The sequence below is a fragment of the Pongo pygmaeus genome, chromosome 12, assembly GCF_028885625.2.
Source record: "Pongo pygmaeus isolate AG05252 chromosome 12, NHGRI_mPonPyg2-v2.0_pri, whole genome shotgun sequence".
Classification (NCBI taxonomy): domain Eukaryota; kingdom Metazoa; phylum Chordata; class Mammalia; order Primates; family Hominidae; genus Pongo; species Pongo pygmaeus.
Genome location: NC_072385.2, coordinates 43,761,904 through 43,833,593, shown reverse-complemented (window position 1 = coordinate 43,833,593; position 71,690 = coordinate 43,761,904). Strand labels below are relative to the sequence as shown.

General features: G+C 45.1%; 2 protein-coding genes and 1 long non-coding RNA gene across 3 annotated transcripts; 1 reads left to right on the top strand and 2 right to left on the bottom strand.

Moving 5' to 3' along the window:
• Positions 1–17,789: 17,789 nt before the first annotated feature.
• SLC20A1 (solute carrier family 20 member 1) lies at positions 17,790–35,608 on the bottom strand. The gene is made up of 11 exons (XM_054475246.2): positions 35,472–35,608; positions 34,439–35,038; positions 34,137–34,277; positions 33,871–33,956; positions 28,803–28,899; positions 24,375–24,494; positions 22,527–22,796; positions 21,859–22,417; positions 21,049–21,234; positions 20,388–20,472; positions 17,790–18,753 (listed from the first exon to the last, which is right to left on the bottom strand). The coding sequence occupies exons 2-11, from the start codon at positions 34,770–34,772 to the stop codon at positions 18,592–18,594; spliced, it is 2,040 nt and encodes a 679-aa protein (XP_054331221.1). The 5' UTR covers positions 34,773–35,038; positions 35,472–35,608; the 3' UTR covers positions 17,790–18,591.
• Positions 35,609–41,773: 6,165 nt separating this feature from the next.
• Positions 41,774–56,983, bottom strand: LOC134737783 (uncharacterized). The gene is made up of 3 exons (XR_010123036.1): positions 56,849–56,983; positions 44,037–44,114; positions 41,774–42,654 (listed from the first exon to the last, which is right to left on the bottom strand). It is a non-coding gene; the product is annotated as an uncharacterized LOC134737783 (long non-coding RNA).
• A 1,964-nt stretch (positions 56,984–58,947) lies between these two features.
• On the top strand, positions 58,948–59,779 carry LOC129030473 (small ribosomal subunit protein uS10-like). Its single transcript, XM_054475801.2, has one exon. It carries the CDS (start codon positions 59,380–59,382, stop codon positions 59,737–59,739), a length of 360 nt encoding a protein of 119 aa, XP_054331776.1. The 5' UTR covers positions 58,948–59,379; the 3' UTR covers positions 59,740–59,779.
• Positions 59,780–71,690: the final 11,911 nt, after the last annotated feature.

The window sequence follows — 71,690 nt, the reverse complement described above, 5'->3', positions numbered from 1 at the left end:
GTGGTATCCAGATCTTCTGCCGGCTGCATGCTTTTCAGGAGGAGCTATTGCCAGAGCACACACCAAAATGGTCTCAATGGTCCTTAAATAATTTTCCATGCACTCAGATTCTCCTTAGGAGGAGCAATCCAATTGGCATCTAGTAGTCTCATTTATCGCAGATTTGGAAATGCTCCCACCTTACTGGTTGGAAGTTTTCTCTGTGTGTGGGCACCTGGTAAACTGTCTCCGCTTTGCTTTCACTTTCCCCACCACTGTAATGACACATTCCCTAATGTTCTGGCCGTGTGACCTTGGATTGCCTTCTTTACCTCTACAATGCCTTAGTCCTCTCGTCTGTAAGATCAAACTTCCAGATTGAGTTATTGCAAAGAGTAAATAAGTGAAAGCAAATGAGTGTTAAATTAAAGCAGGCCAGGTGAGGTGGCTCATACCTGTAATCCCAGCACTTTGGGAGGCTGAGGAGGGGGATCACCTGAGGTCAGGAGTTTGAGACCAGCCTGGCCAACATGGTGAAACCCTATCTCTACTAGAAATGCAAAAAGTAGCCAGGCTTGGTGGGACACTCCTGTAATCCCAGCTACTCAGGAGGCTGAGGCAGGACAACTGCTTGAACCTGGGAGGCGGAGGTTGCAGTGAGCCAAGATCATGCCACTGCACTACAGCCCGGGTGACAAGAGCGAAACTCTGTCTCAAAAAAACAAAAAAACAAAAAAAACAAAAAATTAATTAAGGCAAGCTATGACTAATTTCTTACCACCCTAATTACTGTCTGATTTCCACTGGCCAATCCCATCTAAAAATGACATGACACAAGAAATCTAAATTATATCTATTTCATAATTACATATTTAATTACAAATTAAATATGCACTTAAAGCAAAGACTAGAATGGAACATAGAAAAATAACAAGAGTAGACTGAGATTCACAGGTAGGTGATTTATAATGTACTATTTCTATAACGGGAAAACTAAATTCCAAAGAACTGTATTGGTTAGAATTAAAATTTTGAAATGCATTAAACATACATATTTTGTGATATCCATGAATGATAAAAGCATCTTCCCTTCAGCGTCTGCCTTAGCTAGAGCTCTGATATCTATTATTACATAACAATCTATCTCAAAACTTAGTGGCTTAAAACCAGCAATTTATTTTGCCTACATTTGGAGGATCAGGGATTTGAGAAGGGCTCAGTTTGGCTGCTCCTCTCGGCTCACATGGCATCAGTTGGAGTGTTTCAGCTGGGGCTGTAGAATCACCTTCCAAGACTGCTTGCTCACACGGCTGGCAGGCTGGGGCTGGCTGTTGGCTCACAGCTCTGCCAAGGATGTTGGCTGGGGAGAGAAGGGGAAAGAGATCTTGTTTCCTTTCCATGAATCTGCTTGGACTATCTCATAAAAGTAGCTTTTATGGAAGCTACTTTTCCCCAGGGCAAGTGTTCCAAGACACAGGAAGTGGAAGCTGCCAGACTATTAAGACCTGAACCTGGAAACTGGCAGTCGCTTCTACCAAATTCTATGACTCACAGCAGTTAGAGTCCATCCAGTTTTAAGGAGCGGGGACATAGACCCCACTTCTATGGGAAGCGTGTCAAAGAAACTGGCCATTCTTAAATTGTCACAGTTAGCCAGGCACCGTGGCACACCTGTAGCCTCAGCTACTTGGGAGGCTGAAATGGGAGGATCGCTTGAGCCCAGGAGTTGGAGTCTGCAGTAAGCTGTGATTGCACCAATGCACTCCAGCCTGGACAACACAGTGAGACCTCATCTCTTTAAAAAATTTTTTTTAAATTGTCATAGTTATTCTTTTCTTTCCTTTTTTTTTTTTTTTTTTGAGACAGAGTCTGGCTCTGTCACCCAAGCTGGAGTGCAATGGCATGATCTCAGCTCACTGCTACCTCCGCCTCTTGGGTTCAGCCTCCCAAGTAGCTGGGATTACAGGCATCCGCCACCACACCCAGTGAATTTTTGTATTTTTAGTAGAGACGAGGTTTCACCATATTGGCCAGGCTGTTCTCGAACTCCTGACCTCAAGCGATCCACCCGCCTCTGCCTCCCAAAGTGCTGAGATTACAGGCGTCAGCCACTGTGCCCAGTCAGTTATGCTTTTCTTGTGCCAGCCTTGCCTGCTGGTGCCACAGACAGGCCATTGCCAGCATTTCTTGCCTTACATACTTCTTTATGTGCTTTCTCCCCCATTCCTATTACTCCTTCCTAACTCCTGGTCCTTGACCCTTCTCTCATACTTGGTGACATTCATCTCCAGCTACAGGTTCAGAAGCTCTACTGTGTTCCAGTGACTTCATGCAGCTCAAGAGCTTTGGAATCTGGCAGACCTGGGTTAGAACCAACTCTTTTAATTATCTGCTGTGTCTCTGGAAAAGTTGCTTAATATCTGACACTTAGTTTCTTTGCCTGAAATAAGTCTACCTCATAGGATTGTTGGGAGAATTTAGAAATCAGGTATTTGGCAAAAATTTTTAAGTCTGACAATACCAAGTGTTGGTAAAGGCATAGAACTGAAACTCTTACACACCACTAATGACAGTTTAAACTGGTTCAATTTTTGCACCTATTTGGCAATATCTGATAAGATTATAAATGAACATATACTATAGTACAGTATATACTATATACGCATATAATATATACTAGGTTTTGTTGGTTTGTTTGTTTGTTTGTTTTTTGAAACAGAGTCTGGCTCTATCATCCAAGCTGGAGTGCAGTGGCGCTGTCTCGGCTCACTGCAACCTCTGCCTCCCAGGCTAAAGCCATCCTCCCACCTCAGCCTCCCAAGTAGCTAGGACTACAGGCATGCACCACCACACCTAGCTAATTTTATGTATTTTTTATAGAGATAGGGTTTCGCCATGTTGCTCAGACTGGTCTTGAACTTGTGAGCTGAAGTGATCCGCCTGCCTCGGCTTCCCAAAGTGCTGGGATTACAGGCATGAGCCATGGTGCCCAGCCTCACTGTATTATATTACAATATAATACAACAATTCTACTCCTAGATTTAGATTTTAGAGAAACTCTGAAACAGGTGTCCAAGGAATCCCATACAAGAATGCTAAGGAAAGTACTCTTTAATTGAAATTAAAAGAATCTCACTACAATGCTAAGCAAAAACAAGTAAATTGTACAACAATATATATAATGTGAGATCATTTACATGTGGCTTAAAACATGCAAAACAGTGTGATATTTTATTTAGTTATATGGATATAACCAATATATATTTTATATATAACTATACATAATATACATATTTATCTTATATATTTAGCTGTATATATATGTGTGTGATAAAAGTAAAAAGAAATAAACACCAAATTCAGTCAAAACCAATCTAAGCCCTGGAATTTTTTTTTTTTCTTTTTTTTTTTTTTTTGTTGTTGTTGTTGAGATGGAATTTCACTTTTGTTGCCCAGGTTGGAGTGCAATGGTCTGATGCCGGCTCACCGCAACCTCCACCTCCCAGGTTCAAGCGATTCTTGTGCCTCAGCCTCCCGAGTATCTGGGATTACAGGCATGAGCCACCATGCCTGGCTCATTTTTTTTGTATTTTTAGTAGAGACAGCGTTTCACCATGTTGGTCAGGCTGGTCTTGAACTCCTAACCTCAAATGATCCATCCACCTTGGCCTCCCAAAGTGCTGGGAGTACAGATGTGAGCCACCGCACCCGGCCTAGCTCTGGAATCTTAAGCTGTGTGGTGGGAACCAGAGTGTTCATTATTTTATTCTTTCTTTTTTTTTTGAGATGGAGTTTTGCTTTGCCGCCCAGGCTGGAATGCAGTGGCATGATCTCGGCTCACTGCAACCTCCGCCTCCTGGGTTCAAGCAATTCTTCTGCCTCAGCCTCCACAGTAGCTGGGATTACAGGCGCCCGCCACCATGCCCAGCTAATTTTTGTAGTTTTTAGTAGAGATGGAGTTTCACTGTGTTAGCAGGCTCGCCTGCCTTGGCCTCTCAAAGTGCTAGAATTACAGGCATGAGCCACCACACCCAGCCATTATTCTTTATGCCTTTTCTATGTCTGGAATATTTCACAACTTTTAAAAGTTTTAAAGACCTACTTTATATTAAGCATGTGGCACAATGCTGGGACTGTGGCCAAGGTTCAAGGCACAGTAGCAACTGTTGTCATTTCTACTCAGACCACCGCTTGTCACTTTTGCCGCTTCAGAATCTTCTCCTTCACTCCATCCTTAAGACAGAAAAAGTCGTTTCCATTTTTACAACAGCTCAAATGAGCTTGTGACTGAAGTCATGAAAAGCACTCTAAATCTGGTTACCTGGATCGGACCAGCTGAGTTAAACTGGATTTTGAGAACAGTCACTTTTTTTTTTGAAGGTGAGCAATCTAATCTATAAATATGCCATGTGGTCAAACACTAACGATGGACAGATTTTTGAAAGTGCTGATTTGAAAGCAAGACATGCCAATCTTCCTGGTTCAATCCCTTCATTTCTATCCAATGGATTGAAACAAGGAGCACTAATTTACCCCGTGTGGCCAATTTAGGCTGCCTGTTTCAAGTTTCTCAACTGTGCAAGCATATTGGAATGCCCAAGAGTGCTTTTGAAAATCTCGATGCTCAGGCTACAACTATACCAATCAAATCACAATGCCCTTGGATGGGACCCAGGCCTAAGCTCCGCAGGTAAGTTTAATGCACAGCTGTGTTAGTCCATTTTGCATTGCTATAAAGGAATATCTGAGGCTGGGTAATTTATAAAGAAGAGAGGTTTATTTGGCTCACAGTTCTGCAGCCTGTACAAACGTGGCACCGGCATCTGCTCGGCTTCTAGTGAGGCTACAGGAAGCTTTCACTCATAGAGGAAGGCAAAAGGGGAACAGACATGTCACACAATGAGAAAGGGAGCAAGAGAGAGAGCAGGGGGTCTCAGATCCTTTTTTGTTTGTTTGTTTTAATTTTTGTAGAGATTAGGTCTCATTATATTGCCCAGGCTGGTCTCAAACTCCTGGGCTCAAGTGATCCTCCCGCCTCAGCCTCTTAAAGGGCTGAAATTGCAGGCATGAGCCACCAGGCCAAGCCCCCATATTCTCTTTTGTTGTTTTTTTTTTTTTTTGAGATGGAGTTTCCTTCTTGTTGCCCAGGCTGGAGTGGAATGGTGCGATCTCAGCTCACCACAACCTCTGCCTCCTGGGTTTAAGCGATTCTCCTGCCTCAGCCTCCCGAGTAGCTGGGATTAAAGGCACGCGCCACCATGCCTGGCTAATTTTGTATTTTTAATAGAGATGGGGTTTCTCCATGTTGATCAGGCTGGTCTCTAACTCCCGACCTCAGATGATCCACCTGCCTCAGCCTCCCAAAGTGCTGGGATTACTGGTGTCAGTCAACGCACCTGACCTTTTTTTTTTTTTTTTAAGATGGAGTCTAGCTTTGTCACCCAAGCTAGAGGGCAGTGGCACAGTCTCAGCTCACTGCAACCTCCACCTCCTGAGTTCAAACAATTCTCCTGCCTCAGCCTCCCAAGTAGCTGGGATTACAGGCACAGGCCATGACGCCTGGCTAATTTTTGTATTTTTAGTAGAGACAGGGTTTCATCATGTTGGCCAGGATGGTCTCAAACTCCTGACCTCAGGTAATCCGCCTGCTTCGGCCTCCCAAAGTGCTGGGATTGCAGGCATGAGCCACCACGCCCAGACCCCATATCCTTTTTTTTTTTTTTTTTTTTTCTTTTATTATTATTATTATTATCATTATTATACTTTAGGTTTTATGGTACATGTGCGCAATGTGCAGGTAAGTTACATATGTATACATGTGCCATGCTGGTGCGCTGCACCCACCAACTTGTCATCTAGCATTAGGTATATCTCCCAATGCTATCCCTCCCCCCTCCCCCCACCCCACAACATGCACACGTATGTTTATTGCCGCATTATTCACAATAGCAAAGACTTGGAACCAACCCAAATGTCCAACAATGATAGACTGGATTAAGAAAATGTGGCACATATACACCATGGAATACTATGCAGCCATAAAAAATGATGAGTTCACGTCCTTTGTAGGGACATGGATGAAACTGGAAATCATCATTCTCAGTAAACTATCCCAAGAACAAAAAACCAAACACCGCATATTCTCACTCATAGGTGGGAATTGAACAATGAGAACACATGGACACAGGAAGGGGAATATCCTTTTTAACAACCAGCTCTTGATGAACTAATAGAGCAAGAACTAACTCATTACCAAGGGCAGGTCACCCATTCACAAGGGATCTTCCCCCATGACCCAAACACTTCCCACTAGGCCCCACCTCAAACCTTGGGGATCACATTTCCACATGAAATTTGGAGGAGACAAACATCCAAACTATGTCAGCAGTCAAGGTTGAGAACCACTGGCCCAGTTAATCCGCCAGGACAATGACAGTCCTGAAACACCAGACACCACCTGTGAATTCAGGTTATCTTTTCCCATCCTTCCATGTGTGAAGCACTAATTCCTTCTTTTTACTTTAAGTTTTTACAATTCAAGTCAATCGTGGATTCAACTGCAGTAGTAAGACTCTCTAGGCTTAGCCCTGTGACAGAGTGCTAGCCATGGACACCAGTACTTGCTCTCCTGCAAGTCCTTATAGATAGAACTCTGACTTTGGCTGGGTATGTGGCCCACCCACTTAAAAACCACATTTCCCAGGGATGGGGGCCAGGGAGAAGGGAAAGCTCTTCTTTACCAAAGAATGCAAACTAACGGATGTACAAGGAATGAGAGAAATAGAAAATAATTTTACAACCACCTTCATAATAACTGATTCAGGTGAGATTCATTAGTAGATACTAAGGCCATTGGCAGAAAGACTGCGGCAGCATGTGACATTCACACAATCTCAAAGCATCGCCCCCTCAGAGAATGCATTCATTCCAAGGGGAAAAGACACTTCCACAATGGAGAAACCTGGCAGACACCGCCCTTGTGGGCTGTGAAGCGATCATATCTCAACTCCAAACCCCACCCTTTCTGCTTTGCTGTGACGCTGGGCTGGGAACCTTCCAACATTTGCTTGCCAGGGGCTCCCCTGTTTCGCTCTGCTGAGATGGCGAGGCTGGAGAGAGGAAAAGGAACTTCCTCCGGCTCGCCTCCTGTTCCCGCAAAGGGTGACCTCACATTTCTTCACTCCGATAGCAGCAGTTCCTTCCTTTTTTTTTTTTTTTTTTTTTGTTTGTTTGTTTGTTTGAGATGGAGACTTGCTCTGTCGCCCAGGTTGGAGTGCAGTGGCACAATCTCGGCTCACTGTAACCTCAGCCTCCTGAGTTCAAACGATTCTCCTGCCTCAGCCTCCTGAGTAGCTGGGATTACAGATACCCGCCACCATGCCCGGCTAATTTTGTATTTTTAGTAGTTTCACCACGTTGACCAGGCTGGTCTCAAACTCCTGACCTCAAGCGATCCGCCTACCTCGGCCTCCCAAAGTGCTGGGATTACAGGCGTGAGCCAGCACGCCCGGCCAGCAGTTCTTTTTGACATAGCAGTTGGGTGCTGTGTGTGGTTCTTTGGCTCTCACCGAACCAATCCCTTCATGCACCTTTTCAAGTCACCAGCTGCCTGCCTGCCCTCCTCAGCAGCCAGGACCCAGGCCCACAGGACCCTTCCAAGCCAACACAACAGCTCCAGCCGGGGATAGACCCTTCCTCAGGGGCCTGAGTTTCAGCGTCACACGGGTTCTCTCTAAGCCTCTAACGTTTTAATCATTCCAACCTCTTCTCTGCTCTTACAGCCTCGGTGATTGCTACCTCCATGACACCTTAATGTTCGTTTCTTTCCACTTCAGTTACCTGGTTAACACTTTACACCTAGCTAACAACTCTTATTAAAGACTCTGTTAAATAACTCAGATTTCTGCCTCCTGACTGGATCCTGATGCAGAAATTGGAATCGGGAGTGGGATTTATATGCCACCCTCTGGCATGGAAATATATCTTACTAAGGCATCCAAATTCCTTGCTATTAGTGATGCGAACACCTTAATATCACCAACAATGAGACAACTGATATCTCTGGGTCCTTGGGTCTTGAAGTCGCAACCACATGTTGAGGATGGAACAAGATAGAAAGAGTCTGTCTTTCCATCCTGATGACCATGGAGCCACCATAATAGGCCTGGGCTTCTTTTATTTATGTAGGAGAGAAATAAACTTTCTCTTCTTTGTTACTGAAGTTTTCTGTCACTCACAGCTCAATCTAATCCTAATTAATATAGGGCGTTTAAAGGCAAATTCACCAAAATTAAATTCATTTTAGATTTAAGAAATGAAGTTACAGTTAAGGAAAATTACTTGTCACACCAGTCAGGAAAAGGTACCTTAGAGAATCAATGTCAAGTGGAATATTACCATGTCAAGAAAAATTACATATATTTATATGGAGAATGAGGTCAGTTAATAAACACTATGAAGTGCTTAAGAAGTCAGGCACTACACACATTACATGCGTTATTTTATTTAATCCTCATGAAAATCCTCTGACATAAGGCACCGTTATCATCACCAATCCTTAGGCAAGAGGACTAAAGGTTGGAAAGATTAAACAACATCCCATGTCATGCAACTTGTAAATAGTAGAGATGGAATCAGAACTCAGGTAGGCTGAGTTAATCAGCTCAACTTAATCAACTGACATTAAGATCTCTGCTACCAGTGGAAACTTAGAATTTAAAGCCTTGCCAGGTGCAGTGGCTCATAGCTGTAATCCCAGCACTTTGGGAGATCAGTGTGGGCCTATTGTTTAAGCTCAGGAGTTCAAGACCAACCCGGGCAACACACAGAAACCCCGTCTCCACCAAAAATACAAAAATTAGCTGGGCATGGTGACGTGCACCTGTGGACCCAGCTACTTGGGAGGCTGAGGTGGGAGGATCACTTGAGCCTGGGAGGCAGAGGCTGCAGTGAGCCAAGATGGCACCACTGCATTCCAGCCTAGGTGACAGAGTGACACCCCCATCTCAATTAAAAAAAAAAAAATTAAACCCTTTCTCTATGTGAGAAAGTAATTCTACATGAAACAAGACAACCAGTCTAAAAAAAAAGATTCTAAACAGAAGTTACTCTGACCAAATCTCTATTCCCAAGCTGACAGTTTTTCCAAAAAGCTGGCAAGGCCAACCACATTTAGGCTGATGAAGAGCTTGCCAGAAGCCAAGATCTTAGCTAAAAGAAAATTAACCTCCGTTCCAAATCAATAAGGTACACATAATGTCCATCACAGGACTGTTCAACTAATGGACAATATTCATTATTATTCCCAGAACACGGCCCCCCAAAATTTTCAAATTAAAATTTAATTCAATAAAGGCTTCTAGAAAAAGAGATCAATAGGCACTTATTCTTATGGGCTGACATGAGATCTCTAATGGTCCTTGTATACAGCACAGCTCTCCCCGGGATTTCCAAAGGTCTGTTATCCTCAGTGCTAAACTAAAAAGTACTAGTTCACATTAGGAACCAAACTGGCAACTGAGATGCCAACTATTATTTTGCAAAGGAGGACACAGTTAGTTGAAAATTATATTTTTCCAATTAGCACAGCAGGAAACACTGCTGAGACATTCATCCCAAGCCTGCAATTAGAGAACATTTGCTTGCTTCTAGAAATAGAATGAATGGGAAGTAGAGACCTGCTATCTAGGTCTTCGGCAATAATATCCTGGGAGGGGAGATCTTGCTACCATTTCAGCAGTTCCCAGAAAATAAGCATCTTGCTCCTTTTAATAAATGCAGTGTCATTCTCCAGTGCACCATAGTGTATTAGGAAGAAACTAAGAAATCCAGCAACAAAAGGGGTTTACACAAAAGCTTTATCATTAGAAAGGTAAGTACAACTGCCAATGAGCAGCTCTAATGTTTTACTTTATAGTTGTTTTAAAAATCTATTAATAGCCGGGCACAGTGGCTCACGCCTGTAATCCCAGCACTTTGGGAGGCCGAGGCAGGTGAATCATGAGGTCAAGAGTTTGAGACTAACCTGGCCAACATAGTGAAACCCCGTTTCTACTAAAAATACAAAAATTAGCTGGGCATGGTGGCACGTGCCTGTAGTCCCAGCTACTCGGGAGGCTGAGGCAGGAGGATCGCTTGAACCTGGGAGGTGGAGGTTGCAGTGAGCCCAGATCATGCCATTGCACTCCAGCCTGGGTGACAGAATGAGACTCTGTCTCAAAAAAAAAAAAAAAATCTATTATAATGTCTCAAAAGTCTCCACCTGTCACAAAAGGAAGTTTGATCTGAGCACCTCCACAATCTCCAGCTAGCTGGCCTTCCCTGGCTCTTCAAATACAGTACTTCATTGTATGTGAGGCAAAACAATGGAAGCTTGAAGAATTTAGATCTCTCTCAAGCAGAGGTAAAGATAAAGGCAGAGAACAGTGTTAAAAAGAGAAACAACTTTCACACCATGGGATATCAATTCAGTAACCTCATCAAAATTTGGAGTGCTAAATTAAGATTTTGGTGTGAGCCAAGAGAAAACCCATTGGTTACTAAGATATTTGCTTTATATACCCCGCACAAACATTACAATGGAGAAAGGGTTTTCATAGACTAGGCATCCCCATACCATTAGATTTTACAGAGAACACTACAACTCAGCTTTAATGAGTAAGTCTAACTTTGGTACCTTTGGTCTTTAAGCAGCTTTATATTACATGAAGGTGAAATGAGGTATACAGTGAGAACAAATCCTTTTATTTCCCCCAATCAGGAAATGATTTGTTGAAAGCACTAGCTTGGCCCAAAGTTTAGCTCCAGCTTGTAACACTTATGGTAACTTGCAGGTAAACACGTGCACGATTGTGTAACAGCTATTTAGGTTGGTGCAAAAGTAATTGCGGTTTTTGCTATTACCTTCAAATGGCAAGAACCACAATTACTTTTGCACCAACCTATCTAGTTCTCAGCGACTACAGGAGGTTAACCAGATGATTCAACATTGATATTTATTCTGTGAAATAAACTATTTAATTTCTAGACAACACAGGGGCTTTACTAAGAAATAAACAGCTTCATCTCTCAGAAAGATCATGCAAGTATGTGTGTGTGCATATGTACACATATGCATAGACAAAATGCCTATGAAGGTTTGCCAACTATTGACAGTGGTTTCCTTTGGATAATGAGACTAGGAAACAGGAAAGCAAGCATGATTCATTCATTCTTTACTTTCTTTTTTTTGTTTGTTTGTTTTTGGTTTTTGAGACTGAGTCCCACTTTGTCACCCAGGCTGGAGTGCAGTGGCATGATCTCGGCTTACTGCAAACTCTGCCTCCTGGGTTCAAGCGATTCTCCTGTCTCAGACTCCCGAGTAGCTGGGATTACAGGCGTGCACCACCACACCCAGCTAATTTTTGTGTTCTTAGTATTTTGTATTTTGTATTCACCATGTTGACCAGGCTGGTCTTGAGCTCTTGACCTCAAGTGATCTGCCCTCCTCAGCCTCCCAAAGTGCTGGGATTACAGGCGTGAGCCACTGCGCCCAGCCTATTCTCTACTTTCTACACCTAATTGTTCAAAAAACTTTTCAGTGTAAACATTCCAATAAATGTTTCACTTAAAAAAAAATACTACTAAAGCCGGGCACAGTGGCTCACACCTGTAATCGCAGCACTTTGTGGGGCTGAGGCAGGTGGATCATCTGAGGTCAGGAGTCTAGGTCCAGCCTGGCCAACATGGTGAAACCCCGTCTCTAATAAAAATACAAAAAAAGCCAGGTGTGGTGGTGGACTCCTGTAATCCCAGCTACTCAGGAGGCTGAGGCAGAATCACTTGAACCTGTGAGTCAGAGGTTGCAATGAGCCGAGATTCCACCTCTGCACTCCAGCCTGGGCAACAGAGCAGGATTCCAACTCAATAAATAAATAAATAAATACTACTAAAATACCAACTAGTCAAGAATTTCCAGGTGAAGACACACTGAAGCATTTACCTTCACTCCTTTAGGGCAGTGGGGGAATATTGTAGAAGCATAGTGAACAGGCAAGGAAACAAAACCTCAAAATTGTGGAAGCTTAGATAGCAGATGGAAAGATTCGGCTGACCCCAGAAGGCTGAAGCTAAGCTGGCCACTAAAAGGCTCAGAAGTTGGAGTCTCAAGTAACTTGGAAGAGAAACAAAGGATGGGCTAGAACCAGTAAGACTGAAAGTCTAAGAAGCAGTTTGGCCAGATGGAGTATCAGATGATATTAAAGAATTAGTAGGGCCGGGCGCAATGGCTCACGCCTGTAATCCCAACACTTTGGGAGGCCAAGGTGGGTTGGGTACGTGAGGTCAGGAGTTCAAGACCAGCCTGGCCGATATGGTGAAACCCCGTCTCTACTAAAAATACAAAATTAGCCAGGCGTAGTGGCGCATGCCTGTAATCCCAGCTACTCAGGAGGCTGAGGCAGGAGAATTGCTTGAACCCGGGAGGCGGAGGTTGCAGTGAGCCGAGATCACGCCATTGCACTCCAGCCTGGGCAACAAGAGCGAAACTCCGTCTCAAAAATAACAACAACAAACTGTGTTAAAAATGTACAGGGAAATTTAAAAATAGCAAAACCATTATTTATTTAGTACCTGTAATTTAAAACATTAGACATATTGGGACTAAGCATTTTTGGATCAGCATCCAGTATTTTGCCCTTTGGGCTCTCGGTGTTGTAAATTAACTCCAAGAGGTCTGTTAAGGTGAAGTTTTTGCCAGCATCACCTCTGGGACGCATATGTTCTCTTTGACACAATCACTTTCTTCATTTTTGTTGGTAAATTTACCTTCACTAACTTCGTCTGGCTGCCTGTCTAGAATTTCTCAAACAGCAGCCTGATCAACTTTCCCATGGTCAAATGTAATTCAATATATGTGCAATTTGAATTCTGCAAAGTTACTTGCAGCATATAAGTTTCTACCACATTGAATATTACTGTTAATTTCTGCCATGATGCTTTCCATTTCTTCCAAACTTCAGCTAAAGAAATTGCAAGATCTGGCCAGGCGCAGTGGCTCACACCTGTAATCTCAGCACTTTGGGATGCTGAGGTGGGCGGATAACTTGAGGCCGGGAGTTCGAGACCAGCCTGGCCAGCATGGTGAAACCCTGTCTCTACTAAAAATACAACAAATTAGCCAGGCATGGTGTCACACGTCTGTAGTCCCAGCTACTCGGGAGGCTGGAGCAGAATTGCTTGAACCCAGGAGGCAGAAGTTGCAGTGAGCCAAGACAGCTCCAGAGCACTCCAGCCTGGGCAATAGAGCGAGACTCCATCTCAAAAAAAAAAAAAAAAAAAATGTGAGGTCGAGGTGGGTGGATCACGAGGTCAGGAGATCGAGACCATCCTGGCTAACATGGTGAAACCCCATCTCTATTAAAAACACAATAAATTAGCCTGGCATGGTGGCACACGCCTGTAGTCCCAGCTACTCGGGAGGCTGAGGCAGGAGAGTCATTTGAACCTGGGAGGTGGAGGTTGCAGTGAGCCAAGATCGCAGCACTGCACTCCAGCCTGGGCGACAGAGTGAGACTCCATCTCAGAAAAAAAATAAGAATAAAAATAAAAAAGTAAGATCTCTGGATGTAGCATCAATGGCCTATCAAAACTCCATAGAAGATAATGAGCTTTAAAAATCAAAATAATGGCTAGGCACAGTGGCTAATACCTGTAATCCCAGCACTTTGGGAGGCCAAGGCAGGTGGATCACTTGAGGTCAGGAGTTCAAGACCACCCTGGCCAAGGCAGGTGACTCACTTGAGGTCAGGAGTTCAAGGCCAGCCTGGCCAACATGGTGAAACCCCGTCTCTACTAAAAATATAAAAATTAGTTGGGTGTGGCCAGGCGTGGTGGCTCACGCCTGTAATCCCAGCACTGTGATAAGCTGAGGCAGGCAGAACACGAGGTCAGGAGTTTGAGACCAGCCTGGCCCACATGGTGAAACCCCGCCTCTACTAAAAATACAAAAATTAGCCAGGCATGGTGGCGTGCACCTGTAGTCCCAGCTACGCGGGAGGTTGAGACAGGAGAATCACTGGAACCCAGGAGGTGGAGGTTGCAGTGAGCCAAGATCACACCACTGTATTCCAGCCTGGGTGACGGAATAAGACTCTGTCTCAAAAAAAAAAAAAAAAAAATTAGCCAGGTGTGGTGGTGCTCACCTGTAATCCCAGCTACTCGGGAAGCTGAGGCAGGAGAATCGTTTGAACTGGGAAGGGGAGGTTGCAGTGAGCCAAGATCGCACCACTGCACTCCAGCTTGGGTGACAGAGCGAGCCACTGTCTCAAAAAAAAAAATCAAAATTATCTGTTTGTGCATTGGCTGGATTAATGAAAGTTGTGTTTGATGGTAAAAAGCAAATTTTCATTTTCATTCAAGCCCCCAAAAGAACTGGAGCATAATCCCACAGTAGCACTGAAAGTTAGCCTATAGTAGTATCTCTCCCACTGGAAGATAAGAAGGCAACACAACCAAAAGCTTTCTCATCTGAAAGGAACTGAGTAACAGATGTACAGTAGCCAATCACCAACAGGCTTTGAAGGAAGTGACACGAGAGATCACCCATCATGATGTGCCCGTTATTTTCTAAAGGTGATCTGTGGACTGAAGAGCTAACAGTGAAGGCTTTGCTTTATAGTTACTCAGTTAGTAGACCACAGTAACTGAAATATGAGCTGTTTTGTCAGGGGACTGGTATTTACCTAAACTGTGGTAACTAAACCGTTGCCTATTGAAGCCACCCTAAGGATGGGCTGTCTAGGCTGAAAACAGTGAGGTTAAAATATGTGGTGACCACTTCCCCCTCTGAGCCCTAGAACTTTCATTAGTTCTGAAGCTTTTAGCCTTCTGAAGCTTTTCTGGGGTTCCTCCAAGGAAAGAGCCCAACCAGATCACCCTATGTCAGGGTTTCACAACCTCAGCACTACTGACGTTTCAGCCCAGGTTTTTTACTGTTGTGGAGTTGCCCTGTGTACTGTAGGACGCTTACAGCAGCATCTCTGGTCAGTACCATCCCCCAATTGTGACAACCAAAAATGTCTCCAAATATTACTACCATAAATGGGATAAGGGAGAGTCATAAATGGGGACTGGGGACAGCAAAAGTCACCCCTGGTGGAGAACTCCTACCTAAGACAAAGGCCCAGTAGTCCCAAAAGTGTCACTCGCACTCAGCCAAAAAATGCGAGAGGGAAATAATAACACAAGTATATTATTTAGATATACAGAGGCAAATACCAAAAGAATTGAAAGTGGTTCCCTCAGGAAAGGGAAATGTTGGCAGACCTGTTTTTGTTAACAAGTCTTGTTGGACCAGCTGGCTCTTCAATTTGCCCATATAATCTTGATTTTTAAAAAAAACTGTTAGTTAAGAAAAGGCAATGTCAGCTGAGCCGTGGTGGCTCACGCCTGTAATCCCAGCACTTTGGGAGGCCGAGGTGGGTGGATCACCTGAGGTCAGGAGTTTGAGACCAGCCTGGCCAACGTGGTGAAACTGTCTCTACTAAAAATACAAAAATTAGTTGGGCCTGGTGGCGCAAGCCTGTAATTCCAGCTACTTAGGAGGTTGAGGCAGGAGAACCGCTTGAACCCTGGGAGGCAGAGATTGCAGTGAGCCGACATCACGCCATTGCACTCCCAACTGGGCGACAAGAGCGAAACTCCATCTCAAAAAAAGAAAGGGCAATGTCTATGCTGAAAAAAAAAAAGAGGGGGGGGGGCACGGTTCTCACCATGTGTCCCTGCCCCATGGCAGACAACTAAAGTAGAAATATAACCTCTCCTTTAGTCCCTTCCCTAGCTCTAGAGGCTCCTCTCCCCCAGGTCTACCTGCTCTGCTTACAAAAACACATCCTTGGTGTAAGTCAGGGGTGTCCAATCTTTTTACTTCCCTGGGCCACACTGGAAAAATTGTCTTTAGCTGGACAAGCTTGGTCTAAGTATTTTCTCAGCTGTTCTGTCCTGAGCCAAGTGAAAATGCCAGGGAGGGTCCTCTTCTCCATGTAATCACTGGGCTTTGAAAGGATCTGGGCTTATGTGAGGTCATTCAGCACAAAAGGAAGGCAGTGCCAGAATTCTGAGGGTCTCCTCCCAGACCCTCAGTTCAAGGCCTAATGCTCAGTCGCCCTTTACAACAGCCCCCTACCCTCCCTTCCCTCAAGTAACAAGTCATAAAGCTAGTTTCACCCAGCCCCAAAGGCTACAGCTAACGTGCACCCTCTGCTAACTTACAATACTGGGCAAATACAGATGTTCTCCATGCCAGTTTCATCATGTACAAAATCAGGAGAAGATCTACCACAAAAGGCCATGAGGATTAAATGTATGTAAAAAACTTAGTATAAGGCCTGACACTAAATGGCAAACATTCATGGAGAAGTCTTCTGCGAGATCATTAAACTGACAACAGGATGCAATGGCATGTACCCAGCCAGTGGCCTAACCTTGCAGGCACAGGTTAGAGTAGGCACTGCCTTACTCTGTTAGATTCTTAGTGTTGGTTTCTAGTGAAATGCTCCGAATAAACTCAAAATTCAGAAGTATTGTCCCAAACCCTCAGGACAGGAACCATCAATCCAGTTTGCCAAGAAATGCACTTTTCATTAACTTCTGATCAAGGGTAAAAATACAATGGGTCAGAACTGAAGAATCCAATACTGAGAACTTTTAAACGAAACTTAGCTACACATTGCCTCCCACTCATTTTTGCTTTCCTTGTACAGATATCCTTTGAACACTAGTCTGAACTGCAGAATCCACTTATACGCAGACTTACTTTCACCTCTGCCATCCCTAAGACAGCAAGACCAACTCCTCCTTTCCTCCTCAGTCTACTCAAGATGACAAGGATGAAAACCTTTATGATCCATTTCCACTTAATGAATAGTATCTTCCTTATGGTTTTATTTCCTTTTCTCTAGCTTACATTATTGTAATACAGTACATAATACATACATATAACACGTAAAATATGTGTTCACAACTGTTTATATGTTATTGCTAAGGCTTCTGGTCAACCGTAGGCTACTGGTAGTCAAGTTTTTGGAGTCAAAAGTTGTACATGGTTTTTTACCTGCATAGGGGTTGGTGCCCAACCTCCACACTGTTCAAGGGTTTACCGTAATACCAAAGCTAAAAACAATCTACATAAAATAGTAAAATAAAGTTGTCCATTCAACAGTAAATCTTTGGCTGTGAAAAACCATGAGTAGGCCAGACACAGTGGCTCATGGCTATAATCCCAGCACTTTGGGAGGCCAACACAGGCAGATCACTTGAGTTCAGGAGTTTGAGACCAGCCTGGCCAACATGCCGAAAGCTTGTCTCTACTAAAAATTAGCCAGACGTGGTGGCGGGCACCTGTAGTCCCAGCTACTCAGAAGGCTGAGGCAGGAGAATTGCTTGAACACGGGAGGCGGAGGCTGCAGTGAGCCGAGATCACACCACTGCACTCCAGCTGGTGATACAGCGAGACTCCGTCTCAAAAAAAAACAAACAAAAAGTATCAAAAGAAAAAATTGGCAAAACAAAACAAAAAAAACACCATGTGTGCTAACATGAAAGTATATAGGCTGTGCTACTAAAAGAGAAAACGCCAAGTTGCTACAACAGTCCCTATGGAGTAATGTCATGTATATTCTGGGCACACAAGAAGCATACATGGAGGGGTTGGGAGCTTTAAGTTGGACAGTAGCTCTCACTTGTTAAGATATTCACATCACCTAAGAATGATATAAGGCTAACTGATCAGGAGCCCAGGTGATTCAAGTATGAAAGAAAACCATGAGAACAAATTTTCTAAAAACTGTAGGCTTTTTTATTCAGTTAAGAGGTAGACAGATGAACATGGAAGGCTGTCCCATTTAACTTGCCCAAAGTTCACATTCCACTTCATTCATCCATCCCACACTGCCAGAAATCTTAAAGAAATAACCAAGATTGCCAAAAGGCTTTTCCTTCTTACTTCTTCTTAGCAATAACAGTCAATAAACTGCTCGCAAAAAAGTTACTAATTTAAATTTTCACTGTGTTCAAAGAACCTCATCCCTCTAAGAAGCTCCCGAATATGCCAATAGATCCTGCCACTACTGACAGGAGGGCAGAGTACCAAGGACTCTACTTATATAAGAGACTACAAGGGAAGTTGTAGTTACATTTTTGTTGTTAAATCCCTGTGCATGTGAGGGCAGAAGCTGGTGAAACCAACAACGCAGAGCATGCTCTGTCAAACGGCTCTGCATGGTTTAAAAAAAAAAAAAAAAAAAAATTACAAGTCATCTTCAGAGACAACATTAAAACATAATGGAATTGAAGCCTGATACAAAAAGTAGAGAAATATGTACAGGAATTCACAGCCCAGAAGGAAAGGGGACCTCAGCAAGAGCCAGTGGAACCCTGGCTATTTTACATAGCTAATTTTGAGACAATTCATATTTAGCACAAAAGCAGTTATAGCACAAGTAACACTTCCCTCCTCTGGCTCCCAAATAAAAAGACTCTTGTCAGTCTTCTGTTAACACTGTAATCATTCTTCAGGGGAGCAGGAACACCTAAGGTGGTCCCAAACATTGACACAAATTTTAATCTCAAACAGCTTCACATTCTGAGGATGACATATCTGAAGATTGCCATGATGGCAGCACTGATAACTCCAGAAATGGGGACTGTGACAAACCAGGCCATAAAAATGTTACGAAAGAGACGCCAGTCAACAGCCTTCTTGGACCGGAGCCAGCCAACAGATACAACAGAGCCCACCTAGAAAAGAAACAGACCAAGGAAACAGGTTATTAAAGTGCCAGTGGTATTTTGGCAAACAGACACCTGAGACTGTTTGGACAAGGAGCCCCAGACCCCTAGACAAGATAAAGTCCAAGAAAGCTGGTTTACAATAGGTTAAGAAGATGGCAAAATTAAGGCAATTTGAAAATCCAATCATAATCTATACTAACGGTAGTAAAAGGACACAAGAACTATTTCTTTTCCCCTTCTAAGCTACTACTAAAATTTAATGAATATATACTGCTTTTATTTATTTATTTATTTATTTTTGAGACAGAGTCTCGCACTGTTGCCCAGGCTGGAGTGCAGTGGCGCAATCTCGGCTCACTGCAACCTCCACCTCCTGGCTTCAAGTGATTCTCCTGCCTCAGCCTCCCAAGTAGCTGGGATTACAGGCACCCACCACCACGCCTAGCTAATTTTTTGTATTTTTAGTAGAGATGGGGTTTCACTATGTTGGCCAGGCTGGTCTCAAACTCCTGACCTCGTGATCCACCTGCCTTGGCCTCCCAAAGTGCTGGGCCCACTGCGCCCGGCCTATACACTGCTTTTAATAACAAACTGCATTGTAAGTCTTCCTAAGATTATTTACAGAGTGGCTGATATTAAACCTAATAAACGATTGCTGGGAGACACATCCGGGTAGCAAACAGATGACTCAGCAGGATCCATGACAGACCAGCTTAAATGCTCTTAAGGAAACCAGTTTCTTCCTTTTCCTATAATTATTAGATTGTCATCAAACAACCTTAAGATTTGTTTTGTTTCCCAATATTTCAATCCTGAGAGGCCCTGAAATATGCCTTCTGTAAATAAACTGCCTTGCCAACATTTTGGCAAGCCTCACAGACTTGTTAAGAACCAGGCCTTCAGCCACCACAAATGGCAGCAGAAACCCACCTGGCCAGAATTAAAGCACCCACCAGTTTCTAAGCATACACCTACCCTGCTCTGAATGGCTTCCCCAAAGGCAAAGAACATAATGCTGTCGGCCGGGCGTGGTGGCTCACGCATGTAATCCTAGCACTTTGGGAGGCCGAGCCAGGTGGATCACCTGAGGTTAGGAGTTCATGACCAGCTTGGCCAACATGGTGAAATCCTGTGTCTACTAAAAATACAAAAATTAGCCAGGCATGGTGGCGGGTGCCTGTAATCCCAGCTACTTGGGAGGCTGAGGCACAAGAATCACTTGAGCCCAGGAGGCGGAGGTTGCAGTGAGCCGAGATTGTGCCACTGCACTCCAGCCCAGGTGACACAGCAAGACTCTGACTCATACATAAATAAATAAAACATAATGGTGCCAAGTAGAAATGACTCAAGATTAAAAAAAAAATTATTATAAAGAGACTACAATGAGGGAGGATTAAGTAACAAAGGAAGAGGTTAGTAACCAGAAATTACAGTAAGCTCTATATAAAAGAATGTTTCTATTATTTGGGGAGAATATCTATTTAATTGCTTAAATAAGAATAAACACAAGAAATAACTTATGAACTCTTAAAGATTCCAATTGCACAAAACTTTCTAAATCAAAGTATCAGAGAAGTAAAATTAAAAACCCTACATATTAGAAGAACCATTTGAAAGACACACATTGGCATGACACTTACTTTACAATGTGTTGTACTGATGGGAAGGCCAATATTTGATGCAATCACCACAGTGAGGGCAGATGCCAGTTCAATACTGAAGCCACTACAGAAACACAAGGATTCTTGTCAGGAAGTGAGTTTGACTTTTTTGAGAAGCTAACACTATACCTCAAGTTAACACAGTCCTGCTTTGTTCTACTCAGTCACAAAACCTCCACTGACATCTTTATTTGCTATAACCCCTAAGATCTACTTTATTTAAATCAGGCCACGGATGCCCAGTTTCCTTATTCAAAGGTTTCAAGTTTCACGTTTTTCTGGAATCCCCCTATTAAATAAAATTTGCACTTTTATTTTGAAGAGTTTGGTAAACATTGAGTCTTAGCTCCCAAGTAAAGACAAATAAAAGGCAAGTACACACAACTATCCGCTCTTAGCATACACAGCTTTCTCAGAAAAGTCATTTTCTTCAGAGACCACCAGATCTGAATGAGTAAAATGTCTGACCAAAATGTTTAAAGGCCAGACAAGTAAAATCTAAAAAGAACACACTGACAATAAGAACATCATGAACTTATACAAACTTGGTTACTTTAGAGATCTGTGTTAGCACTCGACAGTATTATATCTCTGAAAAAAATGAGTACTGACATTTGTAGAACCTGCTCCACCTACTTACCTAGAGGGTGTGATCGGTGTCAGATCCTTCCCCATGGTCTGGATAACTCTTCTTCCCCAAACCCACAGACCAATACAGATACCAACACCACCATAGAGTAGAAGCCATATTGGTGTTGCCACTTTTGAAGAAACATCTCCTGTGTCATAAACCAAATATAAAGCAACCAGAGGCCCAATGGCATTGCTGGAAGAAATAAAGAGGGCAGAAGTGACTTTTCAGACAGAACTAGATCTTGGCAAGACCCAATCTGCTGAATGACCTACCAGGTTGTCTAAAGTACAGCTTTCAAGCTCATCTGGCAAAAGAGCCTTTCTTTCTAAGGACATAAATGGAACCCCAACATACACAACAGAAAAATGAACACAGCTCTGATGGAGGGAATGCCATGCAAATGGTGGCCTCTTTCCTCCTATAGGCAGCTTAAAGCAACTCTCGGGTTCCAACAAACAGTTTACAAACCAAACTACAAAATCATTCTATATGAAAAACTTTTAAGTTTTTCATCTTACATCTTACATCCCACAATTCACTACCAAAGAACTGAATCTCATCTTGATGGACAAAAGCCTTCTCTGTGAAGAGTATCTGTTTATATTTATCATCTACAAAAATAAACATTCTTTGTAATTCCTCTGAAGAATAAAACTGTACTGTCTTATTATGTCAATAGCTGCTATTACCTCATCCTATTTGTATTATTTGGGGTCCCGTAAATGCTAGGAGTACCACTACCACAAGCACAGGCCTATGACAAGGATAAATGGTTTAAAAATACGGTTAGCAACACTAAGATCAACATCAACTGACCTTACGTCATTGCCACCATGGGCGAATGACCCAAAGCAGGCTGTAAGGATCTGAAGGAACTGGAAGAGGAGAGAGACTTCAGGCTTATCCTGGTCATACCATTCTTCTAGAGAGCCATTACTTCCTTTTCTGTCACCTAGACCCATCTCTGCCTTGACACTCATGTCTATCTCAGATGCCGAGTGAAGGTCAGACACAGCATTGCAGTAACTGGTGTAACTGTCCATTCGAATTCGCTTCTTGGAGTCTGCATTAGGCCACGTCAGCTTCTCCACTTCTTCGCCCTTCTGTTCACCTTCTTTGGCACGGAATGAATCCAGAGGCATGCCACATATTGCCATGGTATAGGAAGTATAGCTATTATTGCGCCTTAAGGGTTTGTCACCGGAGTCTCCCATGCAATCTCCCACCTTGGCAAGATGTAATTTATGGAGCAGCTCTTTGTACAGGCCGGAATCCTTATGCACGGTGTGATACTGGTAGTGGCCACTGGAGTTTATTTGGTTGCTGACGGCTTGACTGAACTGGACAAGGTTCCCATTAGGCAACTGCACTGCACCTAGTCAAGATCACCAAGGTGACACTCAATACAAAAAGCATCAAATCCAAAACAATAAGCCTCCTCACCACTGCAGGTAACAAAAGTGAAACCAGGAATTCCAACTCACCATTCACGGTGCTATCTATGCTGGTTTCCTCTTTCAAGTCCACGCTGGGAAGCCTCTCTCTCTCTGGAGCTTCCTCCAAATCTCCAAGTTTGAATGAAACTGTTCTCTCCTCCACCACAGCCTGGAGGGGCACAGTGGCAGGCCCTACCTCAGAAACAGGATTCCTGTTTTCAATATCACCGACAGACAACTTTGTTTCTTCATGGTCTTCTTTCAAGCTATTCTTTTTTTCCATTAAGGGGCTTTCAGAAGGACTACACTTTATTTCTCCTAGGGAAAAAAAAAAAGGTTTTTTTTGGTTTGGTTGTGGCCATACTACTTTGTTCCACATCTCCTTTCCTCCAACCCCAAAAAACTCATCTCAAAACAAGAATGTATGTGAACTTCAATTAACATTCAGGAACATTTTTCCTGCCTGCTTTATCATTTACCAGCAACTCTCACTTGGGAACAACCAGCAATGCAGAACACCCTATGTCAGGGGTCCCAAAGTTTTTCTGTAAATATTTTAGGTTTTACGGGCTTCTGTAGCACATTCTTGTTTTGTTTTTATTTTTACAACCCTTTACAGATATAAGAACCCTTCTTAGCTCCCTGCTGACTCATTCTGTAGTGGAAAGTAGCTCAACCATGGGGCTGATAAGCTGAAACTAAAAATCTGAACTGTACCCAATTCTATTCTTTTTAAAAGAGGATTCTCTCAAATTTCAGTCCAACAATTCAAGTAAAGTGGCACAGCTCAATGCAGGGAACTAAAGACGACAACTTTAATTTCCACCTCTATAAAACAAAGAGATGTGCATCATGGCTGTAAATCCCACAGGCAGACCAGAGTATCTTCTGCCTCTCTCATGCCAGTGCTCAGTATGCTGACCTATCCATCCAGGCACCTCAGTCAAACTACAGACTGACTAACATAAAGCAAGACTTGTCTCATCTCCTCCCAGACAGGGAAAATGAGGTCAGAGTCCTGAAAGCCTGGTTCCCACCGTGCACTCGGCACAGCCAGACTAGCACAGAACCTCTCGGAGGCTCTTCGGTTCAGCTGCGGTGACGCAGCATTCTTTCTAACACCACTGCAGTCTGTGCATCCCTCAGCTTCGAAAGGATAAACTTCAAATTGCTAACCCAGCCTTCACATCGATGAAAAGGGCAGAAAATGATTCTTTTAAGGAAAAAAAAAGTCCGATACTAACCAAAATTTACTCAGTATTTAATTACATGAGTGTGTTGTAATGGCCTAAATGATTCCTTCATACGACACTTCAAAATGTTTACTTCTAGAATCTGTGCTACAATTCTAGCAGACACACAATGTGTTTGTACATGTATTTGCATTGTATACTGCAATACAATGTCTACATGTATTCTAGCCTATATACAACATGTACACATTAGACTTAGCTTTGCTTGTCTGAATCTGAAGTTATACACAGAAGTAGTTGGGGTAAATATTTCCTCTACGAAAATATCTTGTATCTACCTCTTATTTTTCATTAAGGTATCCTTGTACTTCTCAGTAAATGTAGGCTATGATTTCTCTATTTATCTATCATGTCACTGGCAACTGATCAAGGAACATAAAAAAATTCAATGCCAGATTGTCTCTACAGCATAGGTTGAATACTCTTTATCACTAGGTCTTAGGTCATGTAAGTCCATTTTTAAGAATAGGTCTTAGGTCATGTAAGTCCATTTCTAAAAACAGTTTGGACAACAAACCCATACCCTCAAATTTCCCTTTAAAATCTCTTATTTTGCCAATCTCTTCTAATAGATTTTTACAGGTGGCCAAATAAAAAATAAACACAACATTAGTAGTTAAACTTTTCTGCTGTTATTACTTACGTTCAATTTTTCTCTTCATCCTGGGACATACAAAGAACCAGACGATAAGGGCACAGAAAACTGCACATCCCACCGAGATGAGGATGGTACCCCACAGAGGAAGTTTGTCAAAGCCCAGCACTAGGAGATAAAATGGTGCATCTTGAAAACCCCAGGGCAACAGCCCCCTGCAATATTGTGTAAACCCTCCTCTGGGGACTGAGGGGTTCCCCATACCAGCCCATCACCCTTGACAGCTGCTGCCAGATTTAAGTGCACAGGATTACTGTGCTAGTGCCTATACAAATTTGGGAGAAAAACTCAATGATCATCTGAAAACCCACAGCAGCCTAGCCCACTTGAACACCTGCGGGACTCAAGTTCCTATGCTTCTCAACATACTAGCCTTTTTCTTTTCTTCACCTTGGAAGATAATAAAGATCACTACATGCTAAGGACCTATGACTAGCTATGAAAAAGACAGAAAGTGTTCCACTCCCCTAGCTCATGATCATAACTGCCACATATTCCATTACCACCTACAAACTTATTTTAATGTTAAAAGAATGATGTCTCAGTAGTCACATTTGTCATGCTGACAGTATTCTGTGTATAAGTGATTACATTCATTATACTGGCTTTAACGAGATTAACTCCTTGAAAGCAGTATCAAAGCAAGATACAGAAAACAAGGATATTATCTATCAAAAGTTAATAATTTAAGGAATAGTTGTAAAAGTTTTGTCTTTCAGCCAGGCACGGTAGCTCATGCCTGTAATCCCAGCACTTTGGGAGGCCGTGGCAGGCAGATCACTTGAGGTCAGGAGTTCGAGACCAGCCTGGCCAATATGGCAAAACCCCGTCTCTACTAAAAATACACAAAAAAATTAGCCGGGCATGGCGGTGGGCGCCTGTAGTTCCAGCTACTCGGGAGGCTGAGGTGGGAGAATCACTTGAACCTGGCAGGGTGGAGGTTGCAGTGAGCTGAGATTACACCACTGCACTCCAGCCTGGGTGACAAAGTCAGACTTTGTCTCAAAAAAAAAAAAAGTTTTGTCTTTCACACACACACACAAAGTTTAGTGGTAATTTCACTTACAAGTCTTACCTTAAAAAAAGACTTGCCTAGCAACACTGTTCACATGGTTTAAGGATGAGAAATATTAGTCATTATCTCACTGTCATACGCATGCCAGTAGGCTCCAAACCATTAGCCTGTACTAAAGACAGAAGTAAAGCACTGGCCAGGCACAGTGGCTCACGCCTGTAATCCCAGCACTTTGGGAGGCTGAGACGGGTGGAGCACCTGAGGTCAGGAGTTCAAGACCAGCCTGGCCAACATGGTGAAACCCCGTCTCCACTGAAAATAAAAAAAAAATCAGCTGTATGTGGTGGTGGGCATCTATAATCCCAGCTACTCGGGAGGCTGAGGCAGGAGAATCACTTGAACCTAGGAGGTGGAGGTTGCAGTGAGCCAAAATCGCGCCACTGCACTCCATCCAGCCTGGGTGACAAGAGCGAAACTCCGTCACAAAAACAAACAAAAAGAAGTAAAGCACTATACAATCCTATTTAAATCTAACAGATGTTATAATGATCTCTAGCTACTCAGGAGACTGAAGTGTGAGAACACCCTGAGCCCAGGAATACAAGGCCAGCCTGGGCAACACAGCAAGACCCCATCCCTGAAAAACGAAAAACGTTAAAAAAAAAAAAAAACCCATAAAAGATATTATAATGATCTGTAGTTGATATCTACGAATAGCTTAGTTACTTCTGCTTGTTTTGCTTTATTTTGCTTGTTATGTATGAAATCACAGATGCTCTTCAACTTACAATGAGGTTATGTACCTATAAACCCATCAAAAAGTCAAATAACTGAACGTTGAACCATGAAGTCAGGGACTGTTTGTACTTATAAACTGGAAATTCTATCATACCCCAAAATGATTAATCTTTAAAAATCAGATAGAAGGCCAGACGCGGCAGCTCACGGCTGTAATCCCAGCACTTTGGGAGGCTGAGGTCGGTGGATCACCTGAGGTTGGGAGTTCAAGGCCAGCTTGACCAACACGGTGAAACCACGTCTCTACTAAAAATACAAAAATTAGCTGGGCGTGGTGATGCACATGTGTAATCCCAGCTACTCGGGAGGCTGAAGCAGGAGAATTGCTCAAACCTGGGAGGTAGTGGTTGCAGGGAGCCAAGTTTGCACCACTGCACTCCAACCTGGGTGACAGGGCGAGACTCCGTCTCAAAAAAAAAAAAAAAAAAAAAAAAAATCAGAAACAAATTGAGGTCCCTTCAAAACTAAAACTTTTTGTTTTTGAATTTTTTTTTTTTTTTTTTTTTTAGACAGCGTCTCACTCTGTCGCCCAGGCTGGAGTACAGTGGCACGATCTTGGCTCACTGCAACCTCCGCCTACCAGGCTCAAGTGATTCTCCTGCCTCAGCCTCCGAAGTAGCTGGGATTACAGGCGCCTGCCACTGCACCTGGTTAGTTTTTGTAGTTTTTAGTAGAGATGAGGTTTCACCATCTTGGCCAGGCTGGTCTTGAACTCCTGAGCTCATGATCCACCCACTTCGGCCTCCCAAAGTGCTGGGATTACAGGCATGAGCCACCGCGTCCGGCCCCAAACTACAATTCTATGGTGACTATGTATCTTTTCATTTTAATTTCTGCTTTCAATTTTGAGCATGTGGTCACACAAACTAAAATATACATGAAATTACTGTCTATTACAATTTAAGTTGGTCTACATTCCAAGTCAAAAACGAAAGAGACTGGTTTTTCTTACAAATGATCCATAAAGGACAGAACGAAAATGTCTAAGTTTCTGTTTTTAAAATGCTTCTAATTTCACTCAACTCTGAGCTTTGCTTCTACCACGTAAAGAATGAGTGCTAACAGCGTCATGGGAGACTTTTTAGTTTATCACAAAGAATTCAGTTTACAATGGAAATCTGGCATACAAGCTTCTCTTCGCCTGCACATAAGAGTTCAGTATAGTCTAAGCAAGAACAATATTTTCTTAAAGTTGTCTGTTTCGTTCCTGATTATTCCAAGAATTAATCAGCAAGATTAAAAATACTTAGCTCCATCTAACAAAATGCACATATAATCCCTCAATCTAAAATAAGATAAAAAAGTAAAATATTGGCGAGGTGCGGTGATCATGCCTGTAATCCCAGCACTTTGGGAGGCTGAGGCAGGCGGATCACCTGAGGTCAGGAGTTGGAGATCAGCCTGACCAACATGGAGAAACCCTATCTCTCCCAAAAATACAAAATTAGCCGGGCTTGGTGGTGCATGCCTGTAATCCCAGTTACTTGGGAGGCTGAAGCAGGAGAACTGCTTGAACCCGGGAGGTAGAGGTTGTGGTGAGCCAAGATCATGCCATTGCACTCCAGCCTGGGCAACAAGAGCAAAACTGTCTCAAAAAAAAAATAAAAAATAAAAATATTTAGCTAACTCTACTTTGGGTCAGCAACTTACTACTTCAGTGAGGTTTAAGAGCAAGTCACAACCCATTACTCAAAACTGAAATCATTTCAGTGGGCCAAAACAAACGTTAAAAAAAAAAAAAAAAGAGAGAATTTGAAAATATGGGTGCATAGTACATAGTAAGCGTAAGTGGCTTCGACACTATTCCAGTTATCTTTCTCTCTACATACATACACGTGTGTCCTGTATTTCATCCAGTAGGTCACAGTATAAAGAATAAAAGTCACTGCCTATGTAGTCACAGACCATCAGGCCAAATGAGTCTAGATACCAAAACTGTACTGTCCTGCCAGTTACAAGTTACCAATCTTTTGTTGTTGCTAAATTAAACTTGTAGCACCATAATTTAATCCATGCCTTGCCTTAGTCCCAAACATGAAAGTCATCAACATTTCAACCTTTATATTCTCACAAATTATTTTTCCTCTTAGCTGCATGAATTTCTTCTTCCAAGTGCACTTAGGGCAGGTGGTAAACATCCCAACTCTTCTCATTCAAGCAGATTCATGGAAGTTTAGTACTTAGAAACAATAGTATCTCCATTTGGGAGAGAAAAATGAGAATATCCAGCAAACCAGTCCTAAACGACTGATTACTGAAGATCAGATATAACTAATGACTTCAGTAGTTGAGGTCAGTATTAATTCCAGCATTTTTAGCATAGACAGGAAAAAGGGAAGGAGATGATCATATTATCAGTGGATCCTGTGAAGACTAAAGAGGAAAGGTCTGTAGTGATTTAGAATCTGAGCAGGTCTCTTTGGTTGAAAAACTATCTAGGTTAACTCAGCGTACACTAGCCTGCAGCCTTCTGAAATGGGTGCAGGCCAGCCACCTTCTAGGAGATTTCAGCCCTGTAAAGCAAAAAGGGGTAAATTGGGCATTTAATGCAAGTTTTGTAAACAACTTTAAATTCACATTTAAATATTTTCATAGGTACTTACACGGTGCTCCAGTATACATGATGGAAAAGAGATTTATTCCAACTGTGCAGGCATAGAAAACTGGCAAAGCTCGCAAACCATTAGGAACTGGATCTGCCTGTAAAACATCATTAAGATCAATATCTTAAAAGGTAAAAAGGTTAACCCATTTCCACAGAATCTTTTAACAGGGTAGGTTTGGGAATTATAGTGCCAATAACTCTCTCCAGAGTAGTTTCCAAGGACAACAGGGTTTTTCCTGCATGTGCGCCTGGAATTCTTCCTACGAAGGCTAATTCCAACTTCTACCTGTTTTTTTTTTTCTTTTTTTAATAACAAGACTAACTGTACCAGTGACTGATAACATCCTGAATAAAGATTGCAATAACCCACATTCTAAGGTACCCAAAAGCCCTAATATAAACTTGAGCACACACCTGAGGATAGGCTATACTCTACGTTTGTAAGAGATGTCAAGAAACAGACTATGTTAGGATGTTGCTTACCTGACTTCATATCTTCAAAGACTAAAAATACAACATGCAGACTATGCGTACAGCAACCATCTCATCTAAATGTCTGACAAAGATGCCACAATTAATGCTTTACCGAAGTTCAATGATAATAACTGATTGCGCACAAGGTCATCCACTCACTCAACAGACTGTGTGCCAAGCACTATTCTGGGCACTGAAATATAGGAGGGAATAAGACCAAGTTCCTGTTCTAATAGAACTGACACTCACCTTCTAGTATGGAATAATGTAAAGTACTGACAAATGCTGTGAAGAGAAATAAAGAAGGGTAAGAGGAGAGTGATGGAAGGGGGGCACCATTCGGGTGGGGAGGGTCAAGGAATAAGCATGACATAGATGTAGTAAGCTAGCAAGCTGTGTTCATTAACTAGGGGTACAGAAGGGGCAAATCACCTGATTATTTGGGTGCTGAATGTTCCAGACAGAGATATCAGCAAGTGCAAAGGCCCTGAGGCAAAAACTTGAAATGTTTAAGGAACAGTAAGGCCAGTGACTAAAAATAAGAATTCTACCATACCTAGTAGGTATTAATTCTATAAGAGAACACCCAAGTCAAACACCGAAAGAAAGGGAGGAGGCTGGGTGCAGTGGCTCACACCTGTAATCCCAGCACTTTGGGAGGCCGAGGCAGGAGAATCATGAGGTCAGGAGATCGAGACCATCCTGGGTAATATGGTGAAACCCTGTCTCTACTAAAAATACCAAAAAAATTAGCGCGACGTGGTGGCAAGTATCTGTAGTCCCAGCTACTCAGGAGGCTGAGTCAGGAGAATCACTTGAACCTGGGAGACAGAGGTTGCAGTTAGCGGAGACTGGGCCACCTCACTGTAGCCTGGGCAACAGAGTAAGACTCCATCTCAGAAAAAAAAAAAATTGGGAGCAAAGATCTGAATACATATATGGGAAGGCTAAAAACTTTATAAAGACCTTAGCCTAAAATAAAAGGTTTAATGCTATCTTGATCACGATTTCAGTGGAACATCTTGGGGAGGAAAAACAGAGAGAAAAACCCTACAGCTTCTAACAATAATCAATACACTGGAAAGTTAGTAGCTTAAGACCAGTGAAACAAGGGAAAGCTCAGACCCATGTGTAAAGGTACCATTTCAAATTAGCAGAGATGGGTGCTCATTGAAAACCACTCTAAAATTTAACTCTTATCTATAATTTAATAGAGAATGTTAACAGAGTGAAATAGCCAAAACAAAAACAATAGCATACAGAAATCAAGAACTGTTAAGCATCCTTGAATAACTAACTCAACCGTGGTCAAACTCTGAGGGCAGTCAACAAGATTAGGAAACTAAGGTGTATATTTTTATTCTAAAGACTAGTGTTAAGAAAATGCAGGTCAGGTGTGGTGGTGGCTCATGTCTGTCTGTAATCCCAGCACTTTGGGAGGATGAGACAGGGGACGGCTTGAGCCCAGAAGTTCAAGACCAACTTGAGCAACAGAGCAAGACCCCACCTCTATAAAATATAAAAAGTTAGCCAGATGTGGTGGCACACAACCATAGTCCCAGCTACTCGGGAGGCTGAGGCAGGAGGATCGCTTGAGCCTGGGAGGTCAAGGCTGCAGTGAGCTACAATTAAGTCACCGTACTCCAGCCTGGGTGACAGGATGAGACTTCGCTTAAGAAAAAAAAAAAAAAAGGCCAGGTGCAGTGGCTCAAGCCTGTAATCCCAGCACTTTGGGAGGCCAAGGCAGACAGAGCACCTGAGGTCAGGAGTTCAAGACCAGCTTGGCCAACATGGTGAAACCCCGTCTCTACCAAAAATACAAAAATACTAGCCGGGTGTGGTGGCGGGCACCCGTAATCCCAGCTACTCAGGAGGCTGAGGCAGGAGAATTGCTTGAGCCCGAGAGGCGGAGGTTGCAGTAAGCCCAGATCGCGCCATTGCATTCCAGCCTGGGGGACAGAGTGAGACTCCGTCTCAAAAAAAAAAAAAAAAAAAAAAAGGGCTCCAAAAAACCCAACCCAAGACTCCCACCCCCAAAAATTTCCTGGGTTTTGAAGACATTATGTGGGGACTTCTCAATAGATTTTCAAAGATATTTCGTAATATGGTTATCCATAAATCAAATTGTAATTGACTAGTCTGAAGTAGCAGCCTGTGTATTTATCATCCTGTATAGCATAGCCCAATTAAGTATTCCCTGAGGTAAACAAATCTGAGGTATTCTCTACGCAAAGTTGTTGGGGATGGGGTAGGGTATGAATGACACTACTATACCGATAGTTTATTATGAAATATAGGTTCATGGTTAAAAAAAATATCAAAAGTTCTAGAGAGTCTAGGAAGAAGGTAAAACAAGAAAGGTCTCTCATCATTGTAGAGATCCACCTAACACACAAGTAAAACTTCACCTGTAAATAATGTAAATACGTCATCGTCTAGTCATGTGGGACAGGAAAGGTCTTCACAAAACCCCCCATCTTCACCAGAATAGTTCACTTTTACATATTGGATATTCTGGTTTTGTCTAAAGAAAAGGAAAGACATCCTAGATACATTTCTAACTAATGAGAATGCCAAAAGCCCTATTTTCTTTGACTAGAATTTAAAAATACTCAACAGGAGCACTGAAGTGTATTCCTTCTGTGCGATGCCAGTCCTAAATAGAAGTACCTCACCTCCATTCTGTCTGTTCCCACCAGATCCCCAACATGCTTGGAACAAACATTCAGAGAACAGAAAATGTTTAAAAGCAATTTTTTGAAATTAAAAAAAAAAAGTCATTTTAATCTTAATTTTCAAGATAGACATTTAAGAGTTGGAATATATCTTAATGGTCAAATATTCAGATTTTAGCAGATAAGATACCCAAAGCTTACCAGTCTAAGGATATTTTCTTGAAATTTAACTCCTAAAAGGAAGCAGAAATATTCATACTCAACTGAAAACTCCTGTTACTGAGGGACTGGCCTGCAAGAGTGTGTGTGTGCCTGTGCACAGAGTGGGGGAAGATCCTCAAAGTCAATATTGTTTTAAACACTATGCCAATCATTCTTCATCATTTGATCATGCCCATTCCCATACCCATATAAGAAATATACAACTAAGAAATCAGTTACCGTATCTAACTTCAGCTCTCAATAACACCGTGGGGGTATGCATTCCTCAAATGAGAGGTTCTGGGCACCTGAGAATCCCTCTTTGCACCTCAGAGCACCACCATTCCCCCTCCGGGGAATGAGTGTTTTGTGGAGGTGAAACACACAAACCCTCTCCAAAAACAAAATGATCTGCTACTCAATAATCAACACAGGGCCAGCATAAACCTTTACCAAGCAGGAATTCACAACCGGAGATCCTACTAATGCTTTTGACTCTCTGCTAAGTAGCAAGATATAGAGTTCTAATGAAAACACTAAAAAAAAAAAATCTGGTCCATGACTACTGGTAAGCCTCTAATTTAAGCATCCCAGTATCATACACTACAGTTGTAGGGAGTGGGAAGGTAGATGCTTATCGTACCTGTCTGCTGAATAAAACAGTACCAAACTTAAGAGTCCATAAATATCAATGAACTGTTTACTCTCATATTATACCAGGCTAAAGATATTTCAAGTTTTCAAAGTGTTAAACTGCTATATTCTGCCAGATTCTGGCTATGGAAAACAGTGATGAGTGAGTCCCTTTACTAGTCATAGAATTTCTACAGAGAAGAGACAAATCTTTCGCTAGAGAAGCTTATAACTAGACCAGACAAGTGGGTCTCAATACATTCTTACCTGCTGGGATTTATGCTATCTCACTCAGATTTCTACAGTTTAGGAACACTTTTAAGAACTTACAATGGACTGTTAAGAGCCACTCACCTTAGAAGAAGGACAACTTTGTTTCCTGAGAAAAATGCATTTATCCTCACTGTAACTCAGTCCTATGCCAACATAATCCCTTGTCAACATTCATTTTGCAGCCAGCATGACTTCTTGATAAAAGAAATGCAAACTGGGTCACTTAAAAGGGATTTTCAAATGGACAGGAAATTAAATGGCTGCCTGATTTTTTTTTTTGGGGGGGCCAAAAACTACCTTTAACTGGTTCTTTTCAACTATTCTGAGAAATTGGAGTCAAGTCACTATGGGAGGCAGAGTCCTCATCTAGAAGCTTATAAACTAGTTATGATAATCAGCACGGCAGAGACCCATTTAACTGGCAGCTTAGTAAAAAAGCCACAGGGGACACTGTCTTGAACTCCAAGCTTACGCATTATATTAGCCTGAATATAATGGTGGTTTAAACAAATAATGTGTATACAGCTACACAAAGCCACGCAAAATAAATTTCCTTATTTTTTTGCTCGCAGTTTCTATTTCTTGGCACACCATAGTATTCACTTTTTCCTTCCTGACTGCTCTCTTGAGTATTAAAAACTTGCTTTCAGAGAACTCCACAACATACAAGAAACACACAGAACAAAGAACTTTTTAAAATTTTCCAAGGCCGCATACCTATACACCAATCACATCTGCAAAAGTACCACCGGGTTTGAAATCGATTGGGTGTGCTCCATGAAAGGTCTTCATACGGGGGAGAAAGGTTACCTTATGGAGGATGAATGCACGAACTAGGAAGAATAAAATTCCAGACATAATTCCAGAAAGCAGTGGGGACACGAACCAAGACATCACTGGAATAGAACACATTAAGAAAAAATATCAAATAATGAAAATCAGAAACCAAAAACCACTTTAAATGTTTAAGAGTTCAAAATTCTTTTGTCTGTCCCTCCACGTTAGAACCCATACCTAATGCCATGGTAACATATGACGAAAACGAAAATTAAGAAGCCATTTGGAATTAAACATACCAATTTTTATCAGTTCAGACCACTTGACACCCTCCTGCCCCTTTGCCACGAGGGAGAAACCAATGGTTGCACCAACAATACAATGGGTTCCAGAAATAGGGAGCTTCAAAAACGAAGCCACGAGTTGCCACACAGCAGAACCTGAAATATAGTAAAGTTTTATTAAGTAAATAGCAAAATTCCATTATGTAAGTGGCGCATTGAGAAAGGTTAATCGGAAAGCTTAAGCACAAAAATGGAACCACCCATGACACAAATTTGCTCACCCACCACGAAGAGGACAAAACATAAAAAGAACTTACCAAACATAGCACTGACTGAGCCGGCCATCAGCAGCCCTTGAGTCGAGTTGTACATCTCCACGTCAATCAAGCCCTTCCGGATGGTTTCGCTCACTTTGGCCCCCAGTAAGACAGAGCCCACTGTTTCAAAGATGCTAGCTAGGATGCAGGCTTGCTTCAGGGTCACTACACCTGAGCCCACAGCTGTACCAAAAGAATTTGCTACATCATTGGCTCCCACGGAGAATGCCAAGACAAATGCAATAATGAAGCCCAGGATGAGCATCCATAGGTAGTCCACCAAAGGACCAGAAGCGGCGGTAGCAGCTGTAGTACTGGTAATCAGCGCTGCCATTCTCTAGAATAGTGGTTGTTTAGTAAGAGAACTACTGAGCGGCTTTCAAGATGTGTAAACAGAATATGAGGTATCAAAAATGCTATAATAAATAATATATATTATATAAAATTAAATACTGTAAACTACGGCACAGAAACCGAGCTGGGGAGTTACTGCTATACGCTGCGTATGGGCATCTGTTGTCTGGGGTTTCTTTGGCTCAGGAGGGCTAAAAGCACGGAGCAGAATTCCATGGCGGAGAAGAGAAAGGACGCAAGTTCATCCTGCGGGGGAGGGGGGAAATAACAATAGCTGCGTGCCCCTGGTGAGCCAGTGGGGTACCCCGCTCTGCCCACGCGCCCAGGGTCCCGCAGTGGCCTCTGCCGGCTACTCCAGACCCCCATCCCCAGTAGGACGCGCGACACGGCGAGGCACGTGGCTCCCGGTCCTCCGCGGCCCGCGCGCGCCCAGCCCAGCCCCTGCGCTGCCAGCCCGCGCGCGCCCTCCGCGCGAAAACCGGAAAAGGGCCGTTCCCGCGCGCGCCGCCCGGGGACCGCCAAAAAGGCCCGCGGGCGGGCGGACGGGCGGAGTGGAGGCGGCCAGCGGCGAAGAGAGAAGCCAGCCGCGCCGCCCACGCCGGCTGCCTCCAGCGCCACGCCGTCCGCGCCCGGCCCCGGGGAGAAGAAAGAGCCTTTACGAGGCGGCGCCACTACCCACCAGGGAAAAGGGAGGGCGGAGCGGGAGACGAGGAGATTGAGGCGGCAGCGGCTGGAGCCACGGGCACACGCGCCTGCGGTCGGCGAGCACACGGCCCGGGTCGGCGGCACCGGGGACAGCTCCGCGGGACTCACGACTTTCCCAGGGAGCAGCCGCGGGGGCTTCAGCAGCCGAGAAGAACCACGCGGAGAGCGCCGGCAGCCATCACTCCAGCGGAGCACACGCCGGCCCCTACTTATAGCCCGCGCCGCGACCCGCGTGACCCGCCGCGCCTCGCGCCGGGCCCGGAGCCCCGCCCCCGGCATGACGCAGCCCTCCTCGGCCCGGCGTGCCCAGCCGGGTGAGCCCGACGGTGGCGCTCATTGGCCCGGCCCGCGTCGGCGGCCACGCCCCCAGCGGGGAGCCGGTCCACGTGGGGAGGGACAGCCTCCTCCCTGCGGCCACGCCCTGGAGTCTCTGCACCCTCTGGCCCCGCCGGCTGATTACCGCCAGAGATCGAGGGGGACCTCACCGTCCCCCTAGAGGCCGTCATGTGGGGTTACAGAGGCTGCGACCAAAGTCATTCCTAGGTCTTCTCTCGGGGCCCCAGAAAGCCGTCCGCGCCTTCAGCCGCACTTTCAGCGCACGCATGACCTGCCGCGCCCGGTGGCCACACCCGTCCCGTCTGCCGGGTGACGCTGCGGGAGATCTTGCGCCCTGGGGCTCCGGGTCCAGTTCTGGCACGTTGTTGCACCTGTGACTTGTCCTTGGCCTGGCACTGTCCCTCGCCTGGGGGAAGTGGCGGGGGGGGGGGGATGCTCACGTGGTCGCTTTGCTCCCGCAGTCATGCACTTGGGTGAAAACAGACTGAAGAGTCACGGGAACCAGCTTGTCTCCCTAGTTATGGCGCAGAGCTGCAAGGATGGCTGTGGGTCATTAATTTCTCCGTGGCTGACCTGTGTTTGTAACGCCGCAGCTGTTGCGAGGGGGAAGGACACTGCTTCGGATTCAAATTCTGACTCCTTGCTGCAGTGTGTCACCTTGAGCAAGTCCCAGATCTCTGCGTTCTCACAATTGTAAAATGTTGACAGTGGCTGCCTACCTTGTGGCTGGAATTAAATGAATTAACGTGTGTGAATATGACTAGAATTCAGTATATGTTCAGGAAAAGCTGATTTCCGCTTTGCTGTTACCGTGAATATTCCTGTTTTAGGATGTAGAAAAGGGTGGAAGGGGATGTTATTGCATCCTGGAAGCTTATCCTTTTGAGGTAAAGATTGATTTCTGGTCCCCTGCATGGTATATGGTGTAGTTTTGACATTATTTAGATGTGTTACGCACATTTGGGTGTTGATTATATGGCTTACGATCAAGACTAACCAGTCATGCCATGGGAGATTAAGGTCGTGGTCTCTTGTCAGGATTGTGGTGAGATTTAAAAATTCCAGCCAGAAATACCAGGCTTAGAATGCTCTGAAGCCCTCCCCACATTTTTGCCATCTCTAGCAGGAGGGCACTGCATAGCAGAAACAAAGACGTTGTAAATTGTTGCTGCCTGAGTCATTTATAGAGGCTTAAACAACTTGAATGTCCTCTGACCTACCTATAACATTTGATGGAGTTGTATGAGTAACTTACAAAATTGTAGGTCCCAAGGTCGGTCTGAAAAAGAAAGTTCATATCCGGGAGCACTGACCCTTTAGTGTAATCCTGGCACCTTAAAACGTACTGCTCCCTCCACCTTGACGTCAAGGTTATGAAAACATTGAGTAAAAAGGATGATCTGTTCAAAGTCCTTAGTGTTCTGCCAATTTAAAACAGTAATTTTCAAAGCAGTTATTTGCAAGGAAATTGCCTAGAACTTCTCCCAGTGTGCGGTTGTTTTGTGTGTTTGTGTGTGTGTTTTGTTTGTTTGTTTGTTTTCAGTCTGTCCACAGGTGTACTTTTATAGGTCTGTGATAGTAGGTAGCTCTTCAAGTTGGCAAACACCTGCTGGACAACCCCTGAGAGATTCATCTCAGTGAGAGAGCACTCTCCAGCCCCATCGGAGTGGATTTGCAGGGAAATCATAAGGTAGAGATTCAAAGGAATTCCCTTGCGTTGCAAATGAAAACTGTATCTTCAGACTCTGATATAGTGTAATCCTTCCTTTTTAGGAAGAAATCCTTATCTTTCCAACACTGAGATGCCTCTGCCGAAGGGTAGAAAGGGAGGTGAGGAATTGGGGTGGGCCCTCACTGCTTTGCCTCAGGATCAGTAGGGTACAGCCCTTGGAGACCAGGACCTTCCTTGGCTGGGACACCTTCATCCTCCCCTAAGGGAGGAGAGGTAGGGATCTGCCTGTGGAAAGAAGTTACAGCGCCTTTTAAATAGAAATAGGAGGTAGGAGGACCGTCAGTTGTCAGTTCGTGCACAAATGGCATTGTTTCTGGCCTTATCTCTGAATGCTGGGGAAACAGGTCAGAGATCCTAAGGAGAATCTAATCTTTTAGAATCCAGGCATTGGCACAAACACCCTCTAGCATCTTAGGGAGGTGGTTTGGTGTAGTGATTAAACACATAGACTGTAAGACCAAACCACCTGCTCTGTTACTAGTCCTGTGACCATAGGCAAATCAATTATCTGCCTCAGTTTCCTGATCTGTAAAGGGGAGACATTGAGAGTTCTAACTCACAGTGCTGTTGTGAGGACCAAATGAATTAATATATGTAAAGCACTTCTAAAAGGGCTCTTATTCTCTTTGTTCAATAACTAGCTGAAGGCCAGTCATACATAGCCCATGTTTAAAATGAAGTATGTGTCAGATGTCAGGACCACCTTCTTCTCCCTGCCCTCTGATCCAAGCTCTTTCAAATTTCTCCCACGGCTCATAGTGAGAGGACATGCAAAACGGGCTGCTGTCGGAGGAAGAGGAACAGGGTTGCGGCTCATGCCATGTGAATGGGCTCACTGGCCTGGCCCAGACCCTGACAGCCCACAGGATCTTTGGTGAGTCACTGTCACTGAGCCTGTGAGCCTAGGGTCCCTCTCCAACCTCACCCTCAGAGAGGACGGAACAAGATGACCTGTGGCATGCTGCAGAACACCATGCCGGGCACTGTGGGTTTGGAGTCCTCTTGGGGACGTGTCCATCGTTTACTAATTCGGTGGAGTTGAGCTGCTGAGAGCTAGGAAAGCTACTCTCCCCCCGATCCCAACCTACGCCGGCGGAAGACCAGACAAAAGAAGGAAGCAATGCCATTTCTGCACTTTTTAGTTCAGAGAGGCACAGTCAAGGAAATGCATTTGAGGTCACTGTTCGATGTACTTGAAGTACTCATCCTGGAAATAGTCTACTTGGAGCAGGGGGAGCTCAAGTGGGCATGGGAACATTGTGGAGCCAGACCAGGAACGAAGGCGGCTTCAGAGGCCGTCTATGAGGACTTGGATGGGAGCAGGGGCAAGAACACCCAGGGAAGAGAAGGTAGGAGCCTTGGAGTAAAGGAGAACCAGCTCCTCTCCACCCACCAATGCCCTCCCCATCCCCAGATGAATGAGGTAATAATAATACCTGTAGCTGGACGTGGTGGCTCAAGCTTGTAATCCCAGCATTTTGGGAGGCCAAGGCGGGTGGATCACCTGAGGACAGGAGTTCGAGACCAGCCTATCAACCTGGAGCAACCCTGTCTCTACTAAAAATACAAAAATTAGTTGGGCATGGTGGTGCATGCCTGTAATCCCAGCTACCTGGGAGGCTGAGGCAGGAGAATCACTTGAACCAGGGAGGTGGCGGTTGCGGTGAGCCAAGATCATGCCATTGCACTCTAGCCTGGGCAACAAGAGCGAAACGCCATCTCAAAATAATAATAATAATAATAATAATATCTGTGTTGCAGTTGAATGATTACTGTGTGTCAGGCACTATTTCAGGTGCTCCGCATGGATTATCTCAGGTGATGCTCTCAATAAATCTCGGATGAGGTATTTTCCCCTTACTTTATAGACAGAGAAACGGAGGCACAGAGAAGGAAGCGACAGTTAAAGCTGCGAAGAACCTAACAAATTTCAAGATTGTAAGTGCCTTTTCCCAGGATGCCAGCAAGTACTGAGGCAAGTATGATTGCCCTAAGTGCCAACTCTTACTTGCACTTAGGTTAACACATTTACTTCCTCCTTCTGTCCCCCTCATTTTTATTAACTCTGTTACTTTTACAGCTTGTATTTTGAACTGCGTCAAACCCTGTTGGAATAAAAAAGGACATTTCTAGGAGATCAGTCTTCAAGATTGGCCCCAGTTTCCCCAGAGTAGGAAGAGGCAGGAAGCCAGAGCACATGTTCTCTCCAGAAATAAAGTTGTTGCAGTGGCCTAACCATGTCTTAGAGTTACTGAAAACTCTGTTCTCTTGAGATTTCTCAAGAAAGGAAACCTAGCCTGCAAGACAAAATCCACCTGTAGTCAATTCCTACAGGAAATAAATTCAAAATGTTTCAAGCAAGGGCCACATGTCACCACCACCACTTTCCCACTGGCTTTGAATGTGGCTGCCCTCTGTCTCCAGACATTTCCCATTTCCCCCGGCATCTGTGGCTCTGTCCTGGCAGGGTCCAAGGGATGCTTGGGGTCCGGGTGGGGGAAGGGTGCTTTCAAGCACCCAGACAGCCAAGCCCTGATATGGAGACTGGTTGAGACTGGTTGTGACTGGTCTCAGGCCAGCATCTCATGGCAAGAAAGCTAAGTTTTGGTTGTGCCAGACAAACTGGTGGGTCTATTTCTCCGCCAACACAGGAGTATGGGAGGTCGGTCCACCCTCTCTAGATTTTACATGCCTCTGTCCTGGCTGCACATGGCCTGGTCTCTTCCCTTTGGCTTTGAGTTCACACATGTGGGCGTGATATGGCATAGGAGCCAGACAGAGGGAACAGAAGCACAGTTCTTGGAGCTTGAAATGATCCAGGTGTCTCTGGAGCCAGCTTCTGGATAGCACAGCATCCTGAATACTTCTTTAGGAAGACGTCTCTGGTGACTTAAACTGGGACTTCTCGTTTTCCCCAAGGCCCAGTTTCCTCAGCTCTTAAACAGGGAAGAAAGGCAACTTGCTGGAAACTCAGGAACTGTGTGTAATGAAGATCCTGCTGCAGAAAAGGAAGGGTCAGCTCGCTACCTGCACAGTCCAGGATGTGTGGTTTTAGGCTGAGAAAGTGAGGGGGCAGCAGGACGTGAGTCATCCCCACAGTCATCCCAGGAGGAGGTGGAGGGTAACAGCATCTGGCTTTGTATGGCTTCCCTAGCCTTTCATTCATTCGTCTGTTCAGTCAACAAATAGCCTGCTACGGATCTAGTGGATAAACAAGATTGACCAGCCTATGCCTTTATGGGGCACAAACTCCTTCTTGCATTGAGTTTCACACTGAGGACTGGCTGTGAATACAGCAGCCAAGGAGGCAAAGTCAATCTCTCCCCTCCCCCAACAGATCTGCCACTTCTGTACATGAACCACACACCTCGTCTTCCAGTACATCCTTATTTATCATTTGCTTTCTCTGCAGACCAGAGCACAGGAGACTGTGCCAGGCCACTCACTGCACAGTCCACTCCACCACTGCCGAGCCTCCTGCTCCCCAGCATTCCTCTTCCAAGGTCAGTGCCCCTCACTTGTCTGATCCCTTCAGCAAGAGAAAGCTCCCCAACAAGACCCCCACAGAGCTTACTGGGCACAAAAAGCTGAGTTTTCAGGGAGAGAGTAGGGCCTGGGGCTGCACCTCGGCTTTCCTGGTCCAGAAATTCAGGTGTTTGGGGCACTCAAAGAGAGGCTTCTGCTATTGGGAACTGCCTCATGGGAGACTGAGATTCTGAGCAGAACCCAGTTTCTTCATTTTCAGTGGGGAAGTCTATCTCCAATGATGGGACCCTCTTGCCCTCTGCCTAGAGCCTTCACTCCACCCTAGACCTGCTGAATGAGAATCTGCGTTCTAACAAGATCCCCATATGATTCATAAGCATGCTGCAGTTTGGGAAGCAATCACAAGAATGACTCTTGTTACCTGGTAAGTTTAGAAACAATATGTTAACACATTCCGTTTCAGTCAGATGTTCAAAAAACACGACTTTTTTCTATTTTAAGTCCTGTTTTTCTGAGCAACCGTTCCTACTGTTCTAGGTAAGGGATAGTTTAGCACATGGGACCTGGGGCCAGACTATTAGAAATTAGAGTCTTGTCTACCATTTACATGCTATGAGGTTGGGCAAATTGCTTAACTTCTCTGTGCCTCCCATTCCTCTGTAAAGTGGAAATAATAGGGTTGTTATGAGACTTAAATAAGTAAAATGCATAGCACTATCCCTGGCATTTGACAAGCATTTATTTGAATATTAATTGGGTTTGGGTATCCCCCAGTTTTGTTATTTTGTTTTTATTTATTTTTTTTTTTTTTTTTGAGATGGAGTCTTGCTCCATCATCCAGGCTGGAATGCAGTGGCACAATCTCAGCTCAATGCAACGTCTGCCTCCTGGGTTCAAGCAGTTCTGCCACCTCAGCCTCCTGAGTAGCTGAGACTACAGGCTCCTGCCATCATGCCCGGCTAATTTTTGTAATTTTAGTAGAGACAGGGTTTCACCATGTTGTCCAGGCTGGTCTCAAACTCCTGACCTCAAGTGATCCACTGCCTCGGCCTCCCAAGGTGTTCAGATTACAGGCGTGAGCCACCCTGCCCAACCCAAGTTGGTTGGGTTTTTTTTGTTGTTTTGTTTTGTTTTTTTGTCACAAGGCCTCACTCTGTTGCCCAGGCTGGATTACAGTGGTGCAATCTCAGCTCGCTGCAGCCTTGACCTCCCAGGTTCAGGTGATCCTCCTTCCTCAGCCTCCCCAATACCTGGTACTACAGTTGCATCCCACCACGAATGGCTAATTTTTGTATTTTTTGTAGAGACTGGGTTTCACCATGTTGCCCAGGCTGGTCTCGAACTCCAGGGCTCAAGCAATCCACCCACCTAGGCCTCCCAAAGTGCTGAGTTTGCAGCCATAACCCACTGCACCCGGCCTAATTTACCACCTTTACCATCTTTTAGGATGAAGTGCTTCTGTGGCTGGTCTCATCCATTTAGCACAGATTCTTGCCAGTTTTATTTTCCAAAAGTGATTTTCTTCCTGGGGGCAACTTACTGTTGCCCCAAAATATATCCATTTTAGGACTGTTCGTTTATTCAACCATTCAGCACCTACCACCTGCAGGGAATATGAAATTTTTAACTGTGACCTTGAATACTGCCTCTACCTTTTGTTTTGTTTTTTCACTCCTCCCTCTCCACCCATTTACCTCTCCCTTTTTAATGATGGTTATAAAATCAAATGTTAATGCTGATTTGTAAAAACTATATATATATGTATATATATATATATGTGTGTGTGTGTATGTATCTATATATATAGGACTCATTCTCCTGTTTCCAGATACCTTCAAAGGCATTGTTTCATTTTATCTTCACATCTGTGTGATGTAGGCAGAGCAAGTATTTTTTTTACTCTATCACACGGAAATGAGGGTCTGAGAGCCTGCAGTCGGGCAAGTAGCAAGTTTTAGAGTAGGGCCTGGAGTCCTGCAATGGGGGGCCCTGGCAGGCAATGCATGAGAGACTCCAAGTCTACTATACCTCCCACCACCCTGTGTTAACTCCCCATTTAAGCCAGAGGAGTGACTTACAGGTATGGGGATAGGGATGGGATATTCAGGCCAGAGAAGGGAGAGAAAGGGACAAGGGAGAGAGTACTTCATGCAGTGACTTCAATTGCAAATACCTTATTCCATTGTCCCCACTAGAATTCACATTTATCAGACTTGTATTCTGATTATTTCACAATATATGGGCACCGAAACAATCAGACTAATAGGGGAAATAGTTTAGGGCAAGAGGAGCTCAAGATTTTTAAAAATTATTATAAAAATAATACATGCTCGCTGGGTGCAGTGGCTCATGCCTGTAATCCCAGCACTTTGGGAGGCCGAGGCGAGTGGATCACCTGAGGTCAGCAATTCAAGACCAGTCTGGCCAACATGGAGAAGCCTCGTCTCTACTTAAAATACGAAAAATTAGCCAGACATGGTGGAGCATGCCTGTAATCTCAGCTACTCAGGGAGTCTGAGGCAGGAGAATTGCTTGAACTCGGGAGGCAGAGGTTGCATTGAGCCAAGACCACACCATTGCACTCTAGCCTGGGTAACAAGAGCGAAACTCACTATCAAAAAAAAAAAAATTAGCCGAGCATGCCTGTAATCCCAACTACTCAGGAAGCTGAGGCATGAAAATCTCTTGAACCTGGGAAATGGAAGTTGCAGTGAGCCGAGATCACATCATTGCACTCCAGCCTGGGAGACAAAATGAGACTCCGTCTAAAAAAAATAAATAAATAAAATAAAAAGCTCATGTAAAAATTATACCATAGAGAAGAATATCAAGTGAAAAGTGCTCCTCCTTAGAATCTCAACTTTCTAGTCTAACCCCCCGACATAACTACTTTTAATCATTACTTGTAATATACACACACATATAGGTATTTTTACTATAATATATAGTATATGCCTTTTTTCTTTTAATCAGATGAAATCATACCATGGGGTTTCGCAACTTGTTCTTGATACCTTTGCACGTCACTGCATATAGATCTTCTTGCATGCCTTCTTTTATTACCTGCAGTGGAGTAGACCATTATAAAGCATGTCCTTATGCAAGTGGACTCTCTGGGTCATGGGCTATGCAAATATTTTCATTTTATATGATATTGCCAAATGTCCACCCAGCACATAAGAGAAAATGCCAGTTTCAAGGCTGGGGATGTTTTTTGATCCCCTTCTGATTACACATGGCTGGTGGTGTCGTGGCCCATCCATATCTCCTTTACCAACATTAATCCCAGCTTTGGCATCTCTTTAACTCTCAGTAGAATGAAATCTTTGGACGCTGATCCTCAGCAGTGAGGCGTTTTCTTTGCCTTCTCTTTCCAACTCTGTAGTGGTCATTTATTAACAAGCCTGTCTCTCCCTTTCACTGGTCCTTTCCATTTAGACCCTGGCCTCTTTCCTTACTCCATCCTCCTCCCAACCTGCACTTTCTGGAACAGCCCCACAGGGCCCAGCTGGTGGGTGCCTCCTTCTCCAGGGGTGTGGGGTGTATGGTTGGTTTTGTGGCGAGGTCATCCTCATGGTCACCTCCTTGCTTGTTGATGTTCCCTGCCATTGGCATGGTGGTTGTTATGGGATCAGCGTGGGTAACCAAACCAAACCCTGAAGAGACACAGCTTTGCTGCTAGGAACTTTAAATCTGTAGTTACTTACTGTCTCGGCAAAGGCTGGCTCATAATAGCTCTTGTTGCCAGCGGCGCTGATGATGAAACCAGCCCTCGCCCTCACCTTTCAGTGGTTACCCACTTTCACTTCCCGTCTGTCTGCTTATGCCTGGGCCGAACCAGGGACCACTCAGTGCCTCACTAATGTTTACAGCCCTCTGGATGATTTCTAGCCACCAGCTCTGATGGGCCATATGATGAAGGAAGAAGAGAAGAAGCAGTAGCAAACGGGAAAAGGAATAATTGCTGGTGCTCTGGGTCCCAGCCCTGAGCTTTGAACACCCTTGGCCATTCCCAGAGAGTGCCTGGTCCATCCAGTTGCCTGACTTCCATGCTGCCTAACCACAAGAATAAAGACCAAGGCCAGGGGTACTGGGGCCAGGTGCAGGCTGGCAGGCCTGGCACACAATGGAGGAATAGGGGATGCAGCCTGTTGTGAAATCCAAGCTTAGCATCTCCATCTACCCCGTTCACCTCGTCTGCCTCTTTCTGTCTCATTTTCTCCTTTGTCCTCAGCGAATTCAGTACTTCCTTCTCACTGTCTCCTTCCCTTTTGCCTCCAAACATCTATGCCTTCCTTCTTGTTCCTACCCATCACTTCCACTGCCTGCTCCCTGAGATAGCAGTCTCTACCAGTCCACCTTCCTTCCCCTCCACCTGCTCTCCTCTACCCTGAAAGGTATTGCCCATTTCCGCACCCCTGCTGAAACTCTTATTGCCCCTTAGCTTCAGACGCCCCAGCCTCTTCTCAGCACTCTTTCTGAAACCTCTGCAATTAATAATGCTAATAGAGCACTTCCCTAGGACTGTCTTCTCCCCTGACACCTGTGTACACCCCACCTCTCTAGTTCCACAACAATTTCATTTTTCCTTATCCCCAGTATCTGTCCCTCCACATTTTTTTCAGGGGTTTCACCGAATCCATCCCTGCCCTAAATCACCACCTTCACATGCACTTTTCCACGAAGCCTCCATGTCCTGCCCCATAGCTCTCAATGCGGGCTGCATATCTCTTCTGTTAAATATAACATTTAAACCAAAATGTCTCAGCTTCTCACCTCCCACCCTGAGCAACCTCCCTCTCATGATTCCCCTGCTTCAATAACCAGAGCTGCACCTCTCTTACATACTCTGAAGCTTCAAGCCTGGTGTCCTTTGAATCCAACTTCCACACAGCATCAGTCTTTACATCCTCTGAGATTTCTCCCAAAGCAGTGCCTCTCCCAAATCAGAGCTCCCCACTCTGCCACCTTTTCCAGATTATTGATTCCTGGGTGGCCCAGTCCTGTATACTCTCCCCATGTGCCTTCATCATCACTCCCTTATGCAGACACCTCTCGGGGCCCTCTGTTTGTGGAATGGGGCCCAGCCATGCAGAGTTTGTCCAGTCCACACCCTCATGTCCTTCCCCACTGGGGAACCTCCCTCTCCCATGCTCATCCCAGGGCTGACTTCCCCCAGGCCGTGTGCACCTTACCTCTGTGCACCCCTTTATCATCTGTAGGAGAAGATCTCTTCTCTAAATTCAACTCAGAAATGCAGATGCCTGCCCTATGCATTGGGTCTGCCATTGTCCTCCCTCTTTGCCTGTATACTTGTTTTGTTTTCCCAGCAAAATCAGAAGCTCCTGGAGCACCTTTGCATTTCTTCATGCCCTGCTAAGATGGGGTTGGTAAATTCATAAACTCAGGGGCAAGGCCAGAATGCATATACAGCAGGTAGACAAGAAGGACGGTGTTGGCTGCACAAAACCCATCTATAGATTGAATGGACCCGTGAGCCGCACCAGTTTGAGATCCTTAGCCAGGTGCCTGGCCCTGTCAGTGAGTTCATGAATCCTTTGTGGTGGATGCCCCAGAGGCAGCAGTCAGTCCCCAGCATCTGGCAGACTGTTGGGGCGGGTGACCTGATTTCCCTGGCCTGGTGTAGAAGGAGCAGCCTGCCTCAGCAGGCCCAGAGGTGTCAGCTTCTCACTCCGTGGGCTGTGCTGCACCTGAAGTCAGGTGCTGCCACAAGGCTCTGGCTTCCTGTGAGATCTAACCAGCAGTCGCTTTTCTCACTCATATACTAAGGAAAGAGTGGGCCTGCCCTTCCTCCACTCATGACCCACTCAAAGCTGCCCAGACCAAGTTTACCTGGAGTTTGTGGGGGTGATTTTGGCTGGGCAGCACCTTTATGCTCTGAAGCATTTGGGAGATGGGGATAGGGGTGGAGACAGAAGGACAAGAGGAGGAAAGGCAGAGAGCAAGATGCAGGGGGAAACAACGCCCTGGAAACCGGAGCCCTATTTTCACTCCTGTGGCCTGCCTTCCACCCCTACCCCTCCCACTGCCCCAGGCTAAGTCCACGCAGCAGCCCTTGACACCTCTCAGGTGCTTCCCAGCCTCCAGTCTCACTCCACCCCACCCAAGCTACACAGGCGGCGAGACTCAGTTGCTGAACCGTAAGTTTCACAAAGCCTTTCCCCACTGCCACTGCCTGCAAGACAAACTCCAGACCGTTCTGTCTGGCTGGAGCTTTCCATGACAGGGCCCTTCACTGTCTGTCCAGCTTTATTTTCCTCTGTTTCACCACGGGAAAGATGTATTCTGCCCAGTCCGGTTTGTCACCACCACCTCCTGTGCACTGAGGCAAGTGGCCTCACGTGGCTACCTTAGAAAGTTAACTTCTTCAGGAATGTGAGCTGCTCCCAAGTCTATCCCCTCATTCTCCTCCTGGCAGCAAGCCTGGGGAATCGCATGGTTACCCTAATTCCACAGATGAGGAGAAAGGGGCCAGAAGAGTTCAGGTGCTTCTCAAGACCACAGCACAACAAACAGAAGAGCTAGTCTCAACGCAGGCCCTTTTTGCTCCACAGTTCAGGGTCTTCCCACGTAACTTTACTTAAAGGAAAATTGTAAGCTCCTGAGAATGTGGGCTAGGCTGTACTTTTTTTGTTTGTAAATGTGTACATGGGTGTCTTGGTTCATTCATTCCAGGGGTGGAAGTCCTCTGCTGTAACAGAGGACTATAGACCAGGCGGCCTGTAAGCAACATAAATTCATTTCTCACAGGGAGGCTGGGAAGTCCAAGATCAAAACGCCAGCAGAATCAATGTGTGATGAAGGCCCGCTTTCTGGTTCATAGACAGCTGGCTTCTCACTGTGTCCTCAAATGAAGGAAGAGGAGAGGAAGCTCTCTGGTGGTCTCTTTTATAAGGGCACTAATCCCATTCATGAGGTTTCCACCCTCATGACTGCATCACCTCCCAAAGGCCGCACCTCCAAATGTTATCACATTGGGAATTAGGTATCAACACGAATTTGAGGGAGACTTTTTTTTTACCTTTTTTTTTTTTTAGACGGTGTTTTACTCTTGTTGCCCAGGCTGGAGTGCAATGGCACGATCTCAGCTCACTGCAGCCTCCACCTCCCAGGTTCAAGCGATTCTCCTGCCTCAGCCCCCCCGAGTAGCTGGGATTACAGGTGCGTGCCACCACACCCGGCTAATTTTTTGTATTTTTAGTAGAGACAGGGGTTTCACCATGTTGTCCAGGCTGGTCTTGAACTCCTGACCTCAGGTGATCCGCCTGCCTCGGCCTCCCAAAGTGCTGGGATTACAGGAGTGAGCCACTGTGCCTGGCCACAAACATTTTATCTAGTGACATTTTATCTATTGCTCGTGGGTTACAACTACAATATGTAACAAAACAGAGCTAGGTAAATAATTAAGAGGAACAGTCATGCATTTTTTTTGGTTTTGTTTTGTTTCTTCTTCTTTTTTTTTTTTTTTTTTGAGACACTCTCGCTCTGTCACCCAGGCTGGAGTGTAGTGGCGCTGTCTCTGCTCACTACAACCTCCTCCTTCCAGGTTCAAGTGATTCTCCTGCCTCAGCCTCCCAAGCAGCTGGGACTGCAGGCATGTGCAACCATGCCCGGCTTATTTATTTATTTATTTTTTTGAGTTGGATCCTCGCTCTGTCACCCAAGCTGGAGTGCAATGGCGTGATCTCAGCTTACTGCAACTCCCGCCTCCTGGGTTCAAGCAATTCTCATGCCTCAGCCTCCCTAGTAGCTGTGATTACAGGCACTCGCCACCACCTTCAGCCTATTTTCTTAATTTCTTTCTTTTTTTTTTTTTTTTTTTTTTTGAGACAGAGTCTTGCTCTGTCACCCAGGCTGGAGTGCAGTGGTGTGATCTTGGCTCGCTGCAACCTCTGCCTCCTAGATTCAAGCGATTCTCCTGCGTCAGCCTCCTAAGTAGCTGGGACTATTAATTTCTTAAGTGGTGGCCAGGCGCGGTGGCTCATGCCTGTAATCCCAGCACTTTGGGAGGCTGAGGTGGGCGAATCACGAGGTCAGGAAATTGAGACCATCCTGGCCAACATGGTAAAACCCCATCTCTACTAAAAATACAAAAATCAGCTGGGCGTGGTGGTGCACCTCTGTAGTCCCAGCTACTCAGGAGAGTAGGACTCTCCAGCTGAGGCAGGAGAATCGCTTGAACCCGGGAGGCAGAGGCTGCAGCTAGCTGAGATCATGCCACTGCACTCCAGCCTGGGTGACAGAGTGAGACTCTGTGTCAAACAAACAAACAAAAAAATTTATTAAGTGGTGATGTTTCTATACAAAGTGAAGGGATAACCGAGTTCTGTAATTGAATTACATCACTGCTCCCTGCCCTTCTGCTCCACCGCAGTGTGCCCTGGCCTGCCTCTCCCTGCTGTGACTCCAGAGCCAGTGGTGACCCCCTGCCCAGGCAACAACAGGGAAGAGATGGGCACCTCTAGACCCCAAGATGCAACAGTTCCTTTTCTCCCATTCACACACTCTTTTTGGCCAGCATTTCCCTGGCCGGGCTCCCTCCAGCAGCTCAGTTGAAGAGCTAGCCACCTAAAAAAGATTTGCATTACAGTACAGTGTGACAAGAGCCATCAAAGAGCTGTGCACACAATATCACTGGGGTACCAGGCAGAGTCTGGGGAATCTTTGTGGGGTAGGGACGGGTGTGTTAAAGGAGTGAAGGAAAGATATAAGGCACCGAACAGGAAAGCTGCAAAGAGCAGGCCCTAGGAGCTTGAAGTCCATCATCATTGTCAGTAAGCCCCGCCTTGGCTTCTACTTCTTAATGAGGCCAGACTCTCTCAGTCTGCAGATCAGAGCAAACAGAAGCCCTCATTTGTTTATAGTTTAATCCTAACCCGATCCTAGCTTGGAAGCAAAGCTTCTCTCACTTTAGCAATGACAGCTTCTCCGTACACTTTAGGACCATGGCCTTCCGCCTACAAGTCCCCACAAGCACTTTTTAAAAAAAAAAATGAAATTAAAGAAAATATCAGAGTGCATCCAACAGAGTAAGTATTATTTCATGAAACTTTTGATTCAGTGATGTGTGTGTATGAGTCTGGGTGGTAATGCCAGCTGTATTTCTTACTGAGATTTTAAAAGTTAAACTTTAAACGTTTAAAGGAAAACATCCGTTCATCAAATATTAAGTATGATCAGAAACTGTATCTTGTTCTAGGGTAAAGAAAAGAGCAAGACTTGGCTCCTTCACTTAGGAAGCTGTGAATCTGGGGGCGAAAAGACAAACATACCACTAGGACAGGATGTGAAAACCACACTGACAAAGTGGCGTCAGAGTGCCTGGAGTTGGGAGGAGGAGCCACCACCTTCCAGGGACCCCAGTGCCCCTGGAGGAGGTGGTGTGTGGGCTGGTCCTGAAGCGGGCTGCAGGAGGAAGCGTGTTCTCGGAGGGGATGGGGGCGTGGATGGACAGCTGTAGGCTGGTGTGGGAATCCAGGGCAAGGGGCTGCTGGACAAGGCTTGGGCAGAGGTGACAGGAGGGACACAGGGGCAATGATGACAGGGAGGAAACGGTCAAAGCGGACCAGATATTGACTTTATCCTGTGGGAGATATATATGTGTGTGTGTATATATATACACACACACACATACACACATACACACACACACACACAGTGGCACGATCTCAGCTCACTGCAACCTCCGCCTTCCGAATTCAAGCGATTCTCCTGCCTCAGCCTCTCCCGAGTAGCTGGGATTACAGGCACCTGCCACCATACCTGGCTAATTTTTGTACTTTTAGTAGAGACAGGGTTTCACCATGTTGGCCAGGCAGGTCAGACATGTGGGATATTTTTTGTTGTTTCAAAAGGGGATAACAATGGGAGGCAGCGACTTGAGGGCCAAATGTTGCATTTGTCCTCGTTTCAAGGATTTTTCGGGTTTATCTGAACATTCATCCTGATTAAAACTTAGGATACGGTGAAGCAGTGGTCTGATAGGAATTCTCCATCTTTTCATTTTGTTCATGTTTCCTCCTTGCCCTCCAGCTAGACCCAGCGTTGGTATGTGGCCACCTTCCTTTCCCACAAAGCCTTTTTGCTTTCCTATTTCTTCTCATTATCCCCACTGTTCACCAACTCCAGCTGCAGAAGGGACCCAGAAGGGGAGAAGTGTTTTCTTCTAACACCTCTCCTCACCCCTGGGGGGGCTACAGGCAAGCTGGCTTTAGAAAGAGACAGCAGGGCTGAGAACTTGCTTTTCAGCTCAGCAAACAGGGAGTGGCTTAGAAAGTAGAGACAAAAGAGAAAAGCAAAAACAACCAAAGGAGCAAACGTTTTGTGCAAAAACATTTTTTAGTCGCAGATCCAGAATATAGAGTCTGCTTCCTCCTAGGTAATCTCTTGGAGCCCAGTAATTGAAAGGGGCGGCAAATATCCAATATCTAAATGTAGCTGTCTAAGGGCTAAAGTTAGGGACTGGAATTTACCAACCTCACCCCAGCCTCATTGTGGACATCTTCCTTCCATGATGTTCGTCTTGACTTGGAACTCTTATATTAAGAGTCATCCAGCAGCGTGATGGACGTCCTTCTGTGTCGTTCATTCCTATGCAGAAGCTGGTCTCCTTTGCTCTTAACACACCAAGCTCCTTTTAACCCTTTGCTCCAAGTGTCTTCTGCTCTCTGGAGTTCTCTGGCTGCTTTTCTATACCTACCTAAAATCCTATATCCTCCAGGAAAGCAGCCCACACAGAGTGCCCAGAATTCCTAAAATCTTTTTGGTCTTTAAATCTTTTTGTTTTGTTTTGTTTTTGAGACAGAGTCTTGCACTGTTACCAGGGCTGGAGTGCAGTGGTGCGATCTTGGCTCACTGCAACTTCCGCCACCTGGGTTCAAGAGATTCTCCTGCCTCAGCCTCCCGAGTAGCTGGGATTACAGGCACCCACCATCATGCCCAGCTCATTTTTTGTATTTTTAGTAGAAACAGCGGTTCACCATGTTGGCCAGACTGGTCTTGAACTCCTGACCTTGTGATCCACCCACCTCGGCCTCCCAAAATGCTGGAATTACAGGCGTGAGCCACTATGCCCGGCCTGGTCTTTAAATCTTTATAAATGATAAAGGAATTATTCATTCCCTTATGTATAACCTCAGGATGTTAAATGTTTGTCCCTGAGATGTTAAGTGTTGTAAATTCTTGGAACTCAGAGACACTAAATCATCCTTCTGTGCCTGGCTCAGAGCTGAGGATATAATAGGATTTCAGAATTGAGATCTAATATAAATCTGGTGCAAAACCTGAGTTCAAGTCCCTGGGAGCTTGGGAGCTTCCTTTGCCTCCTTCCTAAAGGGCAATTCCCCTTTTGTAAAACTAGACTAGTCATCGTACCTACCATTTAGGGATGCTGCAAGGGTTAAACTAGAAAATGTTTAACATGTTACTGGGATTAATTATTTTTACTACAAAATGGTAAGATAGAAGTCAAAGGGTACATTTTATTTGCTTGTTTCTGCTTGTGTTCAACTTTAGCGTTTTCCCTGTCCTTGTGAGTTTTATTTGTATTTATTTTTGAGATGTGAAATATTAAAATGATTTTAAAAGTCAGGTCAGAACAAAAAGAGGACCGGGTGTGGTAGTTCACACCTGTAATCCCAGCACTTTGGGAGATGGAGGCAGGAGGACAGCTTGAGCCCAGGAGTTCAAGACCAGCTGGGCAACATAAGGAACCCACATCTCTGCTAAAAATAAAATAAAATAAACAAAAAGAGATATTCCTAGGAGTCTCATTCCCCCTCATTCCCTTTATTTCCATCCTGTTCCTACCATGCCCTGCAGGTAACTAATCTCATCCATCTCTGTTTTTTTCTTTTTCTGTTTCTTTTTCCTTGAACAAATAGGTAAATGTGGCCGGGCGTGGTGGCTCACGCCTGTAATCCCAGCACTTTGGGAGGCCGAGGCAGGTGGATCACGAGGTCAGGAGATCAAGACCATCCTGGCTAACACAGTGAAACCCCATCTCCACTAAAAATACAAAAAATTAGCCGGGCGTGGTGGCGGGCACCTATAGTCCCAGCTACTCGGGAGGCTGAGTCAGGAGAATGGCGTGAACCCGGGAGGCAGAGCTTGAAGGGAGCTGAGATCACACCACGGCACTCCAGCCTGGGTAACAGAGCGAGACTCTGTCTCAAAAAAAAAAAAAAAAAAAAAAGGTAAATGTTCTGTTTCCTCCTCTCAAAGGTATACTTGAGACAATGTCCTTTCGAGACCAGTTTTTCAGGACTCTGGCCATCTTTTGCACATGTTGGTTGGGAGGTTGGGAGGTGCTAGGCGGGCAGGAGCTCTGTGACAGTGGCCTTAGTTGTGTCCTAATCCTCCCCTCATTCTTCACATGACTAGCTGTATCATAAATACTTACCCCAGGTCCCAAAGGTGTCTCTATGATTGGTAATGGGGCCACAACCCAGTTCCTGCTACCCAGGAGACTGAGGTTCAGGTTTCCTGCCCTAGTGAAGCATCCCCGCCAAGCTCAGCATGGCCTGCTGATTCTCCTGGAGATGGAGGTAATGCAGGTACAAGCTTGGATTTCTGAAGAACCACTCTTGGTGCTTGCAGAGCCACCACAAGTACCGGCCACACTCCTGCAACCTTCACACCTTATGAGAAAACAGCACTTTATGCTTCTAATCTGTATATATATATATATTTTTAATGAGATCTGAAGAATCAAGGCCAAAAGACGCCTGGGTGTTTCTCTGTAGGACCTCATTTTAAGGAGGGAAAAACCTGAGTAAATTAAAGTTTGCAGCCCTAGGGCGGTGGCCCAAGGCAGTGGAGGCCCACCGCTGGAGGTATTCATTGGAAAAAGCAGTGGGAGTGGAGAATTCTGTCTCGGAGTAAGCTGTCCACAAGTCTGCTCGGAGGCTGTGACTCACTCTGAGGAAAAGGAGTGCCCTGTATTCTGGAGGAGGCTGCTTTCTCCAAACAGGAGATCTGTGGCCAAGGAAGGAAATGAAGCAATCCAAGACTGATCAGCAGCCATGGGGCAGGCAGAGCTAGACGTCCACACCACCCCCAACTCTTTCTGCTTTATATTTGCCCTGTGCCCCCAAGGAACAAACAGCACTAAAGAACTGGATTCTGGTGAGAAGGGAATCAGGCCCTATCTTGGGCCCTCTCTGGACCTTCGTTTGCCCGTCTCGAAGGTTAAGGGGTAAACTGGACAGGGAGGAAACTGGCAGCCAACTCATGTCCCAACTCAGCCTGTGGCTGCATTTTATCTTACTCACAGTTAGAAAAACAATTCCATTTAGGTGCCTTTGCACAAGGCTCTTTTCTCCAGTTCGGCATAGCCACTACCATTTCCTGCCATCTTACCCTAAGTCAGCTTCACAAACTCAGGCTCCCTGCCTGCCCTTTGAAGTTATTTGAAATGACAACTCTAGCACTAGCAGCAACCAAGTCCCTTCCAGCTCTGGGGTCCCTCCCGAGGATTCTATGCCTCAGAGAAACAGTGAGTAGAAGCAGGGTGAGCAGGCTGCCCTGGGATGAGAAGGAGATGATCCTTAGTCTCGGGATGCTACAGAGGGTGAGTGTGGCAGCATGCCAGGGCTAAGCATCTGCCAGGCAACACCATCACGGCTTAGGGAGAACTCAAAAACAGCCTTTTTTTTACAGCCTCCTGGTGCATCCTGTTTCTCTGGTGCTGCTGCCACCAGCAAGTGGGCACCATGCCCACCCTGCAGTGGGCAGTGAGGGGGCTAGGTGCCCATCTGTCCTGTCTCCTAAGCAGGTGCTGGGAAGATGGCGCCTGAGCTCAGGCTGCCCTCTGCTGGGTGAGCACGGAAGCTGCTGTGGGGTCAGACTACAGAAAATCCCACGGGAAGGAGGCACCCTCTCTCAGATTCTCCACATTCGTGAGGTGGGAATGGCTTGATTGTGGGCTGCTGCATCCCTGCCACCTTCCAAAGAAGACTCAGTCTCTAGGAAGGTAGTCTCAGGTCCTGTAAGTCTGCATTTAAACAAAATCCCTTTCTTTCTTTTTTTTTTTTTTTTTGAGGCAGAATCTCACTCTGTTGCCCAGGCTGGAGTGTAGTGGTGCAATTTCAGCTCACTGCAACCTCCGCCTCCTGGGTTCAAGTGATTCTCCTGCCTCAGCCTCCCGAGTAGCTGGGACTACAGGCACCAGCCACCATGCCCAGCTAATTTTTGTGTTTTTCCTAGAGACAGGGTTTTACCATGTTGGCCAGGCTGGTTTTGAACTCCTGACCTCAGGCGATCTGCCAATATCAGCCTCCCAAAGTGCTGGGATTATAGGCATGAGCCACCGTGCCTGGCCCCAAAATCCCTTTTCTGACATAGGGCCTAGCACAACGATGTGCTCAGTAAATATATATTGAATAAATAACTAGGCCAGCGGTTACCTACGGTAGAAACTGCTTCTGTCTTGTTTGGGAGGGCAACTTTATTGTTTTTCTTCCTCAACTTCCTCTAACAGGCGCTAACCCCTGATGTCTACTCGGGGTCCTGCCTGGCTCTCCCAATTCCAAGCTGGTGCTCTGGCCTGGGCATCTTCCTCCGGGCTCCCCAGGGCATGGCTTCTCCTAGTTCCTCACACCCAACCCAGGTTCCTGCTGAGATAAGCACAAATCCCCCTCTTCTCTCATCATTTCCTTCTGCCTTCCATTTGAACACCTGGATTCTCGTTCCACCTTGAGCTCACCGGACTTAGAGATAGTCTCTCCTTCCTGAGGCAGCCACAGGGTGTTTCTAGCCCACTTCACTATTAACTGTTGTTACTTGACACGTGGACACGTGTCCATGGGGTGGAGTGGGCAGCAGGAAGGGCTGGGAACTTCTGGTTTCTAGGAGGGAACTCTGGGGCCCCCCTAGGGTTGTCCTGGGATAGGACCAGGCCCAGTTTGGGGCTGGGGTAGGGCTGTGTGGGACTGAGCTGAATGCCCCATCAAAGATGAACTTTTCTTCAAGCATATTTCAGGTGTTCTCACTTAGCTCTACACAATGATCTCACCAGATGTGGCGGGGGGGAAATGGGGCTCCCTTGGGTTTTTCCTATTATACCTATTTCTCTTCCAATTTATATTTCCTAATCAACAATAGAGATCTGTTTTTGATTAGCTAGATGAGATACATAGGAAAAATGCGGCCGGGCACTGTGGCTCACACCTGTAATCCCAGCACTTTGGGAGGCCGAGGCAGGTGGATCACAAGGTCAAGAGTTCAAGACCAGCCTGGCCAACATGGTGAAACCCCCATCCCTACTAAAAATACAAAAATGAGCCAGGCATGGTGATGTATGCCTGTAATCCCAGCTACTTGGGAGGCTCAGACAGGAGAATTGCTTGAACCCAGGAGGCAGAGGTTGCGGTGAGCCAAGATTGCACCAGTGCACTCCAGCCTGGGTGACACAGCAAGACTCCATCTCAAAAAAAAAAAAAAAAAAAAAGGAAAAATTCAAAGGGCTATAGAGTCAGTAAAAAGTTATAGTCGCTCCCACCCATTCCCCCATTTCCCTTGCAGAGACAGTCTGCTGCCATTTTCTTGTGGATCCTTCTAGAAACAATATCATGAACATAGTTATATGTATATAGGCATGCATTCAGTCAGTATTTGAACACCTGCTCTGATTCAGGTACTGTTCTTCTATAAAACATATAAAAATCCTTGTTCTAGAGAACCTACATTCTAACAGGAGGCAAGGAGTCAGAGAATAAATGAGGTAAATCAAATATATGACATGTTAGATGTTGATACATGCAATGGAAAAAACTTACACAGGGTAGGTGAGTTGGGGTGTGGTCCCAAGTGCCTTTCCCCTGGGCTGCGTCTCCTCACCCTGAGAAACCTGGGGCCACACGGCTGGTGCAGCTCTCAATTCTGGTTTCTCACACTCAGGAACCCCACCCTGCCCTGGTGAGTCAGCCCTTCACTTGGCTTCCTGATGTTGAAGGGCAGGCCTCCCTTACTGCCTCAAGGCTGTTCATCATCTTCAGCTTATATCCTGGGTCAACGTTGATGACTACTTTGCTGGCTTTAATTAAGTGGTCTATGGGCCAGGAGAATAAGGATCAACATCATCTGGGGACTTGTGTCAGAAATGCAAATTCTCAGGCCCCACCCCAATACTACTGGATCAGAAACTCTAGGTTGGGGTCCAGCAATCTGCATGGTTTTTGTTTTAGTTGTTGTTATTGTTTTAGAGACAGGGTCTTGCTATGCCGCCCAGGCTGGAGTACAGTGGCTATTCACAGGCACAATCAGAGCGTGCTGTAGCCTCAAACTCCGGGGCTCAAAAGATCCTTCTGCCTCAGCCTCCCAAGTAGCTAGGACTACAGGCGCACCCTACTGCACCCAGCTGAGCAATCTGTGTTTTAAAAAGCCTTCCAGGTAGCTCTGATGCATGATAAAGCTTTTATGAACCTCTGCTCTGCGGAAATGCTTTACCATCTCACATGCCTACCAGCTGTGGTCATAAGCACACATTTTATATAATTGTACCAAGTTTTGAAAAATCTTTTCCAAGTTAAATCCTAGACAAGTGTACAAATTATATGTTAAGAAGTAACAGATAAATCTTACAGCCCAATTATTTGAAAGTAAGAATCAAGTCATTTGAGTCTGGGCCTCCGAAATTTAACATGTAAGAATATTCATAGAAAATTGACTTAGTCCTAAATTCTTATCCCTAAATCCTGTTTTATTTTATTTTTTATTTTTTTTAAATTTTTTTTTTTGGTTTTTTCTTTTTTGAGTCAGAGTCTTGCTCTGTCGCCCAGGCTGGAGTGCAATGGCACAATCTCAGCTCACTGCAACCTCTGCCTCCCGGGTTCAAGCAATTCTCCTCGCACCTCAGCCTTTTGAGTAGCTGGGATTACAGGCGCCCGCCACCATGCCCGGCTAATTTTTGCATTTTTAGTAGAGATAGGGTTTCACCATATTGGCCAGGCTGGTCTCGAACTCCTGACCTCATGATCTGCCCACCTAGGCCTCCCCAAGTGCTAGGATTACAGGTGTGAACCACTGCACCCAGCCCCAAATCCTGTTATTTAAAAGATGACAAAATTTGAGGCTAGGCGACATATCAAGACCCCATCTCTACAAAATTTTTTTAAGAAATAGCCAGTTGGCTGGGCGCGGTGCCTCACCCTGTAATCCCAGTACTTTGGGAGGCCAAGGTGGGTGGATTACGAGGTCAGGAGTTCAAGACCAGCCTGACCAATATACTAAAAATACAAAAATTAGCTGGGCATGGTGACACCCACCTGTAGTCCCAACTGCTTGGGAGGTTGAGGCAGGAGAATCACTTGAACCCAGAAAGTGGAGGTTGCAGTGAGCCGAGGTCATGCCACTGCACTCCAGCCTGCATGACAGAGCGAGACTCCATCTCAAAAAAAAAAAAAAAAAAAAAAGAAAAGAAAAGAAAAAAGAAATAGTAAGGCATGGTGGTGCATGCCTATAGTCCCAGCTACTCAGAAAGCTGAGGCAGGAAAATCACTTGAGCCCAGAGGTTCAAGCCTTCAGTGAGCTACGATTGACACTGCATTCCATCCTGGGCAACAAAGAGAGTCTCTGTCTCTACTGAAAAAAAAAAAAAGAAAAAATTTGGAAATAAATGAAATTAAAAGTGCACAAAATATAAGTTATTAAAATACTGCTAAATAGCAATAGATAATGTATCTTCCTCTTTACACTTTGCAGAAGAAACGGTGAATGGTACTTATTAGGCAATGTGTAAAGCACTTGACATGTGTAATCTTATCACATCAGCACAAATGACACACGATCCAAAGAACATTTTTGGCTCCAACTTACAGATGAGTAAGCAGGCTCAGGGAGGATCTTTCCTGAGAGGCATTTAGCAGCAGAAAGGGCCAGGAATTGGGTTCTGTAATGTCAGTCTGTGCTCATTTTACTGGAAGCCACATGTGTAGATACTGGTATTATCTGAGCCTAATCCCTGGAATCTCTATGGTCAATTGGAGAGAGGCTTAGGGAGATCAGGGGATAGATAGGTCTTGGCCAGAGTCCACCTCACAGTGGGTCAGGTAGGATCCCAGGCACGCTGTGTGGCTATTTTGCCAGCCTTGCTGTCCTTACCTGAGGAATGTGGTCTGTCATGGTGGGAATGCCCAGTTAGAATCCTTGAAAGGGCCACCTACAACCAAGATAATAACCTAAAAACAATTCTGTGGAGGAAGACGCGGTCGTAGGTGCTGAGGATTTCTGGTCCACACGCTCCTGCTCCTGACTTACCGCTGTTCACTCTCGCCGAGGAACAAGTCATTCAGGAAGCCGCGCGGCAGCCATGGCTTTTAAGGATACCGGAAAAACACCTGTGGAGCCAGAGGTGGCAATTCACCGAATTCGAATCACCCTAACAAGCCTCAACGTAAAATCCCTGGAAAAGGTGTGTGCTGATTTGATCAGAGGCGCAAAGGAAAAGAATCTCAAAGTGAAAGGACCAGTTCAAATGCCTACCAAGACTTTGAGAATCACTACAAGAAAAACTCCTTGTGGTGAAGATTCTAAGACGTGGGATCATCTCCAGATGAGAACTCACAGGCGACTCATTGGCTTGCACAGTCCTTCCGAGATTGTTAAGCAGATTACTTCCATCAGTATTGAGCCAGAAGTTGAGGTGGAAGTCACCATTGCAGATGCTTAAGTCAACTATTTTAATAAATTGATTACCAGTTGTTAAAAAAAAAAAACAATTCTGTGCCTGAGGACATTGCAGAAATTAGTTCCATAAAGATTTGAAAGATGCAGGGCTACTGATTTCCATAACACCACTATTACCTCACCTATTTGGTCAGTGCAAGAGGCAAATGTTGGTGGAGAATGAAGGTGGATTAACACAAACATATTCATGGGTTTGCTTGTCCCGCCCACAGCACTTCCTCCAGCACCATATATTCATAGATTTACAAATGCTTATTCAATTGCAATGATGTCTTACACACAAATTATTTGTCCATGGGCATGTTTTCATGATAAAAGATGTTAAGCTATGGGCCATGGCTATGGAGTTCCTGCTTACTACATGCCACATCTCCTAGCAGCAGGCAGCTTCACAGAAGGTAGTGGAAAGACCTGCCGCAGCCTTAATTATGGTGGCAGTGTGGGCTCCACATCTATGACTTTACAACGTGTAGTGAACCTTTGGATACCTCTCAGAATTTCCCATCAGGACCTAAGCAGTCATTCCATGAGCTGCTAGAGTATGGACTGCTAATGATTCACAGGTGAAACCTCTTCCAAGAATGTCCTTGGCCCACAGGAACAGTCTTACCCAAGGTCATGCACCCTTCCCAGTGTAGGGACACACAGCCTGTTCTAAGGATATGTAATACTTCTGTCCATAATAGCAAGTGATGTTGCCATTGGAAAAATGCTACAATAAGAAGAGCATTAGTGGGATGAGAGCACATCCAGGACCCACTGGGCTCCCTGAGCCCAGCCATGTGGTGTGGGTGAAGCAGTACAGGCGGGGAAAAGACCACTGCACTGAGGAAAAGAGCTGGCAGAGGCCAGCGTGCTTAAGAACAGTGTCCAGGCCAGGCACAGTGGCTCATGCCTGTAATCGCAGCACTTTGGGAGGCAGAAGTGAGCAGATCACGAGGTCAAGAGATCAAGATCATCCTGGGCCACATGGTGAAACCATATCTCCACTAAAAATACAAAAATTAGCTGGGCATTGTGGCATGTGCCTGTAGTCCCAGCTACTTGGGAGGCTGAGGCAGGAGAATTGCTTGAACCCGGGAGGTGGAGGTTGCAGTGAGCCAAGATCGAGCCCCTGCACTCCAGCCTGGCATCAGAGTGAGACTCCATCTTAAAAAAAAAAAAAAAAGCAGTGTCTGGCAGGCTGTACAGACTGCACTCTACTCAGGCCAGTTAGCTCTAATGATCCTTTTCAGCTACAAGTGCCAGTGACTGGCTACTCTGTAGAATGGGGTCATCAGGCATCAAAGGAGTCACATAATGGCATTACAAGATGGCCAGACATCCCTTGATCCCGGAGGAACATTTTGTGCCCAGGATCCCAGAGGAACATTTTGATCCCAGAGGAACATCTTCATGGAGGCGTTGATACACCAAGTCCCTAAGGATGCCTGAAGCTGGTTCACAGATGGAGCCCACTAAGTTACAGGCTGGTGGATTGTTCTTGGCCCCTGCAGCTGTGCAGCCACAGGGGAAAACAAAAGCTGTTTAAAATTTTGCACACAAAAAAAGGTACTACCCAGTGGACACAGTTGGGGACAGTGGTGGTTTTCCTGAAAAACCCCTCCAAAATGCTTGTTGCTGCTTTTTCATTGATTTAGAGACGGTAGCCAATGGGCTGGCAGTGCAGGCCTGTGCCTGGAAGCAAGACTAAATGATCAAGTCTCAACTCCTATGGCAGTGAACATTATGGTATCAGACTTTTTTTTTTCTTTTTTTCTGAGATGGAGTCTCCCTCTGTTGCCCAGGCTGGAGTGCAGTGGCACGATCTCAGCTCACTGCAGCCTCCATTTCCCAGGTTCAAGTGATTCTTCTGCCTCAGCCTCCCAAGTAACTGGGATTATAGGTTTGCACCACTGTGCCTGGCTAATTTTTTTTTTTTTTGTATTCTTAGTAGAGACGGGGTTTTGCCATGTTGACCAGGCTGGTCTCGAACTCCTAACCTCAGGTGATCCACCATGCCTGGCTAATTTTTTTTTTTTTTTTTGTATTTTAGTAGAGACGAGATTTTTGCCATGTTGACCAGGTTGGTCTCGAACTTCTGACCTCAAGTGATCCACCGCCTCAGCCTCCCATGCTGGGATTACGGGTGTAAGCCACTGCACCCAGCCTCAGATTTTATTAATACTACACCACTGCCCTCTGTTTTATGGATGTGGATGTCCATAAAAATAGCATGAGTGAAATTCAAAACCTGATCAGACTTGTGCCTTCCAGGTAAGGACAACTGAATACACCATCACAGAGGCCACGGCATTCTGTCTACAATGCAGGACTGAGACCCAAAGCAAAGATGAATGACTCCAGCACAGGAAGCCACCGAAGTCTGGTAAATGAGCCTGTCAGTCAAGGGGCAAAGAAAACTCCAGGGCACATATAAACTCAGGACACCAGATTCTGGCCAGTCCTGGCAAATAGGCTACATAACCTCCTAAATGCTCTGCTTGGGGATGCAATTAAACACTGCCTACAGTAGGCACCTTTCTGGGTATGGCATGGCAATGTAGGTCCTCACCACAGATAGGAGATGTAACATAAATTTAGGGACTCGCAGATGACCTGTGTTACATACTGAGATTCCCTGAATGTATCTCATCAAATGATGCTGCATTTATAGTCAAGAGTACCCAACACTGGCCAACCACCTTGGACATTGCCAGGACATCTCAGGACCCTCATCACCCACAGGCAATATATGCCATAAAAGGATGGAATGAGGCTGGGTGCCGTGGCTCACACCTGTATCCCCAATACTTTGGGAGGCTGAGGCAGGTGGATCGCTTGAGACCAGCCTGGGCAACATGGTGAAACTCTGTCTCTACATAAAATTCAAAAAATTATCCGGGCATGGTGGTACACCCCTGTGGTCTCAGCTACTTGGGAGGCTGAGGTGAGAGGATCACCTGGGCCCAGGAGGTTGAGGCTGCAGAGTAAGCCATGATTGAACCACTGCATTCCAGCCTGGGCGACAGAATGGGACCCAGTGTCAAAAAAAAAAAAAAAGAGAGAGAGAGATGGAGATGGATGCTTAAAGGAGAAACTAAAAAGGGTACATAGAGAACCAAAGCTCAATTCTCAATAGAGTACACACTTAGACAATATGGATTCTAAATGTGCCAATACCCCAAAAGGGAACTTCCTTTTTAAATAGAATCTGTGTGAGTTTGAGGAGTCAGGGAGGAGGCCCAGACTGTCTGTAAGAGACCCAAACCAACACAATATACTCTCATTCCTCATTCCTCCTTTCCCTCCCATGCTCACCCCTGGGGAAACCAAACTATTGGAATTAGCAAGTAGCTAAAAAGTCAGGGGTGGGAAACTCTAACGTAATTTTTTTTTTTTTTTTTTTGAGACGGAATCTTGCTCTGTTGCCAGGCTGGAGTGCAGTGGTGCAATCTCAGCTCACTGCAATCTCTGCCTCCCGGGTTCAAGTGATTCTTCTGCCTCAGTCTCCCGAGTAGCTGGGACTACAGGTGCCCACCACCACGCCCGGCTAATTTTTGTATTTTTAGTAGAGACAGGGTTTCACCATATCGGCTAGGCTGGTCACAAACCCCTGACCTCAGGTGATCCACCCACCTCGGCCTCCCAAAGTGCTGGTATTACAGGCGTGAGCCACAGCGCCCAGCTTTTTTTTTTTTTTTTTTTTTTTTTTTGAGACGGGGTCTTGCTCTGTCGCCCAGGCTGGAGTGCAGTGGCACAGTCTTGGCTCACTGCAACCTCCACCTTCCTGGTTCTAGAGATACTCCTGCCTCAGCCTCCGAGTAGCTGGGACTGTAGCTGGGACTATAGGCATGTGCCACCATGCCTGGCTAAATTTTAGGTATTTTTGGTAGAGACAGGGTTTCTCCATGTTAGCCAGGATGGTCTTGATCTCCTGACCTCATGATCCACCTGCCTCGGCCTCCCAAAATGCTGGGAATACAGGTATAAGCCACCATGCCCGGCCTAACCTGATGCTTCTTTTACTGTCCAGTTGTGCTCCCTGTATCGGGGCAATTATAGATACTGATGATATTGATCATGAGTATGAAGTGATGACTCCCAAAGTGGTCCCGGCATGGCCCACTATGTGAGGGAGTGGAAGATGTTCTAGATGGCACAAGTTGCACATACACACACGCACACACACACGCACACACAAAGCTGCACTGCTTAGGAATAAACTCAGCCATATGGTGTGTATTAGACCGAATGAGGACTGCAGGGACTAGCTATACCTATCTCATGGCCATGAAAAAACATCAAAAGCCCAGGATGGTGGTGAAGGGACACCCTAGATCTCTCTTGGCTCTTGCCTGCAGAACACCTGCCTTGGCCTGTCATCTCAGAATCTTTTCGTCACGTTGTCCAGGCTATCACCACTGCCCTCAGTCTAACTACTACTCCCATTCTATCGAGAGACCTTAAATCGAGTACCTCTAACTTTAGAAGTGGAGAACTTCTGCCCAAGACATCAGAAAAAAAATAATTTTCTGGACACTTAGGTTTCTTTCCTACTTACTCCTATCCTATTATTGCTGGTATCTCTGGTCCCCTTCCACTACCTAAAAATATAACACAACTTCCTTGTGTTGCTCAATCTATCTTACCCCTCCTGACCCTGCTGATAAACCTTTAATAGCTCCTTCTGCCTGGGCTCGATGGCTCATGCCTGTAATTCTAGCACTTTGGGAGGCTGAGGCAGGTCGATCACTTGAGATCAGGGGTTTGAGACCAGCCTGGCCAACAGGGTGAAACCCCACCTCTACCAAAAATATGAAAAATTAATTAGATATGGTGACATGTGCCTGTAATCCCAGCTACTTAGGAAGCTGAGGCAGGAGAATTGCATGAACTCAGGAGGCGGAGGTTGCAGTGAGCCTAGTTCGTGCCAAAGCACACCCGCCTGGGGGATGGAGCAAGACTTCATCTCAAAAAAAAAAAAAAAAATAGCTCCTCCTTTGAGTATTTTGGAAGTATTCTTCCAGGAACTATTCCTTCTTTCAGGCTCTTTCTGATACTTAAAAATCCCAGCCTCCAGTCTTATGAGAATTGGACCTTGACCTCACATCAACACTGTGCTGCTGCTGTGGTCACCCAAACCTATCAGCAGAGTCTAATTCACCCTGAGCGGGACGTAGCATTGATACTAGGTTGGGCTATGATAGCCGGAGACTCACACTCTTACAGTTTTTCCCCAAATGAATAGCACTTCTTATGGTGGATATCAGGCCTATAATTGCCTACCACGCACCCAATTTGGGCTATCAAGTGTGAGTGGTAATGGATGATCACATTGCCCTGGATTTTCTGCCAGCCAGCCAGCCAAGTAGGACGTCTGAATTAATGACATACCTAACTGGCTTGGCTCTGGATGGGAAGTCTGATTGCAGCCTATCTTTTTCCAAGCAGGCCTAATTGTCCTCCTGGGAGTCATCGTCATGGTTACTCTCATTTAATGTTGCCTAAGAAAAAGGATTTGGTCCAACCCTCTACCAGTACATCTAAGGTAAGTGATGGAGAATTTCCAGGCCAGGCACAGTGGCTCATACATGTAATACCAGCACTTTGGGAGGCCCAAGTGGGCAAATCGCTTGAGCTCAGGAGTTTGAAACCAGCCTGAGTAACAAGGTGAAACTCCACCTCTACCAAAAATTCAAAAATTACCAGGTGTGTTGGTGCACACCTGTGGTCCCAGCTACTTGGGAGGCTGAGGAGGGAGGATCACTTAAACCCGAGAGGCAGAGGTTGCAGTGAGCCAAGATTGTGCCACTGCACTCCAGCCTGGGCAACACAGTGAGACCTCATCTCAAAAAAAAAAAAAAAAAAAGAATTCCCAGGCTCAGCGCAGTGGCTCACGCCTGTAATCGCAGCACTTTGGGAGGCCGAGGTGGGTGGATGACTTGAGGTCAGGAGTTCAAGGCCAGCCTGGCCAATATAGTGAAACCCTGTCGCTACTAAAAATATAAAAAATAACCAGGTGTGGTACCACATGCCTGTGGTCACAGCTACTCAGGAGGCTGAGGCATGAGAATTGCTTTAACCTGGAGGCAGAGGTTGTAGTGGGTCAAGATTGCACCACTGCACTCTAGCCTTGGGCAACAGAGTGAGACACCATCTCAAAAAAAAAAAAAAAAAAAAAAAGAATATCCAGAAGAATTATCAGCAGAGTATGTGGAAGGTCCACAGTGGTGGTGTGGAGTGCCAACTCCACAGTGCCCTGGCGACCCTGCACGTCTCCACTTAGGCCATGTAGACAAGGCTCAACCACAGTCTGACTCCCCTTGTGCAAGAACACCCGAGGCTCCTGAAACATGGTGAGATTGTAACCACCCAGTAAGTTCACTTTGCCCCCTGCCTAGACAGAGGCCATTTTTCAAGACAGGGGAATTACATGGAGAAAAAGTAATTCATGCAGACCTGGCTGAGCAGGAGACCAGAGTTTTACTATTACTCAAATCAGTCTCCCTGAAAACTCAGGGATCAGGAGAGAGATTCAAGATGGCCGAATAGGAACAGCACCGGTCTGCAGCTCCCAGCAAGATCGACGCAGAAGGTGGGTGATTTCTGCATTTCCAACAGAGGTACCTGGTTCATCTCACTGGGGCTGGTTGGACAGTGGGTGCAGCCCACAGAGGGTGAGCCGAAGCAGGGTGGGGTGTCGCCTCACCTGGGAAGCGCAAGGGGTTGGGGAATTTTCCCCCCAACCCAAGGGAAGCTGTGAGGGTCTCAGCCTGAGGAAGTTGGGCACACATACTGCGCTTGTCCCATGGTTTTCACAACCTGCAAACCAGGAGATTCCCTCTGGTGACTACCCCACCAGGGCCCTGGGTTTCAAGCACAAAACTGGGTGGCCAACTGGGCAGACACCGAACTAGCTGCAAGAGCTTTTATTTTATTTTATTTTATTTTATTTTTCCATATCCTAGTGGCGCCTGGAACGCCAGAGAGACAGAGCTGTTCACTCCCCTGGAAAGGGGGGCTGAAGCCAGGGAGCTAAGTGGTCTGGCTCAGCGGTTCCCACCACCACGGAGCCCAGGAAACTAACATCCACTGGCTTGAAATTCTCGCTGCCAGCACAGCAGCAATCTGAGATCCACCTGGGATGGTGGAGCTTGGTATGGGGAGGGGCGTCTGCCATTGCTGAGGCTTGAGTAGGCAGTTTTACCACCACAGTGTAAGCAAAGCTGCTGGGAAGTTTGAACTGGGTGGAGCCCACTGCAGCTCAGCAAAGCTACTGTGTTCAGACTGCGAGATTGCTCCTCCCTGGACAGGGCATCTCTGTAAAAAAGGCAGCAGCCCAGGCAGGGGCTTATAGCAGACTTAAACGTCCCTGCCTGAAGGCTCTGAAGAGAGCAGTGGACCTCCCAACACAGTGTTCGAGCCTGCTAAGGGTCAGACTGCCTCCTCAAGTGGATCCCTGACCCCTGTGTATACTGACTGGGAGACACCTCCCAGTTGGGGCTGATAGACACCTCATACAGAAGAGCTCTGGCTGGCATCTGGCAGGTTCCCTGCTGGGTTGAAGCTTCCAGAGGAAAGAACAGGCAGCAATCTTTGCTGCTCTGCAGCCTCCACTGGTGATACCCAGGCAAACAGGGTCAGGAGGGGACCTCCAGCAAACACCAGCAGACTGGCAGCAGAGGGGCCTGTTAGAAGAAAAAGAAACAAACAGAAAGGATTAGCACATCCACTCAAAGACCCCATCCGAAGGTTACCAACATCAAAGACCAAAGATAGATAAATCCACAAAGATAGGGAAAAACCAGTGGAAAAGGGCTGAAAAATCCAAAAACCAGAACACCTCTCCTCCTCCAAAAGATCACAACTCCTTGCCAGCAAGGGAACAAAACTGCACAGAGAATGAGTTTGACGAACTGACAGAAGTAGGCTTCAGAAGGTGGGTAATAACAAACAACTCCAAGCTAAAGCAACATGTTCTAACCCAAAGCAAGGAAGCTAAGAACCTTGAAAAAAGTTAGTTGGATTGCTAACTAGAATAACCAGTGTAGAGAAGAACACAAATGACCTGATGGAGCTGAAAAACACAGCATGAGAACTTCATGAAGAATACAAAAGTATCAATAGCCAAATCAATCAAACAGAAGAAAGGATATCAGTGATTGAAGATCAACTTAATGAAATAAAGAGAGAAGGCAAGATTAGAGAAGAAAGAATAAAAAGGAATGAACAAAGCCTCCAAGAAATATGGGACTATGTGAAAAGACCAAATCTACGTTTGATTGATGTACCTGAAAGTGACAGAGAGAATGAAACCAAGTTAGAAAACACTCTGCAGGATGTTATCCAGGAGAACTTCCCCAACCTAGCAAGACAGGCCAACATTCAAATTCAGGAAATACAAAAAACACCACAGAGATACTCCTCAAGAAGAGCAACCCCAAGACTTATAATCGTCAGATTTACCAAGGTTGAAATGAAGGAAAAAATGTTAAGGCAGCCAGAGAGAAAGGTCGGGTTACCCACAAAGGGAAGCCCATCAGACTAACAGCAGATCTCTCAGCAGAAACCCTACAAGCCAGAAGAGAGTGGGAGCCAACATTCAACATTCTTAAAGAAAAGAATTTTCAACCCAGAATTTCATATCCAGCCAAACTAAGCTTCATAAGCGAAGGAGAAATAAAATCCTTTACAGACAAGCAAATGCTGAGGGATTTTGTCACCACCAGACCTGCCTTACAAGAGCTCCTGAAAGAAGCACTAAATATGGAAAGGAACAATCGGTACCAGCCACTGCAAAAACATATCAAGTGTAAAAAACATTGACACTATGAAGAAACTGCATTAACTAATGGGCAAAACAACTAGCTAGCCTCATAATGACAGGATCAAATTAACAATATTAACATAACAATATTAACATAACAATATTAACAATATTAACACATAACAATATTAACAATATTAACACATAACAATATTAACCTTGGGTTGGGCATGGTGGCTCACGCCTGTAATCCCAGCACTTTGGGAGGCCAAGGCGGGAGGACCATGAGGTCAGGAGTTTGAGACCAGCCTGACCAACATGGTGAAACCCTATCTCTACTAAAAATTAAAAAATTAGCCGGGCCTGGTGGCAGGTGCCTATAATACTCAGGAGGCTGAAGCAGGAGAATTGCTTGAACCCAGGGGGCAGAGATTGCAGTGAACCGAGATGGTGCCATTGCACTCCAGCCTGGGCAACAGAGCGAGACTCCATCTCAAAAAAAGAAAAAACCACAATATTAACCTTAAATGTAAATGGGCTAAATGCCCCAATTAGAAGACACAGACTGGCAAATTGGGTAGAGTCAAGAACCATGAGTGTGCTGTATTAAGGAGACCCATCTCACTTGCAAAGACACACATAGGCTCAAAATAAAAGGATGGAGGAATATTTACCAAGAAAATGGAAAGCAAAAAAAAGCAGGAGTTGCAATTCCAATCTCTGATAAAACGGACTTTAAACCAACAAAGATCAAAAGAGATAAAGAAGGGCATTATTTAATGGTAAAGGGAACAATGCAGCAAGAAGAACTAACTATCCTAGATACATATGCACTCAATACAGGAGCACCTAGATTCATAAAGCAGGTTCTTAGAGACCTACAAAGAGACTTAGACTCCCACACAATAATAGTGGGAGACTTTAACACCCCACTGTTAATATTAGATCAATGAGACAGAAAATTAACAAGGATATTCAGGACTTGAACTCAGCTCTGGACCAAGCGGACCTAATAGACCTCTACAGAACTCTCCACCCCAAATCAACAGAATATATATTCTTCTCAGCACCTCATCACACTTATTCTAAAACTGACCACATAATTGGAAGTAAAATACTCCTCAGCAAATGCAAAAGACCAGAAATCATAACAAACAGTCTCTCAGACCACAGTGCAATCAAATTAGAACTCAGGACTAAGAAACTCACTCAAAACTGCACAACTACTGAACAACTTGCTCCTGAATGACTACTGGGTGCATAATGAAATGAAGGCAGAAATAAAGATGTTCTTTGAAACCAATGAGAATGAAGACACAATGTACCAGAATCTCTGGGACACATTTAAAGCAGTGTTTAGAGGGAAATTTATAGCACTAAATGCCCACAAAAGAAAGCAGGAAAGATCTAAAACTGACACCCTAATGCCAAAATTAAAAGAACTAGAGAAGCAACAGCAAACACATTGAAAAGCTAGCAGAAGACATGAAATAACTAAGATCAAAGCAGAACTGAAGGAGATAGAGACACAAAAAACCCTTCAAAAAATCAGTGAATCCAGGAGCTGGTTTTTTGAAAAAATCAACAAAATAGATAGACTGCTAGCCAGACTAATAAAGAAGAAAAGAGAGAAGAATCAAGTAGTCACAATAAAAAATGATATAGGGGATATCACCACTGAGCCTACAGAAGTACAAACTACTATCAGAGAATACTATAAACACCTCTATGCAAATACACTAGAAAATCTAGAAGAAATGGATAAATTCCTGGACACATACACCCTCCCAAGTCTAAGCCAGGAAGAAGTCGAATCTCTGAATAGACCAGTAACAAGTTCTGAAATTGAGGCAGTAATTAATAGCCTACCAACCAAAAAAAGTCCAGGACCAGATGGATTCACAGCTTAATTCTACCAGAGGTAAAAAGAGGATCTGGTACCATGCCTTCTGAAACTATCCCAAACAATTGAAAAAGAGGGACTCCTCCCTAACTCATTTTATGAGGCCAGCATCATCCTGATACCAAAACCTGGCAGAGACACAACAAAAAAAATTTCAGGCCAATATCCCTGATGAATATCGATGCAAAAATCCTCATAAAATACTGGCAAACCGAATCCAGCAGCACATCAAAAAGTTTATCCACCACGATCAAGTTGGCTTCATCCCTGGGATGCAACCCCAGTTCAACATATGCAAATCAATAAACGTAATCCATCATATAAACAGAACCAATGACAAAAACCACATGATTATCTCAATAAATGCAGAAAAGGCCTTCGATAAAATTCAACACCCCTTCATGCTAAAAACTCTAATAAACTAGGTATCGATGGAACATATCTCAAAATAATAAGCTATTTATGACAAACCCACAGCAAATATCATATTGAATGGGCAAAAACTGGAAGTATTCCTTTGAAAACTGGCACAAGACAAGGATGCCCTCTCTCACCACTCCTATTCAACATAGTATTGGAAGTTCTGGCCAGGGCAATCAGGCAAGAGAAAGCAATTAAGGGTATTCAAAGAAGAAGAGAGGAAGTCAAATTGTCTCTGTTTGCAGATGACATGATTGTATATTTAGAAAACCCCATCGTCTCAGCCCAAAACCTCCTTAAGCTGATAAGCAACTTCAGCAAAGTCTCAGGATACAAAATCAATGTGCAAAAATCACAAGCATTCCTATAAACCAATAGCAGACAGAGAGCCAAATCATGAGTGAACTCCCATTCACAATTGCTGCTAAGAGAATAAAATGCCTAGGAATCCAACTTACAAGGGATGTGAAGGACCTCCTCAAGGAGAACTACAAACCACTGCTCAAGGAAATAAGAGAGGACAAAAACAAATGGGAAAACATTCCATGCTCATGGATAGGAAGAATCAATATTGTGAAAATGGCCATACTGCCCAAAGTAATTTATAGATTCAATGCTATCCTCATCAAGCTACCACTGACTTTCTTCACAGAATTGGAAAAAACTACTTTAAACTTCATACAGAACCAAAAAAGAGCCTGCATAGCCAAGACAATCCTGGGCAAGAAGAACAAAACTGGAAGCATCATGCTACCTGACTTCAAACTATACTACAAGGCTACAGTAACCAAAACAGCATGGTACGGGTACCAAAACAGAGATATAGACCAATGGAACAGAATGGAGGCCTCAAAAATAACAC

What these genes read in the sequence shown, in the direction of transcription:
- SLC20A1 (XM_054475246.2), bottom strand. Translation starts at nt 34,772, where the DNA reads ATGGCAGCGCTGATTACCAGTACTACAGCTGCTACCGCCGCTTCTGGT. An exon ending in GTCTGAACTGATAAAAATTG is followed by an intron (nt 33,957 to 34,136) that starts GTATGTTTAATT and finishes GTTCTATTCCAG; the next exon opens with TGATGTCTTGGTTCGTGTCC. An exon ending in GATGAAGAGAAAAATTGAAC is followed by an intron (nt 22,797 to 24,374) that starts GTAAGTAATAAC and finishes TTTTTTCCCTAG; the next exon opens with GAGAAATAAAGTGTAGTCCT.
- LOC129030473 (XM_054475801.2), top strand. Translation starts at nt 59,380, where the DNA reads ATGGCTTTTAAGGATACCGGAAAAACACCTGTGGAGCCAGAGGTGGCA.